Raw genomic sequence first — 70703 nt, 5'->3', positions numbered from 1 at the left:
AAGCATTCTGAGAACACAGATTTAGGTTAACCAATTTCTTGTGCCAACATGGAAGCAGTTTCGTGAGAACTTTATAGCTTAACCAAATGAAGCAAGTCACAAATCAAGGCAAGTTCAAAATGCAGGAGTGAGAACCTCAGAGAGGCAGGTGTATCCAGATGGGGGAAGCCTCTCTGCAAGCTGAAGATGCTGTGTGCTGGCATTCTTAGGGTTTGAAGGATGTCTATAATTAATAGATTGTATTGTCACAAGGTTAAATTCTGACACAGAAGGAGGCAAACATGGCTGTCCAGGGAGGCAGCACTTGAGGAGTCAGAGAAAAAGAATATAAGAATGTAGATTCCAGAAAGAAAAATGTAGAAATAAAGAAATATAAAGTTATTCTACTAGGAGAGTAAGAACAGATTGTCAGCAGCTTTCTTTTTTTTTTTTTTTTTTAAATTTATTTATTTATTAAGGATTTCTGCCTCGTCCCCACAACCGCTTCCCATTTCCCTCCCCCTCCCCCGATCAATTCCCCCTCCCTCATCTGCTCGAAGAGCAATCAGGGTTCCCTGACCTGTGGGAAGCCCAAGGACTGCCCACCTCTATCCAGGTCTCGTAAGGTGAGCATCCAAACTGCCTAGGCTCCCACAAAGCCAGTACGTGCAGTAGGATCAAAAACCCACTGCAATTGTTCTTGAATTCTCAGTATTCCTCATTGTCCGCTATGTTCAGCTAGTCCGGATTTATCCCATGTTTTTTCAGACCTAGGCCAGTTGGCCTTGGTGAGATCCCAATAGAACATCCCCATTGTCTCAGTGTGTGGGTGCACCCCTCGTGGTCCTGAGTTCCTTGCTCGTGCTCCGTCTCCTTCTGCTCCTGATTTGGACCTTGAGATTTCTGTCCGGTGCTCCCGTGTGGGTCTCTGTCTCTGTCTCCTTTCATCGCCTGATGAAGGTTAATATTCCTGAGGATGCCTATGTGTTTGTCTTTGGATTCACCTTCTTATTTAGCTTCTCTAGGAACATGAATTATAAGCTCAATGTCCTTTATTTATGGCTAGAAACCAAATATGAGTGGGTACATCCCATGTTCCTCTTTTTGGGTCTGGCTTACCTCACTCAGGATAGTGTTTTCTATTTCCATCCATTTGTATGCAAAATTCAAAAAGTCCTTGTTTTTTACTGCTGAGTAATACTCTAATATGTATATATTCCATACTTTCTTCATCCATTCTTCCGTTGAAGGGCATCTAGGTTGTTTCCAGGTTCTGGCTATTACAAACAATGCTGCCATGAACATAGTTGAGCATATACTTTTGTTGTATGATAGGGCCTCTCTTGGGTATATTCCCAAGAGTGGTATTGCTGGATCCAGGGGTAGGTTGATCCCAAATTTCCTGAGAAACCGAAACACTGCTTTCCAGAGTGGTTGCACAAGTTTGCATTCCCACCAGCAATGGGTGAGTGTACCCCTTTCTCCACAACCTCTCCAGCAAAGGCTATCATTGGTGTTTTTTATTTTCGCCATTCTGACAGGTGTAAGGTGGTATCTTAAAGTTGTCTTGATTTGCATTTCCCTGATCGCTAAGGAAGTTGAGCATGACCTTAAGTGTCTTTTGGCCATTTGAAGTTCTTCTGTTGAGAATTCTCTGTTCAGATCAGTGCCCCACTTTATAATTGGGTTGATTAGCCTTTTACGGTCTAGTTTCTTGAGTTCTTTATATATTTTGGAGATCAAACCTTTGTCAGTAGCAGGGTTGGTGAAGATCTTCTCCCAGTCAGTGGGTTGTCTTTTTGTCTTAGTGACAGTGTCCTTTGCTTTACAGAAGCTTCTCAGCCTCAGGGAGTCCCATTTATTCAATGATGCCCTTAGTGTCTGTGCTGCTGGGGTTATACATAGGAAGTGGTCTCCTGTGCCCATGTGCTGTAGAGTACTTCCCACTTTCTCTTCTATCAGGTTCAGTGTGTTCGGACTGATATTGAGGTCTTTAATCCATTTGGATTTGAGTTTTGTGCATGGTGATAGATATGGATCTATTTTCATTCTTCTACAGATTGACATCCAGTTTTGCCAGCACCATTTGTTGAAGATGCTCTCTTTTTTCCATTGTATACTTTTAGCTCCTTTATCGAAGATCAGGTGTTCATAGGTTTGTGGGTTAATGTCAGGGTCTTCTATTCGATTCCATTGGTCGACTTCTCTGTTTTTATGCCAATACCAAGCTGTTTTCAATACTGTAGCTCTGTAATAGAGTTTGAAGTCAGGGATGGTAATGCCTCCAGACAATCCTTTATTGTATAAGATTGTTTTGGCTATCCTGGGTTTTTTGTTTTTCCATATAAAGTTGATTATTGTCTTCTCCAGATCTGTGAAGAATTTTGATGGGATTTTGATGGGGATTGCATTGAATCTATAGATTGCTTTTGGTAGAATTGCCATTTTTACTATGTTGATCCTCCCAATCCAAGAGCAAGGGAGGTCTTTCCATTTTCTGGTGTCTTCTTCAATTTCTTTCTTCAAAGACTTATAGTTCTTGTCAAGTAGATCTTTCACTTCCTTGGTTAGGGTTACCCCAAGGTATTTTATGCTATTTGTGGCTATCGTGAAAGGTGATGCTTCTCTGATTTCCCTCTCTGCTTCCTTATCCTTAGTGTATAGGAAGGCAACTGATTTTTTGGAGTTGATCTTGTATCCTGCCACATTACTAAAGCTGTTTATCAGCTGTAGGAGTTCTTTGGTAGAATTTTTGGGATCGCTTATGTACACTATCATATCATCTGCAAATAACGAAAGCTTAACTTCTTCCTTTCCAATACGAATCCCCTTGATCTCCTTATGTTGTCTTATTGCTATTGCTAGAATTTCAAGCACTATATTGAAGAGGTATGGAGAGAGTGGACATCCTTGTCGTGTTCCTGATTTAAGTGGGATGGCTTTGAGTTTTTCTCCGTTTAATTTAATGTTAGCTGTTGGCTTGCTGTAAATAGCTTTTATTATATTTAGGTAGGACCCTTGTATCCCTATTCTCTCCAAGACCTTTATCATAAAGGGGTGTTGAATTTTGTCGAATGCTTTTTCAGCATCTAGTGAAATGATCATATGGTTTTTTTCTTTCAGTTTATTTATATGGTGGATTACATTGATAGATTTGCGTATGTTGAACCAGCCCTGCATCTCTGGGATGAAGCCTACTTGATCATAATGGATAATTTTTCTTATGTGTTCTTGGATTCGGTTTGCCAGTATTTTATTGAAAATTTTTGCGTCGATGTTCATGAGTGAGATCGGTCTGTAATTCTCTTTCTTGGTTGGGTCTTTTTGTGGTTTTGGTATCAGGGTAACTGTAGCTTCATAAAAGGAATTTGGCAATGACTCTTCTGATTCTATATTGTGAAATACATTAAGGAGTATAGGTATTAGTTCTTCTTGGAAGTTCTGGTAGAATTCTGCATTGAAACCATCTGGTCCTGGGCTTTTTTTCGAAGGGAGATTTTTGATAACCATTTCTAATTCTTCGCGAGAAACCGGTCTATTTAGATCATTCACCTGGTCTTGGTTTAGCTTTGGTATGTGGTACTTATTTAAAAAAATGTCCATTTCTTTTGTATTTTCCAGTTTTGTGGCATACAGGCTTTTGTAGTAAGATCTAATGATTCTCTGAATTTCCTCTGTGTCTGTGGTTATGTCCCCCTTTTCATTTCTGATCTTATTTATTTGCGTGTTCTCTCTCTGTCGTTTAATTAGTTTGGATAGGGGTTTGTCGATCTTGTTGATTTTCTCCAAGAACCAGCTTTTTGTTTCATTGATTCTTTGGACTGTTTTCTGTGTTTCTATTTTGTTGATTTCAGCCCTCAGTTTTATTATTTCCAGTCTTCTACTTCTCCTGGGCGCGTCTGCTTCTTTTTTTTCTAGAGCTTTCAGGTGTGTTGTTAAGTCCCCAATGTATGCATTCTCCGTTTTCTTTAAGTGGGCACTTAGTGCTATGAACTTTCCTCTTAGCACTGCTTTCATTGTGTCCCATAGGTTTGAGTATGTTGTCCCTTTATTTTCATTAAATTCAAGGAAGACTTTAATTTCTTTCTTGATTTCTTCCTTGACCCAGGTGTGGTTCAGTAGTTGACTGTTCAGTTTCCATGAGTTTGTCGGTTTTTTGGGGGCAGCGTGGTTGTTGCCTTCTAATTTTAATCCGTGATGATCTGATAAGACACAGGTGGACACTGATATTTTTTTGTATCTGTGGAGGTTTCCTTTGTTTCCGAGTATGTGGTCAATTTTTGAGAAGGTTCCATGAGCTGCAGAGAAGAAGGTATATTCTTTCCTATTTGGGTGGAATGTTCTATAGATGTCTGTTAAGTCCATTTGCTTCATTACCTCCAATAATTCTCTTAATTCTCTATTAGGTTTCTGTCTGATTGACCTGTCCCTTGGAGAGAGAGGTGTGTTGAAGTCTCCTACTACTAGTGTGTGTGGTTTGATGTCTGCCTTGAGTTCTAGTAATATTTCTTTTACATAAGTAGGTGCTTTTATATTGGGGGCGTATATATTCAGGATTGAGACCTCCTCCTGATGAAATGTTCCTGTTATGAGTATAAAGTGACCGTCTCTGTCTCTTCTGATTGATTTTAGTTTGAAGTCAGTTTTGTTAGAAATTAGTATGGCCACACCTGCTTTTTTCTTAGGACCATTTGCTTGAAACACCTTTTCCCAACCCTTTACTCTGAGTAGGTGCCTGTCTTTGTGGTTGAGATGTGTTTCTTGCAAACAGCAGAATGTTGGATCCTGTTTTCGTATCCAATCTTTTAGCCTGTGCCTTTTTATAGGTGAATTGAGCCCATTAATATTAAGTGATATTAATGACCAGTGGTTGTTTACTCCGGTTATTCTTATTGCTTTTGGTAGTAGAGATTGTCTCCCTTCTTTGAGATGTGCTCGTGAAGGGTCATTAGATGCCTGGGTTATTGTAGGCAGTGTTGGCAGTGTTGGATTCCTTGGGTTGCGATTTTCCTTCTATTACTTTCTGTAGGGCTGGATTTGTGGTTACGTATTGTTTAAATTTGTTCTTATCCTGGAATGTTTTGTTTTCTCCATTGATAATGAATGATAGCTTGGCTGGGTATAGTAGTTTGGGTTTGCATCCATGGTCTCTTAGCTTCTGCAGAACCTCTATCCAGGACCTTCTGGCTTTCATAGTTTCCATCGAGAAGTCAGGTGTAAGTCTGATCGGTTTACCTTTATAAGTTACTTGCCCTTTTTCTTTTGCAGCTCTTAATATTTTTTCTTTAACCTGTATATTTTGTGTTTTGATTATTATATGGCGAGGAGATGTTTTTCTTTGATCCAGTCTGTTTGGTGTTCTGTATGCTTCTTGAATATTTAAGTGAATATCTTTCTTTAAGTTGGGAAAGTTTTCTTCCATAATTTTGTTGAAAATATTTTCTGGGCCTTTGAGCTGTGACTCTTCTCCTTCTTCTATTCCTATTATTCTTAGGTTTGGTTTTTTTATTGTGTCCCATAGTTCCTGAATGTTTTGTGTTGAGAATTTGTTGGCTTTGCTGTTTTCTTTGATCTGTTCGTTTATTTTCTCTATGGTGTCCTCAGCATCTGAGAGTCTTTCTTCTAGCTCTTGTATTCTATTGATTATGCTTGTTTCTGTAGACTCTGCTCGTTGGCCTAGATTTTCCATATCCAGCTGGTCCTCAGTTTGTATTTTCTTCTTTGCCTTCATTTCAGTTTTCAATTCTTGAACTGTTTCCATTACCTGTTTGATGGTTTTTTCTTGGTTTCCCAGGGTATCATGTACGTATTTACTCATTTCTTCAAACTTTTTGTTATACTTCTCATCCATTTCTATAAGGGCATTTTTTACATGTTGTTTAAGGGACTCTATTATCTTCATAAAGTCGATTTTTTCCATTTCTTCTGTGTTAGGTTGTTCAAGTACTTCTGTTGTAAGATCATTGGGTTCTGATGTTTTCATGTTGTTTTTCGGATTATTGGGAGAATTCTTGCCTTGGCGCCTGCCCATCTCCTCCTATTGATCCTCTTTGATTCGATTGTAGTAGGGCGATCTGCTCTCCTTATTGCACGCCTGTTCCCGCCGCTTGGGTCTGCCTCTGCGCCGGTCCCCGAAAGCCTCTTCCTGTATGCGGTGTTGCTCCGCCGCGTCTGGCCGCCGCCGCTCCGCCGCGTCTGGCCGCCGCCGCTCCGCCGCGTCTGGCCGCCGCCGCTCCGCCGCGTCTGGCCGCCGCCGCTCCGCCTCTGTGCGTCTGGCCGCCGCCGCTCCGCCTCTGTGCGTCTGGCCGCCGCCGCTCCGCCTCTGTGCGTCTGGCCGCCGCCGCTCCGCCTCTGTGCGTCTGGCCGCCGCCGCTCCGCCTCTGTGCGTCTGGCCGCCGCCGCTCCGCCTCTGTGCGTCTGGCCGCCGCCGCTCCGCCTCTGTGCGTCTGGCCGCCGCCGCTCCGCCTCTGTGCGTCTGGCCGCCGCCGCTCCGCCTCTGTGCGTCTGGCCGCCGCCGCTCCGCCTCTGTGCGTCTGGCCGCCGCCGCTCCGCCTCTGTGCGTCTGGCCGCCGCCGCTCCGCCTCTGTGCGTCTGGCCGCCGCCGCTCCGCCTCTGTGCGTCTGGCCGCCGCCGCTCCGCCTCTGTGCGTCTGGCCGCCGCCGCTCCGCCTCTGTGCGTCTGGCCGCCGCCGCTCCGCCTCTGTGCGTCTGGCCGCCGCCGCTCCGCCTCTGTGCGTCTGGCCGCCGCCGCTCCGCCTCTGTGCGTCTGGCCGCCGCCGCTCCGCCTCTGTGCGTCTGGCCGCCGCCGCTCCGCCTCTGTGCGTCTGGCCGCCGCCGCTCCGCCTCTGTGCGTCTGGCCGCCGCCGCTCCGCCTCTGTGCGTCTGGCCGCCGCCGCTCCGCCTCTGTGCGTCTGGCCGCCGCCGCTCCGCCTCTGTGCGTCTGGCCGCCGCCGCTCCGCCTCTGTGCGTCTGGCCGCCGCCGCTCCGCCTCTGTGCGTCTGGCCGCCGCCGCTCCGCCTCTGTGCGTCTGGCCGCCGCCGCTCCGCCTCTGTGCGTCTGGCCGCCGCCGCTCCGCCTCTGTGCGTCTGGCCGCCGCCGCTCCGCCTCTGTGCGTCTGGCCGCCGCCGCTCCGCCTCTGTGCGTCTGGCCGCCGCCGCTCCGCCTCTGTGCGTCTGGCCGCCGCCGCTCCGCCTCTGTGCGTCTGGCCGCCGCCGCTCCGCCTCTGTGCGTCTGGCCGCCGCCGCTCCGCCTCTGTGCGTCTGGCCGCCGCCGCTCCGCCTCTGTGCGTCTGGCCGCCGCCGCTCCGCCTCTGTGCGTCTGGCCGCCGCCGCTCCGCCTCTGTGCGTCTGGCCGCCGCCGCTCCGCCTCTGTGCGTCTGGCCGCCGCCGCTCCGCCTCTGTGCGTCTGGCCGCCGCCGCTCCGCCTCTGTGCGTCTGGCCGCCGCCGCTCCGCCTCTGTGCGTCTGGCCGCCGCCGCTCCGCCTCTGTGCGTCTGGCCGCCGCCGCTCCGCCTCTGTGCGTCTGGCCGCCGCCGCTCCGCCTCTGTGCGTCTGGCCGCCGCCGCTCCACCTCTGTGCGTCTTGTCAGCAGCTTTCTCAGTAGGCCAAATATTAACTATTAACATGGGCTATTCTGATTTACAACCCATAGCTCTATTTACAAGTCCAAAGCATCTCTCTGCAAACTGAGAGGTAGCCTACGAATATGAGCTGAGTCAACTTTCGGGAAATAGATAAATTACCTCTGGGTTATGCATTATCCCTATTATCTGAAACTGGCAGCTCAAACAGAGAGCACAGGGCTTCAGTAAACACTGCCTGGAAATACCAAGAAAGTCAACAGATTAAGTACAAATTAGTTTACCTAAATAACCTTGTTAATGGAGATTGTAAAATAAGTCAATCTGTATCTGAGTTTTACCATGAGATTGTAAAAATTTCTTTGTTTCGACCTCTTGCTTAGTGCCCCTACTATAAAAAGGTGGGTTCAGAAAGCAGTCTTTGCAACAGCCTTACAAATTCCATCTCAGGCTGTGGTCTCTGCTAGCTGATAAGCTTCTTGTGTCCCATGGAGATTTTTTTTCATTTTAACTTTTTAACTTTTCCTTTAATTTGGTTTCTAGAATAAAGTTTGCTTCTGGTTTTTAGACTTTAGTTGTCTGTCCCATCTTTACACGACCCCCCTGGACCCAACACCCTTAGCCCATGAGAAGGGAATTAGCCTCTGTTCCTGCAATGTTCCCATCTCTCTCCAGTACTGAAATTCAGATCAGTCATCCAGGATCTCCAGACACAGAATTCTCTCAGGGATTCCCCTTCAAGCCAGACAAGGCAGCTTCCCCTCAGATGTCTGATGCCAAAGAGGGCACAGGGACTTTCTATTTAGATTATGCTCATTGCTACTAGACAGGACGGTTACACGGATGCAGTATAGGTTTGTCTGTATTGAGGCCAGTGTTTATTAATGTGTGAGTTTCCTTAAAGAAGTCAGGGAACACAGTCACAGAGTTTTTTTTCTTTTCAGAGTGACTTAGAAATACAGAACAAATGTTAGCTGCAGCCCACCCAGATAAGAATTGGGGTGGGGATCTGCACACTCTCATTGCTCCTGAATGCCCTGAATATTCAGTAAGCTTGTTTACAATACCTTTGGGCAATGTCCCATCAGGTGGCTCTGCTAGCAGAAACCTGGAATGCACATTACCTGAAATCCTTCTATCGGCCCATTTCCAGTCTGAGCATACAGCACAGCTTGTATGTGCCAGCATTTCCCAAGAAGAGGGAGGAGTCCATGGTGGGAATAAATAGGCATCAGTGTGCAGAGGACAGGGCTAAGCAGTAGGAAGGCAGCAACGACCAACATCAGAACTCAGTTGTCCCAGGAGCTGCCAACAGGCATCAGCTCTCAGGTAATGTCAAGAATTCCTTGCCTTTGGGAACAGAGGAAGGACCTTCCTAGGACTGTGTGGTTCTGGTGATGACCTGGAGTCTTGGTTTGGAGGAGGGGTGATGAGTGGTTCCTGGGTCACTGAAGTGGAATCAGGGGACGTTTCTGGAAGGTACATAAATCTCTCCAGTTTGGGTCTTCATGTTTATGGAAGATGCAGGCACAATGAATATTGCTCCTGTAGACAGAATGGAGCCTGCTCCTTTCAGCACTCCATAGGGTGTACTGAGACCTTGTCTATCTTGCTTGGGGCTAAAGAAGCTAAGGAGAGACAGGAAAGTCCCCCTGGAGGAGTTGACTTCCCCACCATGCTTACAGTTGACAGGAGATGCCTTAAGGTCAGGAACCCAGTTACCTAGTAGGTCCCATGACCAAGCAGATGGCCTTCAGCCTCATCTATGGAAGGGAGGAAGCAATGGCTCAGCCACTGAGCCAGGCCTCCTGCTGCACACATGGAGCAGCCCCTTTCCTCTGGAAACAATTCTGACACAAAATAGTGTTCAGTGCTTCTCCAAAGAAATGCTTGCATCTGTAGGAAGTAAGCATGGAGTTAAGGCAGCCAACTAACTGAGGTCCCTGGCTCCTCTGCAGGAGAGTAACAGCCCTGGGGACAAGCAGCTTAGCTCCAGCCTTCTTCCCTCTGCCCCCTCCAATTCCTTCTGTGCTTGTCTAGTCTTCTCTCCCCTCCACCTTCCATTTGGCTCCTCCTCCCTCCCTGGCTTTTCCTCCTACTATCTTGCTGCCCACCTTTCTTCCACTTTCGCACTCCTTGATTCGTCCGTTTCTCCTCTGTTTCCTCCCTCCCCTTCTTCCTCTCCCTTCCATGTATTTACCGTCCACTTTTTTTTGGACACCTGAGCAAAGGGACAGAAGCTTAAGGTGGGTGCCTTTGTTTATTGTAGTGAGCAGGACAGGATCACCATTACAAGATGGCGCCGACATCCTGTCTTGTTGGAAATAAACAACTCCATATTTGGCTATGGCTTTGAGAGCTGCACGTCCCTGCTTCCCGCATGCAGGGTGGATGAGGATCCTTTAGCCTATCCCGATGCGGTCTGGTGTCAGCTGTTGGTGGCAGCCAATCACAGGGCGACCCGTGTGCCAATTCCCTATTTAAGCAGCTGCCTTAGGGCCCTCCACCCCCTTCGCTTCCTGCTGCCTCTCCCTTCGCTCCGTGCCCCTCTGCTCCCTGTTCCTCGTTTTCCCGCCCTCTCGTTTCTTGCTCCCCATCAATCAAGGGCACTCAAGTAAAAGTGTGATCTGAGTGGAATCCTGATGTGGTGGTCGTTCTTCCTCGCCGGACGAGAAGTCCGCCAGTTTACCATGATCAGAGGTCATCAACTGTAATTTTTTAGGATGCCTGTTGCCCCCACTCTAGTGTCATATGAAAGCATAGTCCTCTAGACATTCCCTACAACAAACCCTTTTATACCCATAATAAGTCAGATAATTGTGAATAATGGAACCTGTGTCACTCACCATGCTGCCCAGAGAGGTCCACCCAGTGCCTTGCTACCACACAGCCATCCCAAGAGCAAAAACCAAATCTGGCCTAGGTGTCATCTTTCTTCCCACCAGCAGGCCTTTCAAGCCTGAGGTGCAAACCACCCTGTTTCCCCGGGCAGCACTAAAAGAACCTTCCCTATTTGTCCTTTTCCCTCCTGTTCCCAAGGGTGCCAAGGCTGTGTCACTACACCAGATTTATTCAGAACTACATTTCAATTTTTCTTCCGCAGGCTCAGCTTCATGTACCAGATTCAGTAAAGGGCCTTGGGTGTTCCCAGACTCACCAAGAGGATCTGTTAAGTCCTCTGCCAACTACTGCTGAAAGGGTCCTAAGTGTAGTGTGGAAGATGCAAAAAAACGAGGGTTCCCATCTAATGCATCTTTCTGCAGAGAGAGAATGAGAGAAGGCATTCTGATCAGACAGGGCTCAGCCCACCCTACACCCTGGTGCACTTCTGGCTTGCTCTGTGACTGGGGATGTCCATGGCCCACTCTGGATCTTGGTTCTCTGTAGGGTGATTCCCTGCTGCAGCTGCACTTCCTCCAGTGCTGATAACAGGGAGCACATGACAAGGCGCTGCCATCTGCAGGGCCAGAGCACCTCCATTGCACCTTCAAGGAGGCAGCAGGGGCTGCAGAGCAGGGCCAATTGCAGCCCTGTGGGAGAACACAGAGATGCTCACATCAGCATCTGACCCTCACAAAATCAAAAGTTCTTTCTTTTCAGCCTGGAGAACAGAGAAGATGATGGTCCCACTTGTAGCTCTGGGGCTCCTGATGGCAGGGATCTGCCCTGATCTTAGCTGCCAACAGGATGCTGAACTGCAGGAAGGCCAAATAAATGGCACACAAGTGGAGAGTCTAGCACTGGCCTCAACCAACACTGACTTCGCTTTCAGCCTCTACAAGGAGCTGGCTTTGAAGGATCCAGGTAAAAACATCGTCTTCTCCCCACTCAGCATCTCAGCTGCCTTGGCCGTCCTGTCCCTGGGAGCAAGCAACAACACTCTGCAAGAGATTCTAGAAGGTCTCGAGTTCAATCTCACAGAGACCCCTGAGGCAGACATCCACCGGGGCTTTGGGCAGCTCCTACTCATGCTCAGCCAGCCAGGGGACCAACTGCAGATCAGCATAGGCAATGCCATGTTTGTTGAAAAGCACCAGCAGATCCTGGCAGAGTTCAAGGAGAAGGCAAGGGCGCTGTACCAGGCTGAGGCCTCAAGTGTCGACTTCCAGCAGGCTCATGAGGCCAAAAAGCTCATCAATGACTACGTGAGGAATCAGACCCAGGAGAAGATTAAAGAACTGATCTCAGACCTGGATAAAGACACAGTAATGGTGCTGGTGAACTACTTCTACTTTAAAGGTGAGGATGGGCACTGGGTGACTTGTGAAGTGAAAAGATATTGACTGGGAACTTTGTATCCATACACTGACCCCTTAAAAGGAGAAACTCACAACCTGGAGACATGGGTGACTCATATCTCTCTACCCACAGCCCCTACTTCTCCCCTAGGGATTTTTGGATATAGTTGTGGTTCCTGGCACATGCTCTTCAGAAGACCTGAGGTCTTCAGTCTAAGAGTGTTGAATTTGACTGTGACTTAAACTTACTCACTAGCAGAATGAATAGATCCCGAGTCCAGTCCTTCCTGAGTGTGCAGAAGCTGTGATTTCTTCTGCAGAGACTGGGTCCCTCATTCTTCCCACTCCAGCATCTCTAATATGCTCCTGTAGAAGGAGTCCATCCCTGCTGGAGAGTCTGTTCCTGGGAGGGTTCCAGTGTGCTGGGGACTCCGTGACCTAAGGAGTGTGCCTGCCCACACCTAAGAGAGGAAAGTAGCATGGCCCATAAGCCCTGAAGAGCCCTGCAGGCCTTTCCCTGCAGGACCTCTCCCTTGAGACATTTGTGGAATGAGCTGGACCTGGGCTGGGAAAGCAGGGATGCAGGAGACTAATAAGAGGGCAATGTCAGCCAAGACATGTTTAGTGCATGGGTGCTTCGGGAATTCTGCTTCTGTAAACTAACTAGCCTAACAGCCTGAAGGTCAGAATCCCCAAGACACATGTCGGGGCCAACGAGTCTGAAGAGAATGGGTGCAAGGGAGTTGGGAGACACAGCTGGAGTTGTAATGGCTAAGGATAGTGAGGGGACCTCCAGAGCCTACACCCACAACACCCTGCCTGATAGAGACCAGGGCCCAAGGTGACATCACAGAACTGGTGCCTGACAGAAGTCCTGATGTAATCAGATAGGGGTGGATCTGGGTTAGATTACAGATAGTCCAGGGCTGGCTGTGAGACCATGGGCAGAAAATCAAGGTGGCCATGGACAGACTCAATGACTAGGAGGACAGAGGACATGAGGACAAGTTGGTGGCCAAGCTGCTGTGAGCTGGGAATGGTGGAAGCAGAGTGATGGCCTGAAGGATGGCTGGGTTGTCTTTCTAAGCCCAGGACCCTAGAACCAAGACTGCTTGTCTGTGAGTTGGGGATGCTTGTTTAGGCTACTAGATCCCAGCCCAAGTGGTTGTTTCAGTACCAAGTCCTTCAGGGTGAGTTGGTAAAGGGAACATAAACTAAGAATTCAAGGTAAGTCAGGACAGGATATTGTGGAGGTGGCCATAGCCCCTGTGTGAGCTGTAGACATATTACTCACATTTAGCCCACAATCTGTGAATTCAGGGATTGTTCATGGTGTGGGAGAATTCAGTCTGTTTTGTCTTGTTTTTCTAAAACCTGTTCCAAAAGCCATTGCCTTTAGACATGGTTTCTCGAGGAAGAGGGGGTCGCCAACTCTCCCAAAAAAGCAATGGCATCACTTTCATCTCATGTCTCCCCTACACTACCCATGCCCAGAACCCTAAGAGTTGCCCAGGAACTCAAGTAGGAAGGTTTTGGTTTTGAGTTTCCTTTTTCCAAACCAAGCATGGAGGCTCTTCTCACCTTTGGGAGCTTGTCCACCTACAAGTGTTGTTTTTTTTTTTTTTTCCAATCCAGCATCCCCCGCCCTGAATTGTTGAAAATGGATTGATGGCTGTCACAACTTAGAAGCTGAGCAGAAATAGGATAGAGTTGGAGTCTCTCAGTTACTGATGACCCCTTTCATCTTTAGGAAAATGGAAGACGCCCTTTGAACCTCGAGATACTTTAGAGTCCATGTTCCACTTGAACAACACAAGGTCTGTGGAGGTGCCCATGATGAATATTAAGGAGCTGATCACACCCTACTTCCGAGATGAGGATATGTTCTGCACCGTGGTAGAGCTGATGTACATAGGCAATGCCAGCGCCCTGTTCATCCTCCCTGATGAAGGCAGGATGCAGCAGGTGGAATCCAACCTGAAACCAGAGACCCTGAGGAAGTGGAGGGACTCTCTGAGTTCCAGGTGTGTGTCTGCAGGACCCAGATCTTGTATGCCTCCCCAGCCTAGTCTCTGCCCATTGTCCCTGTACCTCAGAATCTCACTAATACCTGTATAATGGTTGGAGAGTAGGCAGGGGCAGGAGGAGTGCAGGTGAGTTTCCCTCTGCAGACTAGGGAGTTGAGGGAATTTTACTGTTGTTTTGTTGTTCACAAGATGACATCACCAGGAGCAGGAGCTGAGGATTCTTCTGTGTCTACCAGGCTGTAGTTACAAACAAATTCGAATGGGTTTTAGAAGGCAGAGGGAGTGAAGGTGAGATGACGTCAGCTCTGAGAATCAGCTCTGCCCTGTGCAGCCATCTCATCCCATCTCATTACTAATTCATTAACCTGTAGTGCAATGATGACTTGAAGACCTACTGTGTGACGTGTTCTGATTGAGATCCATAGAATATATCAGAGATTAAAGCACAAAATTTCTTATCAATGTGGGCTCATCTTACAATTGAGGAAGAGAGGGGGAGAGCTAGGATCAGATGGGGTTTGCAGATGGAAATAGGTAAATCATTAGATGAGGTCTGTGGGTCCACACGACAAGGGAAGGACTGCATTTGTGGTTCTGGGTTGAAAGCACTTTTGGAAAGAAAACAGCTGGTACCATGCCTTGCTGTCTTGCTTTAGGAAATCCTAGAGCCAGTAGCCCTTAAGTTATCTGCCCACTGGGGCGTGGCCTCTTATACTATTTATGCCAATGTAAAGTGTGCATCTGGCTTCTATTTTGGCTGCTGGATTCAGCTGGTGTTCTCCGCTCCAGCAGAGGATATTGATTTGTGAGTCTTCCTCTAAATATTTAACCATCTATTATTCTCAGTTCTGAGCTATTGTGGGATTTCTTTTAAGCGTCCTTCACTACCTTTCCAGCATCGTTGGAAAATTAATGCAACAGGAAAAACAAAATTATGTCGTGTAGGCACGAATGGAAAGAGAGCTTTTCCTGCTGAGAGGACAGTGCATACATGTGGCCTCACTAGAGTGTGGTTTGAGGGGGAACATTTCTCTCTCCATTCTCAGGATGATCGAGCTCTCCCTGCCCAAATTCTCCATCTCTACTGACTACAACTTGGAGGGTATCCTTCCACAGCTGGGCATCAGGGAATTCTTCTCCACACAGGCTGACCTGTCTGGGATCACAGGGACTAAGGACCTGATCGTCTCTCGGGTAAGGCAAGACACACTGGGTGGTTCCCATTGGTGCCTGAATGCGAGTGATGCAGGCCAAGTGTATTGAAGACGGCAAATGTGTGAGAACGTCTACATTTCTGAAATTCCCTCATCATGGGAGGTCAGATTGCAGCCTAGATACATATATTATGCTGGATGCCAAGTAGTCAATCCCTGCTCAGCCCCCTGAACAAATTTTGCCGAGAATCATTGTTGGGAAGGAGCTTGTGCTTGGTCTTAGACCATCACTTGCACCAACCAGTGCTGTTGAGCAGATGCCACCCACAATCCACTGCAGGACAAACCACTTCCAGTCTCAGCTTCTTCACTGCATAGCTGGCCCAGAACTTCCTGATTAGCACACAGAACCATATCAGTAAAGGAAATACCAAGGACTGGAAGCAGTTGTATTAAAAAAAAAAAAAAACTTAAGAAAAGGTGTGAAGATGACTTAGGAATTCACACTGCATTCCAGATGCACATCCTAGCAATGCCTAGTTTTCTCTCCAGTGCCCACTCAGATTCCCGGGCTCTGATCTGGGGTATGGCAGTCTGGGAAAGAGAAGCCAGGCTATGATTACTACTGCTGTGTGTCCCAAAGTCTCTGGAGCAGGAGGGATGCTAACACTGCACTGGCTAACAGCACACTAGATATTCCCAGTGAATCTCATGAGAAGCTGTCTGTGGAGTAAGGACAGGCAGTGCCTATACCCATCCTGCAGTGCTTACTGGGATTCAGGGCTGCAGAGATTCTCAGAGATCCAGGACGTGTGTCATCTCACACCCTGAGCAGAGACTTGGAAACACAGGGTTAGAGCTCATGGCAGGAACAAACGCTCACCAGTGTCTGAGGCCAGCAGTCAATGCTTGCTCCAGGAATCTCCTCTCCTGCACTTCCTGGTCTCTAGTGCGTGATGTCTTTCTCCTACAGGTGGTCCGTAAGGCTGTGCTGGACGTGGTTGAGACAGGCACAGAAGCAGCGGCTGCCACGGGAGTGGTGGTTAAAACAAAAATGGTTCCAATAATGAATATGTTGAAAGTGAATTTCAACAGGCCATTCCTGATGATTATCTCAGATAGAAATACCCAAAGTTCACTTTTTTTGGCCAAAGTCACAAATCCCAAGGAAAACTAGAACTTCCCAAGTGATGAGGCTTCCTCCTGGGAGCCAGGGACTGAGTCTGAATATGGGTCTCTATATGCATTTTGGCCTCCATTCTCTGATTGGCTGTGTGTGCCTGAGTGGAGAGTGACAGTGACTAACTGTATGACTCCACCATGCACAGGGCCTGTGGACAGACAGTGTCAGACTCCCCATAATCTTGGCTGCACTATATCATATTTCTTAGACTGAACTCTGACTCTGTGGCTCCTCCCTGCTGCCTCTCTTGTATGAGCCTCTACACAAAGCCTGGGCCCTGGCAGGAAGGCTCAGCCCCTACCTGTGCTATGGTTATATCTGCTTTAAGCTTCCACAGGCTTCGTGGGATAATTCAAGGTATAGACTCATTCTGTGGTCCTCAGGCTCAGAACTGAGAAGGGAACCTGCTGTCTTCTCTGTGTTTCCAGCATCTGAAGCCAGTGTGTGCCCAGTTCCTGCCTCAAACATTTCCTCACCCAGCTCTGCCACCCAGTGTCCCTTCAGGGGCTCCTGGGCCTGCCCACATCTGGCACTGTTGTGGAGAACCTTCTTCTGCATGGAGTCAATTGGTCAGTTCAGCTCCTTTCATCTCCTCTACCTACTGGGGGCAGAGGAGCCTTTTCCTAGGTTTCCCGCTGGCCAACAACAAACAATGGATGCCACCCCTTCCTTACCCAAAATGCAGGACTTTCACAAAATGCAATAAATGTATAACTGCTCATAAGTGACCAGGCTGTGTTCACTCAGCTTCAACTGGCAGAGGTGTGGCTCTAGTGACAACAGATTAGTAGAAATTGTCATTACAGTCTGTGACTTTGGTGATGAAAGTCTAACCTACATGTTATTATCAGTTTCTTTTATAAAGGAGGAAATTGAGAAACAGAGAAGCTTAGTCATCTTCTTATGACGTCACAGCTAGACATAGTGCTTGGCGGGATGTTATTCCACGATTCCCACTTTCACAGGAACAGACTTCCAAAAGCTGGGGTAGGGTGCCAAGGTCTCACCATGGTGCTGGGCAGGTGGATAATAAAACAAGGCTCTGGATGCATCACAGACAGAACGCGAATCAATCTATGGATCAGGTGACCTCTGTCCTGAGGTCAGAAGAGGATAAGCAGGTGTTCAGTTGACCAGAAAAAAAGATTTTGCAGGGCATAGAGCAATAGGGGCATTTCTAAGAATCCTGGATGTTTAGCAAAAGAAAAAACAGTCAACAGATGTCAAAGAGACTGGCCCTGAGAGGATCTTTAAAGGGATCAAAACAAGAGGGGAGCTCTGGAGGGGTAAATCACTGTCCCTGTTTTGGGAGCATCTTAACTTTTTGTGGCTATAGGACAGAAACTGTTCTGGGAAGATGTAGCCATTGTCACTAAGGAGAGTTATAAGGAACACCATGCCACATCTGGAGAGGAGAGTGGGTGATTCAGAAGTGATGAGCTGGTTTTGTGCCTAGATAGAGGACAAAGGAGAGCAAGGTTCATTAAGTTGGGGCGCCTGGTGTCCATGGAGAACCTGTGATCCCTGAAACACTGCTGGAGGCTTGAACAGAGAGGGAAAGTTGGATGTACAATTTGAAACATACATGAGTCTCAACCTCCTAAGAACAGACATTGAGCAGGTAGACATGTAGTTACAGAAAATTACAGCCTGGGATCACACACAGAATTGGTTCCCAATTGAGAACCAAGGTATCAAACCATTGGAACCATGGAGTAATAAGAAGGGACCCAGGTATTGACATCAGTCATGTCGCAGCAATTCCACCATGTCCAACAGTCATTCTAGGCCCTGAGGTGGCTTCCTCATGTACTTGATGGGTACTGGAATGCCTAAGCTGCATCCCTCCATCCCTCTTGGCTTCAGCCCTGGTATCTAAGGAGCCTGGTGCTGAGTACATCTAATTTTGCCTGTTAGCTGGGACCTAATACTGGGGAGGAAGTCTGAGTCTAGGACACAGATACAAAGGTACCATAGGGGCATGTTTACAGTAGTGATCTCAGACACCTGTGATCCAAACTAAACTCAGAGCAAAGTGTCTCAGGGTGACCCACCTGATGTGAAGGTTTCCAGGGGGCAGCCACTGTGAACTGTCTGATTTGCAGATCACAGCCCAACCCCAGAGCCTTCAGAGAGGATGCTGAGCTGCCATCCAGCTGGCTGCCTCCATGTGTTTTCTGTTGTTACTGAGGAACACTGAGCAGACAGTATATAGAGTGGGTGTCAGTTAGCCTTTTATCACTGGGACAGCACATCTGAGGAAACCCACTGAGGGAAGCAAAGGTGTGGATTGAATCACAGCTTCAGAGACTTCAGGCCAGGGTCTGCTGGCTTCTTTACTTTGTGCCTGAAGCAAGTCAATCTGTGTGCATCAAAGACACTATCAAGAGGATGAGGGCTTGGGACATTATCCAACCAGTGAGATCACTTGGCTTGGCTCAGCATTAACTGGTCTCTGATCCTGTGATCCTGCAGTGTTGGCAGTCAACAATGGTGCCTACTTCAGCAGATGCTGGTAAGGATGTAACAAGGTCTGAGGCATGAAGGACAGAGCAACAGCGGTGGCCATCATTGTGTCTGTGGGGACAGAGAGCAAAGGGCAAGAAAGGGCTAATGCCTAGGGAAGAATCCACTGTAAGAGACTGCTGTGGTGTTAAAATGATCAACACAAGACACTTATTAACAACAATACTATTAAGCCAATTAATTTTTTAAGCACTTTTATTAGAGATCCCACAAAAAGAGGGCTTATGCCTGTGAAAATCTGTAAGAGCCCAAGCTCAGAAGCACAGCATGTTGGAAGGTAATAACCACAATGAACATAATTTACATTCATGCTAGATGCAGGTCAGAGTAATCTGAAATGTTCCTTCCTGGCAGAACACAGTATTTATCTCAGTCCTAGCATAACAGTTAATGTAGGTCTATAACATCTTTATGTGTTTTGGTTTCCCTTACTTATTCTGGTTGAATCCTTTGGACCATGACAAGTCCATGGAAATCTCAAATACATGTGAAGACAGTCATGGGTGCAGGTGGACACAGGAGGCTGAGAACTATGTGAGCAAACACAGGATGGAGTCAGAGAACGAAGGATTTACCTTAGTTATTTCAGGGTGAGCCTGCATGCTGTCTTCTGACCTGTCTGCCCTTGCTTTCTTCCTTGGTTCTGAGGACAAAGAGGGAGACTGGTCTTTCCCCAAATCTACTAATACAGAATAAATTGTCCCCAAATGCACACCTTGAAACATAAATATGAAATATCCCATGAGGGTCAAGGTGGTTCTTCCTCTAGGCACTCATGAGTCACACTGTTGGATGAAGATTTGGCACATGCTCAAGGTTCCATGTCCAGGTTCACTCTCATGACCAGTTTCTTTGTTCCTTTGTTGCTATAACCTTGGTGCAAAAAGTCCCAGCATCATGTGCTTGCTGGGAAAGCCGCCTACCACTGAGGTAACGCCCTGGTCTCTCATGACATTTGAAGGGAAATCTCTTTGGACCTACTCAAAGGGCAGCTTATACTCAACTTCAGTGATGAAGCGAAGAGAGATAGAGAGAGACAGAAAAGAGGAGAAGCAAAAGACGAAGAAGGAGAAGGGGTAAGCAGAAGAAAAGACAGAGGAAGAAAGAGGAGAAGGAAGGAGAGAGATCAGGTGGAAGAGGGTTTTGGGGGGACCTGGAAAAGACTGCCACAGCTGAGGCTATACACACATGTATTCCCAGCACTGGAGTGGCTGAATCAAAGAGTATGAGGACAGCCTGGTTATGTTAGCTGATGTCCTTGTTGGTGAGTCCCAGTACCCAACTGAAGCAACTTGAAGGTAGAATGATTTATTGGGATCTTGATTTCTTGACAGGACAGGCATTGTGGAAAGTTAGGTTTTGATCTGTGGTGACAGTTATATGTCAACATGTCCCAGCTGAAGGACCAGGAAACAGACATCTTGATCAGAAATCAGTCAGTGAAATACCTCTAACTGACTTATTTACTTATAGTTAGCCTAGTCTCCCAAAGCAGCTTCACCAACTGGAGCACAAGGATTCAAACTCCTGAGCCTCTTGAGTGGGGAGGAGGGAAAGGTGCACCTTTCTCTTCATAGCGCACCTCTGTGTCACCCTCCCTGTGTGCTGCACACACTCTGTCCAGAGTTGACAGTGATAACTGATGCTCTCACTGAAGCGTGAGGGCAGCATGAAGTGTATACTTGTCTCGTTGATCAAAACCTCATGATTATGAGAGTTGAAATGTTCCTTACCAGAGCTAAATTACCTGGAACTATTACATACCCATTTATCACTGAACATATTCAGTGAATGAATGATTAATTTTCATATGTCAGGATTCTGAGAGTAACCAAAGTTATATAAGGATTATATAGATATATAAAGAAAGGATATTTTTTTGCAATATCTTAAATGCTGTGGTCCAATTAGTCAAACAATGGTTGTCTACCAATAGAAGGTCCAAAACTCCAATAATTTTTCAGTATACAGGCCTAAATGTCCCACCTGGTCATCAGTCTGTGCTAGAATCTTGAAAAAGGACACTCTGATGCCACTTAAGGGGTGGACTTGGTAGTGGGTGTGAGAAGAAGAAGGAAAGGGAAGCAAGAATTCTTCTGCTATATCCTTTATATAGACTTTTAGCAGTCTATATAAATATAGATGAATATAATATAGATTAAAGATGGATATTCCCATCTCATAATTTTCAGAGTAGAAGTGCTCCTTTCCAGTTAAAATTATTTAATTAAAACGAAGTTCTTCACCAGGTGCTGCTGTCACATGCAGATCTCTGAGTGTTTGGTCTACAGAGTGAGTTTCAGGAAAACTAAGGCTACACAGAGAAACCCTGACTAAAAACAAACAAACAAAAAAGATAGAAAGAAATATTTCTCCCAGGTGCACCTGGATCCTTGGGCTTTAGCTGATTACAGAAGAAATAAAATTGACAATCAATTACAGCTACCTTAAGTCCACCAAATGTTAACGTGACACACAATCACATCTCCCTAAATCATAGTTGATTTCCAATTGAAAGCAGTAGCCAGGTCTTAGGTATGTGTTACATGGCTTAACTATCCCAGGTAAATTTGCAAATGTATTATATATTTAGCGAGATAATGATTGCACCAAACATGACATAACGATCATTCATGAGACCACAGATGCATTATTAATTTTATAATAGGTGGCAATGTTTCCTGGTATTTATACCTAATTTCCTCTACTATATTCAGTATTTCCTGCATGCTCAGCAAGCACCTCCCCAGTCTTTGCTCTTCCCTGGGGAAGTGACACAGGCCTTCACTCCTTTATCATCTTGTCTGGGTTGGATCTTTGAAGCTTTCATGACTTTGATCTCAGAATTTGATCTGGAAAAAACACAGAGTGTTGGGAGCTCTGTGGGATGTGCTGTGGGAAGTTGTTAGAAAAGAATGCTAAGAACAATATAGAGGATGGCAGACTGGCATGTGATGTTTGTAAGGTAACTTTAAAGACTCCCTGAGTACCCATAGAAATGCTATGACCTATATTTCAAAGCTGAAAGTAGAGGAAGTGAGGGCTCCAGGCTCTAATGAATTTTTGGAGGAGGTTTGGACTTTGCCAAGAGGCACAGAAGGAGAAGAAAAAACTGAGTCCAAAATAGAACAGGTCTGAACATAGAAGTTCTCAGAACTGATCATTGGCAGAATTTGTCTAGATCAGTGAGAATCTGGTATCGAATATGACATCTACTGGTCACTGAGAGCATTAGACTTAAATCACATTCAGGACATATTACAATAAAATGTAAGATGGTGGGGCTTAATCAGATCTGTAAGTGGGAGGTGGAAAACAGACTTAAGGATAGAAGCAAATTGAGGAGTCAAGTTTGGAATGGAAAAGGCTCTTGATTGATAAAGTGACAGAGACAGAGACAGCAGGAAGAAAAGTAGCCATGAAAAGGCAGCAGTAAAGAACCTCAAAGTGAGGAGGAAGTGGGAGAGACTTACAGAAGGGCCTAAAAGTATCCCAGCAGGAGGATTCCAATAGCACAGGAACAAAGGCACAGGGAGGGATGCAGTCAGTGATGGAGCAACAGATTCTCTATCTGAGGGTGTCTTCAAAGGGAAAGAGACTTGTCAGAATGATACTCAGCATGTCAGTGGACAGGCATCCCTTTACAGAGGATGGGATGGCCAGGGGTGCATAGGGAAGCTACCTGATACAACAGCAGGACTTTTGTTCAACAGGCTCCACAACAGGAAAAATACAGATAGACAGCAGGCTGGGTCATGCAATGAGAGAGACACAAAAGAGGAAATTCTAAAAGGTCTCTGCAGAAAGAAGAGATGGACAAAGGAGTAGGCAGTTAGTGGATGTCTTAGGTCGGTCTTCCACTGCTGCGATGAAAGAAACGCCAAGGCTGAAATGGAAGTTGGGGAGGAGAGAATTTCTCTGTCTTAAATTTGCACAGCAGTTTTTATCATTACAAGAAATTAGGAAAGGAACCCAAACAGGGCAGCATTCTGAAGTCAGGATCTGATGTTGAGGCCACGGAGGGTGCTTCCTATTGGCTAACAGGTTTGCTCAGCCTGCTTTCATACAGAACACGGGACCACCAACCAAAAGATCACACCAACCACCATGGGCATTCCCCTCCCCTTCCATAACTAATTAAGAAATTGCAGGCTGGTCCTCGGCCTCCACTATGGAGTCATTGTCTCAACTGAGGAGCCCTCCTCTCAGATGACCATAGATTGTGTAATGTTGCTGTAAACCCAGCAAAGACACTGACTGAGAGAAAAAGCTGGAGAGGCAGACTCCAAACTCAGACTTGACTACTTGGCAGGTATAGTACAATTAATCAAAATCCAGAGGCAAATATTGGGGTTCAAGCTGAAGGTCAGAAAGCAAAAAGGTCAGACATTGGCTCTTACCTCTACCCCAATCTGAAATGGTCATACAGCATCCAGGAATCTCAGCCTGAGACTGTGTAAAAGAGCTGTCTCCCCACATCTTATATTCTTCCCTAGGACTGGGATTAAAGGCATGCACCACAACTGCCTGACTTCTATTTCAAACTAGTGTGGCTGTTGGGATTACAGGTGTGTGTCACCACTGCCTGGTCTGTACAGCTGACCTATGGGGCTGCTTTACTCTCTGTTCTTCAGGAAGCTTAAGTTATTAAAATACAAATGAAATATCACTACAGCAGGGGAATAAAGTGGGCCAGGGCCAGCAGAATCAAATGATTGGCACACAAGAATATCAAAAATCTGCACTTTAGATCAGTTAGGGAGGATAAGGCCCCTTCAAAGACACAAAGGAGTCTCTCCTTGGCAACAGAAACAGTGTGGCGAGAACAAAGATTTATTGGAGATTAAACTATCAAGGCTGTCATTTCTTCTGGGGTGGCAGAGAAAAGAAGCAAAATGACATAAAAGAAAACAAATTTTAATATGATATCAGGGTTGTGATCTCTGAGCTGATTCAGACTGTCTGGGCTGGCAGAGGGATGGGTGCCCTTGGTAAGGTAGTTGGCATTTGTGGGAAGATTAGGGTGACTCCTGGCAAGCAGAAGTGCACGATCGGTGATCTGCTTCTGTGGGGCACAGAACTTTTAGCCTTTGGTTAGCCAGCTAAAATCCTTGTTAGGACCAGCACCTCCATTTTGGGGACAGAAGCTTTGAAATTAACCCATGCCTGATGAGTCTCTAATCCTACCGTTGAGGCAGACACCACTGCATAACGGGAATAATAGAGACTTTATTAGAGCCATTTGACTGACAGTGATCTGAAACACAGATTCCCGTTACCCCAAATTCCATGTTCCACCAGGAAATAGTTCATGAAAACTCTATAAAACAAAGAAAGTCACAGTATAGGCAAGTTTAAATGCAGGGGTGGAGATGCAGAGACACTGGTGCATCAAGAAGGAGAAGTTTCTTTATGGGACCAAGATGTGATGTGGGAGTGTCATATATTAATCTGTTGATTTCATTGGTTAAGCAATAAAGAAACTGCTTGGCCCTGATAGGTTAAAACATAGGTGGGAGGAGTAAACAGAACAGAATGCTGAGAGGAAGAGGAAGTGAGCTCAGAGAGACGCCATGCTCCGCGCTCCCAGGTGGACACACGCGATGAAGCTCCGACCCAGGATGGACGTAGGCTAGAATCTTCCCGGTAAGACCGGTGCTACACAGATGATTAGAAATGGGCTAAATTAATATGTAAGAATTAGCCTAGAAGAGGCTAGATAGAAATGGGCCAAGTAGTGTTTAAATGAATACAGTTTGTGTGTTGTTATTTCGGGGCATAAGCTAGCCAGGCAGCCGGGGTGCTGGGGAAGCAGCCCCGCCGCTCTTATTACAACAAAGATGCTGTCTGCTGGCATTCTTAGCTACGGACTAAAGCTAGATGTCTGTAAGGTAAAAGACTCTATAGTCACAAGGTTGAGTTCTCACATGGAAGAATGCAAACATGGCTGTTATAGAGAGGCAGCACTTAGCCCAGAAGAAGGTAATTAGCCTCAGGTCCTGCAATGCTTCCATCTCTCGCCAGTACTGAAATTCAGTTCAGCCTGCCAGGCTCTGTGTCAGGAAATGGTTGTCTCTAGGGAGAGCTTCTAAATGCACATTACTAGAAAGCATCCATCAGTCCATTACCAGACAGAGCACAGAGCACAGCTTGATTGTGTCAGCATTTCCTAAAGAGAGGGAGGAGTCCCGGGTGGGGATAAGTAGGCACCAGTGTGCAGTGGACAGAAAAACAAACCAGGCAGTAGCAACGGGGAACATCAGGCCTCAGCAATCAAAGACACTGGCAGCAGACATCAGCTCTGCAGGTGATTCCCAAGAATCTTGCTCTCAGAGGACATAGAAGGCTTTCCAGGTCTGTGTGGTACTGGTGATTCCCTGGAGTCTTGGGTTGGATAAGAGAGGAGTTGATCCTGTGGTACTGGACTAGGATCAGGGAAAATTTCTGGGGTGAATAAAAATATGTTTTTCAGTCTGGGTCTTCCTGTCCATAGAAGATGGAGGAGGAACCATGGGCTCTGCTCCTGGAGAGAGAATGGAGCCTGCTCCTTCCCACCCTCCACAGGGAGGAAGTTTTGAGACCTTGACTAGCCTGAGTGCTTCTATAAGAAGCAGAGGGAGACAGGAAATTCACAGAGTCCCTATAGGGGAGGTAGAATCACTGCCATGCTTGCGGCAGACTAGAAAATCTTGGGGTCAGAAACCTCACTTCCCCAGAAGATCCCATGGCCAAGAAAAGGGACCTCACTCTCTCCTAATACAGCTAAGCCACTGAGCCAAGTCGGCCACACAAACAGACTAGCATATTTTCTGTAGAGTTAATTTTGACATAAAATATTGTTGAATGTTTACTAAGAAATAATTGCATCAATCTGACAGGTAACACGAGGTAAGCACAGCTGAAGTGCCCGTCCCTCTGCAAGCATGTTACATCCCTGGGGACATGTGGCTCTGCTCCAACACCTCCATCAACTGCTTACTCTCCTCTCCTTCTGGATTGTCAGTCTTCTCTCCCCTACATCTGCCCCTTGGATTCTTCATCTGATCCCCTTCCTCCTCATCTCCTCCTGCCTCCTCTTCCTTCTCTTTCCCACTCCTTCATTTTGTCCCCACTCTGCCCTCTCTCCTCTGTTCTTCCCTCTGATTTTCCCATTCCTCTAGCATCTACTGTCTCCTCTGAAGTCATCTACCAAGTAGACAGAGGCTAAAGGTGGGTGGAGTGTTTACCATGATAATAAACCTTCAAACGTAGTCTTTATAATGCCTGTGTCCCCAGGCCAGAGACATAGGCAGGAGATGGCCTTCTGGACATTCACTACAAATACCCACATGCCCATTATAAGCTGCTCTTTTACTATAATGTACAGGGGTCAGTGACCAGACTGCCAGGAGCTCCACCCATTTCTTGACACCAAACATCCATCTTGATAGCCAAAATTAAATCTGGTCCAGGTAGCAAAGACTCAGGAACCATTCATTTTTCTTCCTATCAGGAGACCTTTTTATTGAGATACAAAGCACAATGTGGATTCTGGCAGGACTGTAAGACCCCCCCTCTCCCCATACTTCTGGTTCTGCACAAAACTCTCCAGTGCTGTGCTCAGTTAACCCCAAACACTCCCAAATACTTACACTAAAATTCAATACAGGGTCGTGAAACATCTAAGACATGTCTGTTTGAGGTTGTGGTCGGTTTCCTGCTATATAGCTGGACTAAGTATTGTTCCCTGAGTCCTTACTAGAAATTAGTGATGGGTAGGGAGAACAAGTGAAGAGGAAGAGGTCCCCTGCTTTCTAATGAGCCCTTAAGCCAAGCCAGAAGAGAAGAGGTGACATTCACATTACACAAGCCTTGAGCCCATCCCCAGCTCTTCTCTTGCTTACCCTGTTACCCTGGCCAATCCTTCATCTCTCTGGGCCTTGGTTATCCATGAGGAAAACTAGTTACATCAACAGCACCTCTTGCTGTAGGGAAAAGGAGCAGAGAATGTGGCACTGCCATCGGAGGGGCAAGGGCTCCTCCCATGCACAGTCACAAAGGCAGCAAAGGGACACAGCGCAGGCCAGGTGGGAGGACTAGGAGGTGGTCAGGGAATCACGTGGAAATCCCAGGTAAAAGTATCTTCTTTTTTCAACCAGGAGACTAGAGTGATGGCTGGAAACTCCGCTGCTATCCTATGCCAACCAGATGGCACCTTGGGAAGGAGCAGTGCAATCCAGGAAAACCAAAGTAACGGGACAAGAGAGCACAATCTAGCACTGACATCCACCAACACTGACTTTGCCTTCAGCCTCTACAAGGAGCTGACTTTGAAGAATCCAGATGAAAACATCGTCTTCTCCCCACTCAGCGTCTCAACTGCCTTGGCCGTCCTGTCCCTGGGAGCAAACAACAACACCCTGCAAGAGATTCTAGAAGGTCTCAAGTTCAATCTCACAGAGACCCCTGAGGCAGACATCCACCGGGGCTTTGGGCAGCTCCTCCTCATGCTCGGCCAGCCAAATGAGGAGCTGCAGATCAGCATAGGCAGCACCATTTTTGTTGAAAAGCAAATGCAGATCCTGGCAGAGTTCAAGGAGAAGATAAGGGCGCTGTACCAGGCTGAGGCCCCAAGTGTCAACTTCCAGCAGCCTCATGAGGCCAAAAAGCTCATCAATGAATATGTGAGGAATCAGACCCAGGGGAAGATCGAGGAACTGATCTCAGGCCTGGATGAGGACACGGTAATAGTGGTGGTGAATTACATCTACTTTAAAGGTAGGATTGGCACTGATTCATGGGTTGTTGGAAAGGGTATTACCTGGGCACCTTGTGTCCATACACTGACACCTGGAAAGGAGGGACTCATGGCCCTGGAGACAGGGGTGCCTAACTTATTATTATTAAAAGGCCTTACTTCTTCTTTGGGATCTTTTTTATATACATGTGGTTCCTTGTTCGGACTCCACAGAAACCCTGAGCTCCCAGTCTAAGAGAGCTGAATTTGACTGTGACCAAAACTTACTGACTATCAGAATGCACGGGTCACATGTGCAGTCCTAACTGAGTATGCCGAAGTCATGGTTCCAATGTAGTTCAGAGCCGTGGTCAGTGTTCTACTGCTGTAAGGAGACCCCATGACATGGCAACTCTTATAAATGAAAGCATTTCACTAGGGATACTCACTACAGTTCAGAGGTTCAGTCCATTATCACCATGGTGGGATAGGAGACCATAGATAGAAAACCAGTTGGCCGAGGACAGTGGAAGGTAGGACAGAGGACAGGATGGAATGAATGTACAGAGCTGTTGTGCTCTGCAGAGAGAGGAAACAGAGGAATGGTCTGAAGGGTGATACTGCGGGGTGTGGCTCCCTCTGCTGGCCAAAGACCCAAGTACAATGGCAGCTTGCCTGTGACTGGAGATGTGTGTTTATCTGCTGGATCCTGACCCAAAGAAACTGTCCAGGTACCAAGTCCCCAAGGATGTATTGCAGATGGGCACATGCACTTGGGAGGTGGGACAAGTCTGAGCAGGATCATTTTGATTCATCGAGGAGAACATAGATCATGGAAGAGTAGAGGCCTCATTAGCCATGTCGTCATCAATTAACAATGGGCAACTGATAATCCAGCTGTGGGAAATTGCAGATGTCACAGGCTTGCATCTAAACCCACCCAAGGACCTGGACATTGACTCCCACTAAGGTGTTTCACACTGACGAGCACCACCCTGAGACCATGGTGTAGGAGAACACAGTCTCCCTTGCCTGTTTCACCTAAAACCTGTCCACAAGGGACTTCCTTCTAGACAAAGTTCCCCCTGAGGAAGAAGGGTTCCCAAACACTCCCAGACCCCAGTCTCAGCACCTTCCTCTAAGTCTGTGGTACACACCCCAGCCTCAGATGCCTGACTGTTTCTCAGCTCCCTCAAGTAGGGAAGCTTTGGTTTTAGTTCCTTTCCAAGCCTCCAGATCACGTCTCACTCACAGTTCTGCATCTGCCAATGTTTTTTCTAACCTAGATTATGTAAACAGAAGGGAACTAAGTGTTGTGACAGATGGATTGTGGAAGACTGTCGAGACTGAGAAACTGGGCAGAAATGGGGTGGAGGTGGGGTCTCTCTGCTGATGTTACAATTGATGTCCTGCTCCACATTTAGGGAAATGGGGGAAACCCTTTGACCCTAATTTAACATTTGTGTCTGACTTCTACTTGGACAATGAGAAGACTGTGGAGGTACCCATGATGAAAGTTAAGTTTCTGACCACACCCTACTTCCGGGATAAGGAGCTGTCCTGTACTGTGGTGGAGCTGATGTACACAGGCAATACCAGCGCCCTGTTCATCCTCCCTGACCAAGGCAAGATGCAGCAGGTGGAAGCCAGCCTGCAGCCAGAGACCCTGAGAAAGTGGAGGGACTCTCTGAGTTCCAGGTATGTGTCCTCTGTAACCAGAGCTGGCCTGAATCACTATCCAACTGTCAGCCTGAGGCCAGTGTCCCTGTACCTCAGAACCTCACTAGCACCCAGTGTAATGGGTTGAGAGTCTGCAGAGACCGGCAGAATGGGAGTGGATTTACCTCTGCTGACTCTGTAGTGTGGGGACTGCGTTTTCTGTCATTTTTGTTGTTCACAAGATGACATCAGCTAGAGCAGGAACTGAGGATTCCTTTGTCTCCCAGGCTGTAATTACACGGAATCCTGCATGGGTGTGGGAGGGCAGAGGGAGTGAGGGTGAGAGGAGATCAGCTCTGAGAATCAGCTCTGCCCTGTGCAGCCATCACATCCCCTCATCACTCATTCATTCACCAGTGTGCAAGGATGACTTGTAGACCTACTATGTGCTGTGTTCTGATTTAAGGCCAGAGAGTATGTCAGAGACTAAAACACAAGATTTCTTACCCTGTGGACTCATCTTGTAATTGAAGAAGAGAGAGTGGGGAGATGGAAAGGAACTGAACATTGTTTGACTTGTTAAAAGATGAGACACATTGAGATTAAGTAGCGGAGGATCCAAGGAAAAGGAATGTTAGAGTCAGATGAGGTGTGCAATCTTAAATTGGAGGGTAATCAAATGAAGTCTGAGGACCACACGCCAGGGCAAGGACTGCATTTTGTGATCTGGAAGAGAAGCATTTCTGGTAAAGAAAAGTTGATACAAAGCCTCGTTGACTCTCCAGCAGGATGGAGAATTAATGCAATAGGAAAACAAAATCATGTGATGAACACACAGATGGAAAGAGGGCTTCTCTTCGGAAAGGGGGCCATGAGTGGAGAGCTGCACAAGGTACAAAGTGGTTTGAGAAGAACAAACACTTCAGTGACCATTGCATTTCTCCCTTTGCTTTGCAGAAAGATCGAGGAGCTCTCCCTGCCCAAGTTCTCCATCTCCACTGACTACGGCCTGCAGGACATCCTTCCACAGCTGGGCATCAGGGAAGTCTTCTCCACACAGGCTGACCTGTCTGGGATCACAGGGTCTAGGGAACTGAGCGTCTCTCAGGTAAGCGCAGACACACTGTGTGACTGTCATTGGTGCCTGGATGTGGATGGTGAGGCCAGGTGTATGAGAGAGGACAAACGTGAGAGAAAGCCTGAGTCTCTGAGATTCCCTCATCCTAGGTTACAACTCAGATACGCCTGGGATATACGATGCAGCCAGTCCCTCCTCTATGCCCTGAGGAAAGCCTCACTCAGGAGTCGAGGGCAGGGCAGAGCCGTTGCTTGGTTATAGACCACCGTAGGTACTAACCTGTGCTGTAGTGCGGATGCCACCCACAATCCACTGCAGGGTGAACTACTTCCAATCTCAACTTCTTCACCTCAGAGCTACCCAGAACTTACTAATTATCACACAGAATAATAGGAGTAAAGGAAATAACAAAAGATGTATAGCATTTGTGATGAATAGCATAAGGATTGGAGAGGAGGAGCCCTAGGAAGACACACTACCTCCACAGATGCACAACCTGGCAATGCCTAGTGTTCCGTCTGGTACCCACTCAGAGCCCGAGGCTCATATCTGTAGCAGCAGGCCATGACACTCTGGAAAAGAGAAGCCATGCCATGTGCATTGCAATTTTATGCCTCAAGAAGCCTGAAGCAGGAAGGATGCTGAAGTCTGCACCGCCTGAGATCACCATGGCTGCTCCCTCTGAGTCTCCTGAGTAAGTGGAGTAAAGACTGGTGTTAGCTCCCCCCATCCTCAGTGTGTACTTGGTTTGAGAGCAGCAGAGATTCTCAGAGACTGAGCAGACCCAGAGTTTGCCTCATCTCACACCCTGAGCAGAGATTGGTTGACACCAGGGGCAGAGCTCATGATAGGAACAAGTTCACGAGCAGCTGAGGCCAGCAGTGGATGCTCCAGGAATCTCCTCTGCTGCCCTCCCTGGTCTCCAGTGAGTGACGTCTTTCTCCTACAGGTGGTCCACAAGGCTGTGCTGGAGGTGACTGAGACAGGCACAGAAGCAGCAGCTGCCACAGGAATGTTGAAGAAAAGATCGGCTCTAATTAGGGATCCTTTGAAAGTGTATTTCAACAGGCCATTCCTGATGATTATCTCTGACACAGATACTCAGACTTCACTCTTTATGGCCAAAATCACGAATCCCAAGGGAAACTAGAACTTCCCAAGTGGTGAGGGGTCCTCCTGAGAGCCGGGATTAAGTTTGTATTTGGATCTCTACGTGTATGATGGCTATCCCATGCTCTGATTGGCTGTGCTGTATTTGGATTGTTCAGGACAGTGACTAACTGTATGACTGTATGCACAGGGTCCTGTGGACAGAAAGTGTCAGGTTCCTTGAATATTATACCCACTGATATTCTCTTAATTGCCGTTACACTATATGATGAATAAATTTAGGAAAGAAAACACAAATTTGTACAAACACATTCTTTATCAGAAAAGAACAGAAACCCCTGCGTCAATAATAACCCTCATTTCTACAGCCAACTTTGCTGGCATTGGTAACTGTGGTCCTCCTTTGCTCCCTCTGAATTCCCTGTGCACTCAGTGAACACCTCACCAGGTTTTCACTCTTTCCTGCAGACATGATCCAGGCCTTCATGCCCTTTGTCATCCTGTCTGGTTGTTCTTTTGAAATTTCCCACCATTAATCTAAGGATGTGGTCACACAAAGAGATGTCCTAAATGATCACATGACCTCCAGACATAATCTTTCTCCCCTCAGCTGTGGACAAGCAATCAAATTCAGTTTGGTAATCAGGAACAATTGCTCCACCAAACACAGTTATTCCATTATTAAACTGTTGGATAAAAGCCATCAGAATCCCAAACAGCAAGGGCAAATCTGAGCTTTCAATTCAGAGGAATGTTTTACTTACTGGCTGAGTAACCCAATCTCTAGAACTAGTTTCTAGGCCAATAGGAAATAAGATAAGGGATAATAATCAGATATCTTCATAGTATGTCACTAGAGATGTGAATGAGAGGAAACGTAACCTTTACACCTCTTAACTACTGGACTTGTGGATCCTGGCTAAAGAAGAAGCCATGCTATGTATTGGACAATGGTCCAAAGCATATACCACCTTCTGGAAAACCCTGCCCCAGCCCTCCAGAATGCTGCCAAATAATTGGCAAAGTAACTGTGTTTCCAGAAAGCCATTCCATCTCTATCAGGACAGCTGCTTCATAATGGTAGGGAGCATCTTAAAGCCAGTGAATTCTTGATGTGGGGCACCCTGTTGCAATTTTCTTAGTATAATGTGAGTTCTTAGGTCAGACACAATACTGTGTGAAATAACATAACCATGGATAATACCTTAGGTGAGTCTATGGATGATGGTTTTCGCAGAAGCATTGCATCAGGAAAAGCAAATCCATAACCAGAATAATTATCTACTCCAATAAGGAAAAGGCATTGTCCAGTTTATAGAAAAAGAGGCCCAATATATCCACCCTGCCTCCAGATTTTTGTCTAGATTCCAAGAAAATAACACCCTACCTGGAGCTCATTGTTGGTCTCTGCTTCTGGCAGATCTGGCACTCAGTAATAGACATTACAAGGTCATTCTTGCCAACTGGCAGTCCATGTAGTCAAACCCATGAGTAACTACATCTCTGACACTGTGATCACATTGTTCATGGCCCCTGAGCTGGCATGATACCTGGACAAACAATGAGTGTTATCTGCAAGAAGGAACCCTTTACAGAGAACATGCTTCCATAAGATCTGATTGGAAGGCTTTTTCTTAATTATCTAGTGATGGGAGAGGGCTCAGACCATTGCGGACGATTCCATCTTTGGCATGGAGTTCCTATAACAAAGCAAACCAAGGAAGGTAGAAGTAAGCCAGAAAGCACCAACACTAAAAGGCCTCTGCATTAGCTCCTGGACTCATGATCTTTTGCTATTTCAGTTCCTGTCTTAACTTCCTTCCACGATGGAATGCCTTGTGGAAGTAAAAGACAAATAAACCATTTTCTGCCGAAATGGCTTTTTGGTCATTGTGTTTCATTCCAGCAGCAGAAATCCTGAAGTAAGACAAGATGGCACCAGTGTAGTGGGTATTGCTGTGACAGACCTACTAGGTTTTAGAAAGGATTGCCGAAGGATCGTGGAACATTGTGCTAGAAAATCAATTGAGTGTTGGGAGTTCAGTGGGATGTTCTGTGGGAGCATGGAAGACAGGAATTTTGAAAGCAGTGCTGAGCATGTAGGCCTGGCTTGTGATGCTTCAGAGCGAAGTTTAAAGACACTATCAGGATCCACACAGGGACCACTCTAGGTACTGATTAGTCTTGGGAGAAGCCATGGCTTTTATAATATGTTGAGTATGGAATCAGGCACAGAGGGAGGAATAAGAATGGAGGGGAACAAAGGCATGAGCAAAAGGTTTCTCAAAGGACTTGCTTGTGAAATGACATAATTTGTAAAGGTCAATATGATTTGATAATAAATTTGTCATCGAATGGCCATTGAGAGCATCTGTCAATCTTGTAGTGCTACCAAGCTACATGGTAGTATAAAATAAGGTGGTGGAGCTTGACCAGATCTGTAAGTGTGCAGTGGGCAAGAGGTTTGAGGATGGAAGCAAGATGACTATAGTTTGTGTCAAGATGGCATGAAGCTAGCCAGCACAGTGGAGGAGAGAAACAGCTGGAAATGCAAACTCTAAAACTTCAAGTTGGGGAAAGAGTCAGCAGAAGGAGGTGATCCGCACTGAGGGGTATACAAATCAAACCAGTTCAGTTGAGGCAGATAGGTCCCCTTGAATGGGGCCCAGTTTATTCTCCCTGGTTTCTGAACCAAACGTAAGACAAGAAAGAGTAAGTTCATCAAAGCAGACAACTCCACGAGAAAAAAAGATTTAGTGAAGATGAACCTGCAAAAAGCTATGTCTCTCTCTCTAGGGATTAGGGGCAGAGAGAAGCAGAAAAGGAAACAGATTTTATGTTACAGCCAACAGGCAACGTTGAGCTAATTGAGCCTGACTGAAGGTGGGATAGGTGCTTTTCCTGAGGTGGCTGACATTTGGGGGAAGGTTAGGGTGGCTCCTCATAAACAGAAATATATCATGGGTGATCAGTTTCTCTGATACACAAAGCCCTGCCTTGAGGCTTCTGTTGACTCAACCAAAATCCTTCTGTTAGGACCAGCTCCTCCATTCTGGGGACAGCAGCTTTGGACCTAAGCCCTGTCTGTTGAGTCCTTCATCCCACTGTTGCTACAAAAAACACAGCTCTCATCTTAAGGGACTAAGAGAAACTTTCTTCTGGAGCCATTTACAATGAAAATGATCTGAGAACACTGATTTTGGTTACCCAAATTCCTTCCAGTGTTGAAGTAATTTCACAAAGACTTTATAGCTTAACCACACAAAGACAACTTTGAGTGCAGGGGTGGGAACCTCAGAGAGGCAGGTGCATCAAGGCAGGGCAGCTTCTCTATGGAGTGAAGTTGCTATCTGCTGGCAATCTTAGGTTTTGGATTGAAGCTCTTTGTCTGTAAGTAATCGAAGTCTATTGTCACAGGGTTGACTTCTGACACATAGGGAGGCAAACTTCTCTGTTGCAGAGAAACAGCACTTACCCAAAAGAAGGTAATTAGTCTCTGACCCTGCAATGTTCCCATCTCTCTCCAGTACTGGAATTCAGATCAGTCATCCAGGTTCTGCAGACACAGAATCCTGTCAGGGGTTTCCCTTCAGTGCCAGACAAGGCAGCTTCCCTTCAGAAGTCTGATGCCAAGGAGGGCAGAGTGAGCATCTATTTAGATTATTCCCATTGATACCAGACAGGCTGGTTACACAGATGGAGGTGGAGTCCTGTTAGCATAGAGACATCTGTTTATTAATGTATGAGTTTTTATTGAGAAATCACAGAGCATTGAAATAGATTTCTACTCTTTTTGAAGTTACTTAAGAAGTCTGCATTAAAAGTTAGTTGCAGCCCTACCTATTGAAAAGTGGGGCTTCTGCCCTGCCTTGCTAACTCTGACTTTTCCCCAGTTCCACACAGACTATGAAACAATTACAGAAATAGAAAGCTGTAATCAACACACTAGGCTAGTGGTCAGAAAGTGGTTCTGCTAGGGAAGCTTCTCAATGCGCAATACCAGAAATCATCCCATCAGTACATTCCAGACTGAGCACAGAGAGGAATTTGTCTGGGCCAGCACTTCCTAAGAAGAGGGAGGAGACTCTGGTGGGCATAAATAGACATCACTCTGCAGTGGGAAGAACAACACAGCAGGTAGGCAGTAAACAGATCATCAGGACCAAGCTCTCACAAACTCGGGTAGCTGCCTTCAGCTCTATAGGTAATTCCCATAATTCTTTCTCTCTGAGAACAGAGGAGGAGCTTTTGCCAGGCGGTGTGGTCCTGGTGATGACCTGGATCTTGGGTTGGTAGGGTAAGGAGTTGATCCTGTGTCACTGGAATAGGATCAGGGAACATTTCTGGGGTCCATAAAAATCTGTTTTTCAGTCTGGGTCTTCCTGTCTATGGAAGATGGAGGAGGAACCATGGGCTCTGCTCCTGTAGAGGGAATGGAGCCTGCTCCTTCCCACCCTCCACAGAAGGAAGTTTTGAGACTTTGATTACCCCGGGTGCTGCTGTAGGAAGCAGAGGGAGACAAGAAATTTACAGAGTCGCCATGGGGGAGGTGGAATCACTGACGTGCTTAATGCAGACAGGAAAAGTCTTGGAATCAGTAATCTCACTTTCTGAGCAGATCCCATGGCCAAGATAAAGTGACCATATCTCCTGATAAGGAAAAGACTACAGCTCATTCACTGAGCCAAGTCTATTACACAAACAGACTAGCCTGTTTGCTGTGGAAATAATTCTGATAAAAATATTACTGAATGCTTTTCCTGAGATATGGATGCATCCATCGGACAGTAAACACAGGACACAAGGTAGAGGGAGTTAAAGTCACTGGCCCCTCTGTAGTCATGTGACTAGCCTGGGGACAAGTGCCTCAGCTCAAACACCTTCCTCCCCTGCTCACTCTGTTCTCTTCCTATATTTTTCTACTCTTCTCTTCCCCCATCTTCCTCTGTCCCCTCCTCTGATCCCCATTCCTACCCCTCCTGTCCTCCTGCATCCTCTTCTTTCCACTCTCTTGCTCCTTCATCTTTTCCCCTGTGTCCTTTCTCCTCTATTCTTTTCCTCCCCTACTCATTCCTCTAACATCTACTGTCTCCTCTGATGTCCTCAGCAACCTAGACAGGAGCTAAGGTATGTGACAGTGATTACCATTATTAAAAACTTTCAAGTGTAGTTTTTTGTTTCTGTTTTTGTTTTTAGAGACAGGGTTTCTCTGTGGTTTTAGAGCCTGCCCTTGAACTTGCTTTTGTACCCCAGGCTAGCCCCGAATTCATAGAGATCTGCCTGCCTCTGCCTCCCTAGTTCAGGGATTAAGGGCGTGAATCACCATTGCCTGGCTTTAACTATAGATTTTATGATGCTTGTGTCCCCACTACAGTGGTGTATGAACGAGATGTTCCTCGGAACATTCCCTAGATATACCATAAAAAGACATAAACTTTACTAATATTCGAACTGGGTCACTCAACAAGTTACCCAGAAAGATCCACAGATTTCTTGCCACCAGACCACACCCTGAGATTCAAAATGAAATCTGGTCCAGGTAGCAGAGACTCATTCAAACATCATCCAAGTTTCGTCCCATCAGGAGGCCTTCCAAGGCGAGATAGAAACCACCATGTGGAATACTGGCAGAGCTGAAGATCTTCCTCATTCTCATCCTTCTGATGCCAGTTCTCAGGGGGCCAATGCTCTGGTGCTGCACCAGACAACTCCAGTGCTGCCCTCCATTAAGAGGTTTCCTTCTTTCTAATGAGCCCTTAAGCCAAGCCAGAAGAGAAGAGGTAACATTCAAATTACACAAGCCTTGATCCCAACCCTAAGTCTTCTCTTGCTTACACTGTGACTCTGATCAACCCCTTCATCTCTCTAGGTCTTGTTTTTCCATTAGGAAAACTGGTTACAGCAACAACACTTCTTCCTGTAGTGAACAGGAGCAGAGGGTGTGGCACTGCCATCTAAGGGGCCAGGGCACCTCCCATGCACAGTCACAAAGGCAGCAAAAAGACACAGTGCAGGCCAGGTGGGAGAACTAGGAGGTGGTCAGGGAATCATGTGGCCACCTAAGATAAAAGGATCTTCTCTTTTCAACCAGGAAACTGGAGTAATGGCAGGGATCTCAACTGATGTCCTCTCCAGACCAGATGGCATTTTGGGAAGGGATACTGCAGGCCAGGAAAACCAAATCAAGAGAACACCAGTGGACAATCTAGCACTGACATCCAGCAACACTGACTTCGCCTTCAGCCTCTACAAGGAGCTGGCCTTAAAGAATCCAGATAAAAACATCGTCTTCTCCCCACTCAGCATCTCAGCTGTCATGGCCGTCCTTTCCCTGGGAACAAGAAACAAAACCCTAGAAGAGATTCTAGAAGGTCTCAAGTTCAATCTCACAGAGACCCCTGAGGCAGACATCCACCGGGGATTTGGGCACCTCCTCCACAGGCTCAACCTGCCAGGGACCACATGCAGATCAGCACAGGCAGCTCCATGTTTGTTGAAAAGCGCCTGCAGATACTGGCAGAGTTCAAGGAGAAGACAATGGTACTATACAAGGCTGAGGCCTCAAGTGCTGACTTCCAGCAGCCTCATGAGGCCAAAAAGCTCATCAATGACTATGTGAGGAAACAGACCCAGGGGAAGATCAAGGACCTGATCTCAGGCCTGGATAAGGACACAATAATGGTGCTGGTGAATTACATCTACTTTAAAGGTGAGGATGGGCACTGTTTCATGGGTGGTTGGAGAGGGTGTTGTTTGTGCACCCTGTGTCCATACACTGAGACCTGGAAAGGAGGGGCTCATGGCCTAGAAGACATGGGCTCCTAACTTCTTTTTACTAACTGCCCTTATTTCCCCTCTGTGGCATTCTGGATAATGGTTGCAGTTCCTTGTACTTACTCCACAGAAGCCCTAAGCTCTCAGTGACTCATTTTGGCTCTGACTTAAACTGATTAACTAGGAGATTGCATAGCTGGAATATCCAATTCGACCTAAGTGGGTAGAAGCCACAGCAACTCCCTTAACAGGCAGGGTCCCTCATTCTGTCTGCTCCAGCATTTCTTATATACTTCTTAGCAGGTGTCCTTCCCTGCTGGAGAGCCTCTGTATCTAGGTGGGTACAGATGTGCTGAGGAGTTCTTTTCTAAGGAGCCTGGCTATCACAATCTTAAAGGGAAAATAGCATTGCCACAGGTGGTGAAAAACCCTTCATGCATCCCTATGCAGCACCTCTCCCCTGATCCTCTCTGCATTAGGCTTGACCTCAGCTTGGGAAGGCAGGGAGTGGGGCAAAGTCATTAGTGAGAAGAAAACCCAGCCATGCAGTGTTCTCTCTGTTGTGTACATTGTCTTCATGGCATTTTTTGTTTGTTTGTTTGTTTTGTTTTGTTTTTGTTTGTTTTTTTTTTACTACTAGCCTGTCAGCCTAGGAGGTCACAGTGTCCAAGACTTACTCCTGAGCCAAGAATCTGGAGTTAGGGAGCTAGTGTTTGAGAGACTGAGCTGGGATTGCCTTGGGTAAATGTTTGGGATGGACATCCCGAGTCCACACCTACAAACCCAGCCTGGTAGAGAGCAGAGACTGAGGTGACAGCCCAGAGAACAATGATGATGAAAATCGTGGCATGACTACATCTGGTGTGGATTTGAGGCTGGACCTGTAAATTTACTAGTTCAGGGCAGAGGAGGACAGGTTCTGAGAATACAGACAGAAAACCCATTGACCTTAAATAGAAGAGGGGGGAGGACAGGAGAACAGGAGTCCAGGATCGCCCCAGCCGTACTGGGCTCTGAGGAGAGGGGGAAAACAGAGGAATAGCCTGAAGGATGGGTGTGGCTCCTTTTTGCTGGCCCAGGGCACAACCTTCAAGGCTACTTGGCTATGAGGAGGTGGTGCCCTATGTTTATACTACAGAATCTTGAGCCCAAGAAGCTTCAAAGTACCAGTCCCCTACGTGTGTTGCACATGTGCTTGGGAGGTGGGCAAGTCTAGGCAAGATATCTGATTTCATGGAGGGGAACATGGCCCACGCATGAGATGAAAACTCAATATTCGTGTCTTAGCCACTGACTATGGGGTCCTGGGAATCAGACCCTGAGAAACTGCAGATCTCTAGAGGTTCAGTCTAAGCCCACACTTGACTCTGGACACTAAGTCCCCTTAGGTGGTTCACACTGAAGGTCGCCATGGACAGATCACAGTGTGGGAGGACACAGTCTCATTCTGCTTCTCTGAAAACATGTCCCACAAGCGACTGCCTTCAACACAGCATCCTCCTAAGGAAGAGGGATCCCCAGCTCTCCCCCAAGCACTAGTCTCTCTCTTTCTCTCTCATTTCTCTCTTACACACACACCCTCAGATCCCAGATTGTTTCTCAGGCACTTCAAGTAGCCAGGCTTTGGTTTTCAGTTCCCTTTTTCAAACCAAGCCTGTGGATCCTTTTCATTCATAGATGTGCATCTACCAAGGTCTTGTTTTTCAACATAGATAGTGAAACCACCATGGGACAGTACACACTGACTCAGAAGCTAGGCAGAAATGAGGTATAAGTGGGGTCTCCCCTGCTATTACATTCTAATGGCCTGTTCCACATTTAGGGAAAGGGAAGTTTCCCTTTGATCCTCGTGACACAATCAAATCTGAGTTTCACTTGGATAAGGACAGATCTGTGAAGGTGCCAATGATGAAAATTGAGCGCCTGACCACACCCTACTTCCGGGATGAGGAGCTGTCCTGCACTGTGGTGGAGCTGAAGTACACAGGCAATGCCAGCGCCCTGTTCATCCTCCCTGACCAAGGCAAGATGCAGCAGGTGGAAGCCAGCCTGCAGCCAGAGACCCTGAGAAAGTGGAAGGACTCTCTGACACCCAGGTGAGTGCCTGCAGGACTCAGAGCTGGCCTGAGTCCGCAACCAACAATTGGTTGGGGGCCCAGTGTCCCTATAACTCAAAACCTCACTAATACCTGTGTAATGGTTGAATGGCAGCAGGGACGGGTGGAGTGTCGAATGATGTAACGGCTGTGGTACTGGAATAGCAGGGGCAGGTGGAGAGCAGGTGAGTTTCCTCTGCAAACTGTGTTGTTTAGGCAAATTTTACTGTCATTTTAGTTGTTTTTAAGAGAGGATCAGCTATAGCGGGAGTAAGGATTTTTCTGTTTCAAATCTGCTCTTAATACATGAAATCAAGCATGGGTATTGGAAGGCAGAGGAGAGAGAGGGTGACATGAAATCAGCTCAGAGAATCAGCTCTGTCCTGTGTAGCCATCTCATCCTTCATCACTAATTCATTCACCAGTGTGCAATGATGACTTGAAGACCTACTCTGTGCTGTGCTGTGATTTTTAGACCCTGAGAGGATATCAGAGACTCAAGAAGAAAATTTCTTATCCTCTCAAGCTTATCTTGGAATTGAAGAACAGAGAGTAGGTGATTGAAAATACAATATAACATGACTTGACTACTTGAAAAGTGAGAAGCAGTGAACCCAAACGGGGAGTTTCCAAAGATAAGCACAGCTGGATTCGAGCGGAGGGTGCAGCTTTAACTAGAAGATCATTAGATGAAGTCTGAGTCCACATGACAGGGGAAGGGCTGCATTGGTGGATCTGGGAGAAAAGCATTCCTGGTAAGGGAACAGCTGGTACCTAGCCACACTGACTGCCCACTGTAAACACTCTCAGGCATTAACGGTTAATTAATGCCTCAGGAAAAACAAAATAAAGAGTCTATGCATGGATGGAATGAGGGCTGCTCTCTGGTGAAAGGACTGTCCTTGCAGAGATGCCCTAGCAACAAGGTAGGTTGGTGGGGCCAGGGATCACTGACTCTTACATTTCTCTATGTCATTCTCAGGATGATCGAGGAGCTCTATATGCCCAAGTTCTCCATCTCCACTGACTACAGCCTGGAGAAAATCCTTCCACAGCTGGGCATCAGGAAAGTCTTCTCCACACAGGCTGACCTGTCTGGGATCACAGGGGCCAAGAACCTGAGGGTCTCTCAGGTATACCAATAAATACTAGGTGGCTCTTGTTTGGTTTGGGAATATAAATGGTGAAGATGAATTGTAGGGGGAAGGAATGATGTGTGTAAAAAAAAAACCTGAGATTCCCTTATGCCTTGGAGAGGCAGATTAAAACCTATATCCACCCCTGGATACCATGCAGCCCGTTGCTCCTCTATCCCATGAACATAATCTGACTCAGGATTCTGGGGTGGAAAAGCGCTTGTGCTTTAGGTAAAACCACCATAATAACCACCTGATGCTGCACTGCGGGTGCCACCCACAATCCACTGCAGGTGCCACCAACAATCCACTGCAGATGCCTCTAACAGTCTCAGCTTCTTCATTCGGAGTCGGCACAGAACTTCCTGAATAGCACACAGAACAATAGCAGTACAGGAAGTAGAAAGGATGAGTAGCAGTTGAGATGTAAAGCTTAAGAATAGGAGAGAAGGTGCCTTAGGACCTCACACTACCTCCCCAGATGCACAGCCTGGCAATGCTTAGTGTTCTCTCCAGTGCCCACACAGCAGGGCATGGCAGTCTGGGAAAGAGAAGCCATGTCATGTGCATTGCAGCAGTTTGCCCCAAGGAGGCTGGAGCAGGAGGGATGCTGAATCTGCACTGGCTGCCAACATCCTGGCTGTTCCTTTTGTGTCTCCTGAGGTGGTGCCTGTAGAGTAAGGTGGGAGTTACCTATACCCATCCTCCAGTTAGTGGTAAGTTTGAGGACAGTAGAGATTCTCAGAGACTGAGAAGACCCTGGATGGCCTCGTCTCACACCCTGAGAGGTGACCTGGAAACCCCAGGGGTCGAGCTCATGGCAGGACCGAACAAACTCACCAGTGTCTGAGGCCAGCAGTCGATGCTTGCTCCAAGAATCTCCTCTCCTGCCCTTCCTGGTCTCCAGTTAGTGATGTTGTTCTCCTACAGGTGGTCCACAAGGCTGTGCTGGATGTTGCTGAGACAGGCACAGAAGCCGCAGCTGCCACAGGAGTCATAACTGTCCCATTTTGTGTAAAACATATTTCTATGTCAGTGCGTTTCAACAGGCCATTCCTGATGTTTGTCTCTGAAGCAAATACTCAGATGATCCTTTTTCTGGCCAAAATCTCCAACCCCAAGTGTGGTTAGAAGTTTCCAAGGTGAGAGCCTTCTGCACAGGTACCCAGGAGGGAGAAGGCATGTGGGTGTGTGCATCCTGGATGCCATTCTCTGATTGGCTTTGTACACCTGGCTTGTACAGTGACTGTGATTAACTCCATGGCTCCCACATGCACAGGAGTCTTAGACTTCAGTGTCTGCCTCAGGCCTCCTGGGAGCAGCTGTTCATATTCTGAACCTGGTATCTGTCTTATGCCCTCCCCCTGCTCACTGCCCTGTATGTGCCTTTACCCAAGTGTGGGCACTGGCAGGCAGGCTCAGTCCCATCGCAATCTCTAGGCATATCTGGTTCCAGCTTCCAAGGCCTTGCTGGGATCATGCAAGCTTACAGGCCAATCCATGAGGATCAGGCCCAGGAGTGAGAGGGAACCTGCTGCACTGAATCTCATTCCCACATCGGGTACCACCTAGTGACAAGTTCCTGTCTTATGCGTCCCTCCTCCAGTCCACAGGCTCTGCAACCCACCACCCCTTGCAGCAGATGCTGGCCGTGCCCTTATCTGACCAACGTTGCAGGCTTCACTCTTGTTTAAGGCACTTGGTCAGAAAAACTCTGTTTCTGATAGCACCCCTACTTATAGTAGAGTACCCACTTTCTTACTCTGCACCTATCATCCTCACATGCCAGATTGATACCCTTGCATTCCTTACCCTAAATGGAGGCCTTGCAACAAAGGATCAATAAACGTAGAACTGCACAGAAGGTGGCTGGTCAGTATTCACTCAGCTCCTATTGGCAGGGTGTGGCCTCTAGTGACAACACAAGGATGTAAGGGTTTCACTCACACTCTGACATGTAGGGCACCTGAAACACATGCTATTATTATTACCTTTTATGGATGACAAAATTGAGGACCAGAGAAGTTGATTCATTTCCTGAGACTGCACAGCTAGACAATATGACTGGCAGGATGTTCTTCAAGTTTCCTGAAGCCAGAGGAACAGCCTTCCCTAAGCCGGGGTTCTGTGCCTGAGGCTTCATCATGGTGGTGGGAGATGGATCATAAAAGAAGGCTCTGGATAATTCACAGAGAGAATCCAAAAGAACCTGTGAATCAGGTGACCTCTGTGCTGAGGTCAGAGGAGGATGAGCAGGTGGCCAGATGACCAGAAAGAATGCTTTGGGCAGAGCACACAGCAGTGCAGGCATTTCTGGAATCTCAGGAAGAGGAGGATTTTTGGGATAACAGAGCATAAGGTGGTGGAGAGGAAGAAGCAATTACAGCCACGGGATATCAGAGAGCCTGCCTCTAGGAGGATTCTGAGACTACTCAGAGCCACAGAGAGTACGTGAGGGGTTAATCAGTCTTTCCTGTCTTAGGAGAGTTAGTCGCTGTGGTTACAATGCAGAGGACTGAGTTGTGCAGACTGGGGATCGTCACTGAGGGCATTTTCAGGGAACAGTGGAGAGAGAGTTGATGACTCAGTTCAAGAGATGAGCTTGCTTGCTGTGTAGATGGAGGGGGAGAGGAGGTTGGGGCACCTGGAATTTACAGAGAATCCTCTGAGTCCAGGAAAATAGACGCAGCCTGCATGGAGAGGGAAAGATGAGCATTCATTTAGAGACTTCTTTGTGTCTTGAGGCTCCTGAGGACACTCTTGAGCATGTGGACATGACATCAGCAGGGAATTGCAGTCTGATGTTCACTTAAAGGATTCCCTAATCCCTTCAGTACTGAGATTCCCTGGAGGCCATGAGGTGAGGGTACAGGGGACCCGTCTATTGAAAGCAAACAAGTGTCCCAGCAATCTCTCCAGCATGTGTCAGCAAAGGTCCTTAGCCCGGGACACCTCCAACACTCGTGTGCACTGGCATGCCCCAGTTCCATCCCATCATTTTTTCTGGACTCAGGCCAGGTATATAAGGAGCCTTGGGATGAATGCATATCAAGCTGACCTAACCTGTGTCTGGAACTTGTAGAAAACATCTGAGTCCACCTCTCACGGGCTTCTAAGACCTCTACCAGGGTTCAATTTTCCTTGTTACTGGAGCTGAGGATTCCCCAGCTTATTGGTGATAAAGCGTCAACTTGGAGATGAACCCCTATGGGGCAGGCCCAATGTGCAATGGAGGTAAAGACTATGGAGGGGAAAGTTAGGTGCCTGGAAACTGCAGTTTACTGAGGTTGAACACCGTGAATCTCCATGCATGGCTCATGGTTTTTACATGCTATGCATTCAGTTTACTGGAATTTATCAATGTTGAGTGTCTGTGCACTCGAGTGTGATTGTGACATCAAAACCACTACACTGGCAGTTGTGATAAAAAAATTAAGAGAAGGTGAGAAGATGACTTAGGTCTTCATACTACATTCCCAGACGCACAGCCTGGCAATGTCTAGTTTTCTCTCCAGTGCCCACTCTTATCTGTACCAGCAGGGCAGGACAGTCTGGAAAAGAGAAGCCATGCCATGTGTATTGCTATTGTATGTCCTAAGGAGACTGGAGCAGAGGAGGGCTGAAGTCTGCACTGACTGCCAATGCATTATTTCTGTGTGTCCCAAGGAGTCGGGAGCAGGAGGGATGCTGAAACCTGCACTGGCTGCCCAGTGTGTCACCTGAGAAGTTGCCTGTGGAGCAAGAACAGGCAGTGCCTATACCCATCCTGCAGTGATTACTGGGTTTCAGGGCTGTAGAGATTCTCAGAGATTGAGCAGACCGGGACATGCGTCATCTCACAACCTGGGCAGAGACTTGGAAAGCACAGAGGTAGAGCTCATGGGATGAACAAATAGTTCACCAGTGTCTGAGGCCAGCAGTCGATGCTTGCTCTAGGAATCTCCTCTGTTGCTCTTCCTGGTCTCCAATGAGTGCTGTCTTTCTCCTACAGGAGGTCCACAAGGCTGTGCTGGATGTGGCTGAGAAAGGCACAGAAACAACTGCAGCCACCAGAATCCTGATTGGGCCAGAGTCTCTAATTATGAATCCTTTGAATGTGAATTTCAACAGGCCATTCCTGATGATTATCTCTGACACAAATACCCAGACTTCACTCTTTATGGCCAAAGTCACAAATCCCAAGGAAAACTAGAACTTCCCAAGTGGTGAGGCTTCCTCCTGGGAGCCAGGGATTAAGCCTGTATGTGGGTCTCTCTGTGCACTTTGGCTTCCATGCTCTGATTGGCTGTGGTGTGCCTGGACTGGACAGTGGCAGTGACTATCTGTATGACTCAACTATGCACAGGGCCATGGACAGACAGTGTCAGACTCCCCATACTCTTCTTTTTTTTAATTTTTTTATTGAGAAAAATAAAATAGTTTCTGCCTCCTCCCAGCCTCCCATTTCCCTCCCCCTCCTCCCACCCGTCTCCCCTTCCCCCCACTCTTCTCTCCCTCCCTCTCCAATCCAAAGAGCAGTCAGGGTTCCCAAACCGGACTCTCTGATCATAGTGAACAATGAGGGCTGATGAGAAGCCAAGGACAATGCCACGGGATTTTGATCCTACTTCATGTTCTGGCTATGTGGAGCCTAGCCAGTTTGGATGTTCACCTTCCTAGACATGGACGGAGGGGGGAGGACCTAGGACTCTCCCCATACTCTTGACAGCATTAGCTTATGTTTCTGAGACTGAACTCTGACTCTGTGACCCCTCCCTGCTGCCTCTCCTGTATGAGCCTCTGCCAAAAGCCTAGATTCTGGCAGGTAGGCTCAGCCCCTATCTGTGCTATGGTTATATTAGCCTTCAACTTTCACAGGCTTCATGGGACTATTCAAGCTTTTAGGTGCATTTTGTGGACCTCAGGACCAGGACTGAAAAGGGAACCTGTTGCCTTCATGGTGTTTCCAGCATCTGGGACCAGTGTGTACCCAGTTCCTGCCTCAAACTTTTCCTCACCCAGGCTCTGCCACCCAGTGTCCCTTCAGGGGCTCCTGGGCCTGCCCACATCTGGCACTGTTGTGGAGAACCTTCTTCTGCATGGAGTCGATTGGTCAGCTCAGCTCCTTTCATCTACTTTACCTACTTGGGGCAGAGGAACCTTTTCCTAGGTTTCCCACTGGCCAACATCAAACAATGGATGCCACCCCTTCCTTACCCAAAATGCAGGACTTTCACAAATGCAATAAATGTATAACTGCACAGAAGGTAACCAGGCTGTGTTCTCTCCGCTCTGATTGGCAGAGGTATGGCTCCAGTGACAACAGAGTACTAGAAATTGTCACTACAGTCTGTGACTTCTCTGATGGACCACTAACCTACATGTCTTTATCAGTTTCTTTTATAAAGGAGGAAACTGAGAAACAAAGAAGCTTAGTCATCTTCCTATGACGTCACAGCTAGACATAGTGCTTGGCGGGATGTTATTCCATGATTCCTAATTTCACAGGAACATTCTTCCAAAAGCCGAGGTAATGTGCCCAAGGCCTCACCATGGTGCTGGGCAGGTAGATCATAACACAAGGCTCTGGATGCCTCACAGAGCACGCAAATGAATCTATGGGTCAGGTGACCTCTGTCCTGAGGTCAGAAGAGGATAAGCAGGTGGTCAGATGACCAGAAAAAAAGATTTTGCAGGGCATAAAGCAATAGGGGCATTCTAAGAATCCTGGGTGTTTAGCAAAAGAAAAAACAGTCAACAGATGACAAAGAGCCTGGCCCTGAGAGGATCCTGAAAGGGCTTAGAAATACAGGGAACTCTGGAAGGGTTAATCACGTCCCTGTTTTGGGAATATCTTAACTTTTCGTGGATATAGGACAGAAAACTGTTCTGGGAAGATGTAGCCATTGTCACTAAGGAGAGTTGTAAGGAACACCAGGCCACATCTGGAGAGGAGAGTGGGTGATTCAGAAGTGATGAGCTAGTTTTGTGCCTAGATAGAGGACAAGGGGAGACCAAGGTTCAATGGGTTGGGGTGCTTGGTGTCCATGAAGAATCTGTGATCCCTGAAACACTGCTGGAGGCCTGAACAGAGAGGGAAAGTTTGATGTTCAATTTGAAACATACATGAGTCTCAACCTCCTAAGAACAGACATTGAGCAGGTAGACATGTAGTTACAGAAAATTACAGCCTGGATCACACACAGAATTACGTTCCCATTTGAGAACCAAGGTATCAAACCACTGGAACCATGGAGTAATAACAAGGGGCCCAGGTATTGTTATGTCACAGCAATTCCACCATGTCCAATGGTCATTCTAGGCCCTGAGGTGGCTTCCTCATGTATTTATGGGCACTGGAATGCCTAAGCTGCATCCCTCCATCCCTCTTGGCTTCAGCCCTGGCATCTAAGGAGCCTGTGCCCAACACAGCAGATGCTGGTAAGGGTGGAACAGGGTCTGAGGCATGAAGGACAGAGCAACAGCGGTGGTCATCATTGTGTCTGTGGGGACAGAGAGCAAAGGGCAAGAAAGGGCTAATGCCTAAGGAAGAATCCACTGTAAGAGACTGCTGTGGTGCTAAAATGATCAACACAAGACACTTATTGACAACAATACTATTAAGCCAATTAAAGTTTTAAGCACTTTTATTAGAGATCCCAGCAAAAAGAGGGCTTATGCCTGTGAAAATCTGTAAGAGCCCAAGCTCAGAAGCACAGCATGTTGGAAGGTAATAACCACAATGAACATAATTTACATTCACGCTAGATGCAGGTCAGAGTAATCTGAAATGTTCCTTCTTGGCAGAGCACAGTATTTATCTCAGTCATAGCATCACAGTTAATGTAGGTCTATAACATCTTTATGTGTTTTGGTTTCCCTTACTTATTCTGGTTGAATCATTTGGACCATGACAAGTCTATGGAAATCTCAAATACATGTGAAGACAGTAATGGCTTCAGGTGGACACAGTAGGCTGAGAACTGTGTGAGCAAACACAGGATGGAGTCAGAGAACGAAGGATTTACCTTAGTCATTTCAGGGTGAGCCTGCATGCTGTCTTCTGACCTGTCTGCCCTTGCTTTCTTCCTTGGTTCTGAGGACAAAGAGGGAGACTGGTCTTTCCCCAAATCTACTAATACAGAATAAATTGTCCCCGAATGCACACCTTGAAACATAAACTTGAAATATGCCATGAAGAGTCAGGGTGGGTGGTTATTCCTCTAGGCACTCATGAGTCACACTTTTGGATGAAGATTTGGCACATGCTCAAGGTTCCATGTCCAGGTTCACTCTCATGACCAGTTTCTTTGTTCCCTTGATGCTATAAACTTGGTGTAATAAATCCCAGCATCATGTGCTTGTTGGGAAAGCCCCCTACCACTGAGGTAATGCCCAGGTCTCTCATGACTTTTGATGGAAAATCTCTTCGGACCTACTCAAAGGGCGGCTTATACTTAACTTCTGTGATGAAGTGAAGAGAGATAGAGAGAGACAGAAAAGAGGAGAAACAAAAGAGAAATTAGGAGAAGGGGTAAGCAGGAGAAAAGACAGAGGAAGAAAAGGGAGAGGGAAGGAGAGAGATCAGGTGGAAAGGGTTGGGGGGACCTGGGAAAGGACTGCCACAGCTGAGGTTATACACACATGTAATCCCAGCACTGGAGTGGCTGAGTCAAGGAGTATGAAGACAGCCTGGGTATGTTAGCTGATGTCCTTGTTGGTGAGTCCCAGTACCCAACTGAAGCAACTTGAAGGTAGAATGATTTATTGGGCTCTTGATTTCTTGTCAGGACAGGCATTGTGGAAAGTTAGGTTTTGATCTGTGGTGACAGTTATATGTCAGCATGTCTCATCTGAAGGACCAGGAAACAGATATCTTGATCAGAAATCAGTCAGTGAAATACCTCTAACTGACTTATGTAATCAAAGTTAGCCTAGTCTCCCAAAGCAGCTTCACCAACTGGAGCACAAGGATTCAAACTCCTGAGCCTCTTGGGTGGGGAGGAGGGAAAGGTGCACTGGTCTTTTCATTGCTGACATCTGTGTCACCCTCCCTGTGTGCTGCACACACTCTGTTCAGAGATGACAGTGATAACTGATGCTCTCACTGAAAAGTGAGGGCAGCATGAAGTGTATACTTATCTCGTTGATCAAAACCTCATGATTATGAAGAGTTGAAATGTTCCTTACCAGAGCTAAGTTACCTGGAACTATTACATATCCATTTATAACTGAACATATTCAGTGAATGGGTGATTAAGTTTCATATGTCAGGATTCTGAGCGTAACCAAAGTTATATAAGGAATCTATATGTAAAGGAAGGGTTTTGTTTTGCAATATCTTAAATGCTGAGGTCCAATTAGTCAAACAATGCTTGTCTACAATAGAAGGTCCAAAGCTCCAGTAATCTTTCAGTCTACAGGCCTAGATGTCTCACCTGGTCATCAGTATGTGCTGGAATCTTGAAGAAGTACACTCTGATGCCACTTAAGGGATGGACTTAGTAGTGGGTGTGAGAAGAATGGAAAGGAAGCAAGAATTCTTCTGCTATATCCTTTATATAGACTGTCAGCAGTCTACATAAATAGAGATGAATATAATTAAGGGTGTTCCTCTACTATACATTCAGTATTTCCTGCACACTCAGCAAGAACCTCCCTGGTCTTTGCTCTTCCCTGGGGAAGTGACCCAGGCCTTCACTCCTTTATCATCTTGTCTGGGTTGGATCCTTGAAGTTTCTTATGACTTTGATATCAGAATTTGATCTGGAAAAGGCACTGAGTGTTGGGAGCTCTGTGGAATGTTCTGTGGGAAGTTGGTAGAAAAGAATGCTAAGAACAATATAGAGGATGGCGGACTGGCATGTGATGTTTGTAAGGTAACTTTAAAGACTCTGTGAGTACCCATAGAAATGCTATGACCTGTAGTTCAAAGCTGAAAGTAGAGGAAGTGAGGGCTCCAGGCTCTAATGAATTTTTGGAGGAGGTTTGGACTTTGCCAAGAAGCACAGAGGGAGAAGAAAGAACTGAGTCCAACATAGAGCAGGTCCGAACATAGAAGTTCTCAGAACTGATCATTGGTAGAATTTGTCTAGATCAGTGAGAATCTGGTATCGAATATGTCATCTACTGGTCACTGAGAGCATTAGGCTTAAATCACATTCAGGACATATTACAATAAAATGTAAGGTGGTGGGGCTTAATCAGATCTGTAAGTGGGAGGTGGAAAACAGACTTAAGGATAGAAGCAAGTTGAGGAGTCAAGTTTGGAATAGAAAAGGCCCTTGATTGATCAAGTGACAGAGATGGAGAAAGCAGGAAGAAAAGCAGCCATAAAAGGGAGCAATAAAGAACCTCAGAGTGAGGAGGAAGTGGGAGAGACTTAGAGAAGAGCCTGAAAGTATCCCAGCAGGAGGATTCCAATAGCACAGGAACAAAGGCACAGGGAGGGATGCAGGCAGTGATGGAGCAACAGATTCTCGATCTTCTCAAAGAGAAAGAAACTTGTCAGAACTATACTCAGCATGTCAGTGGACAGGCATCCCTTTACAGAGGATGGGATGCCCAGGGGTGCATAGGGAAGGTGCCTGATTCACCAGCAGGACTTTTGTTCAACAGGCTCCAGGAGTAGAAAAATACAGATAGACAGCAGGCTGGGTCATGCAATGAAAGACACACACAAAAGAGGAAATTCTAAAAGGTCTCTGCAGAAAGAAGAGATGGACAGAGGAGTGGGCAGTTAGTGGATGTCTTAGGTCGGTCTTCCACTGCTGTGATGAAAGAAACGCCAAGGCTGAAATGGAAGTTGGGGAGGAGAGAATTTCTCTGTCTTACATTTGCACAGCAGTTTTTATCATTACAAGAAGTTAGGACAGGAACCCAAACAGGGCAGCATTCTGAAGTCAGGATCTGATGTTGAGGCCACGGAGGGTGCTTCCTATTGGCTAACAGGTTTGCTCAGCCTGCTTTCATACAGAACACGGGACCATCAACCAAAAGATCACACCAACCACCATGGGCATTCCCCTCCCATTTCATAACTAATTAAGAAATTGCAGGCTGGTCCTCGGCCTCCACTATGGAGTCATTGTCTCAACTGAGGAGTCCTCCTCTCAGATGACCATAGATTGTGTAATGTTGCTGTAAACCCAGCAAACACACTGACTGAGAGAAAAAGCTGGAGAGGCAGACTCCAAACTCAGACTTGACTACTCGGTGGGTATAGCACAACTAATCAAAATCCAGAGGCAAATATTGGGGTTCAAGCTGAAGGTCAGAAAGCAAAAGGGTCAGACATTGACTCTTACCTCTACCCCAATCTGAAATGGCCATCCAGCATTCAGGAATCTCAGAATGAGACTGTGTGTGAGAGCTGTCTCCTCCCGTTTTATATTCCTCTCTAGGGTTGGGACTAAAGGGCTGTACCACTGCCACCTGGTTTCTATTGCAAACAAGTGTCCTTGCTAGGATTAAAGGTGTGTGTCACCATTACCTGGTCTGTAAGGTTGACCAATAGGGCTGCTTTACTCATTGATCTTCAGGTAAGCTTTATTTATTAAAATACAAATGAAATATTACTACAGTTAACAAAGCATTATGCAGTCTACTTATGGGGTAGTTATCATCTCTTTTTGTTTATTTAACATATAATAATAAGTTATATTTGATCTTTCTTTAACTATCTGATCTGTAGGATTATTTGTCATACCTATAATATACTTTATTTATAATAAGCAAAAAACTCATTTTCTTAGAGATATATGCTGGAGCATTGTCTGTTTTTAATTTGTGTATGTGTAACCATGATGGCCATAACTTCTAGTAAATATGTGATTACTAAATCAGCCTTTTCCAAACTGAAAGAAGTTGTCCATTGGCAACCTGAATAGCTAAAATGGTGTGGGGTAAATATTTTAATTTTCCAAATTTTACAAAATGGAAAACATCCATCTTCCAGATTTTATTCCTTTGACTACCCTGGGTTACTTCCTACTGGTAGTGGTGTTTGGTTGTATAAAGAACAAGTAGGAACTCTTGTTATCTATTTTTGGCTTGTTGCCATGTGATGGGAAAGCCCCCTTTTAAATCTTTGTTATTGACATGATAACTTTATGAAATTCTGAGGTCTTCAGCACATTTCCATTTAATAACTGATCAATTTTTGCATGACCTTGTGCTAGAAGACCAGGCAGACCCATATGGGATCAGATGTGTGTTATGTATATGGGATGATTCATATTCCTGATCATATCCTTACCTGAATAAATAATAAAGTCAATTCTGATTCATCTTGTATAAATTCACTTTTTCAAAATTCAATACAATTCTCTACACAATTGCATATTGTAAAATGGTAAATATGTTGAAAGATTTTTTTAAAATCTTAGGACCACGAGAATAGCGTATATATCTGACTTTGGACAGATTGGTAAGGGCATTGTTCTACTTTACTTAAATATTCTGATTTGTAACCTGCCTTTCCTGATTATTTGCATCAGGACAGAATGTAGGGACTCCAGTTATTGGTTTGTCTTCTACAATGTGAGGAATAATCCAATTAGTTCTACATATTTATTTATTTATTTGATTTTTCGAGACAGGATTTCTTTGTAGCTTTGGAACCTGCCCTGGAACTAGTTCTGGAAGTCCAGGTGGGCCTCAGATTCACAGGGATCCATCTGCTCTAAATCCTGAGTGCTGGGATTAAAGGCATGCACCACTACCACCTGGCTTAGTTCTCCTTATAAGTCGAATTCTCTCTCATTTGGGATAATTGTTATTAATCTCTCCCAAAAATTACTACAAGCTTTTTCGGGGTTTATTTTTTATCATAATTTGTTTATTTCATCATTCGTGAATGGAACTACAATTTCTACTGGGTATTCCTGCTAATTGACAAAGTCAATATTCCTTTTATAATTTGCTCAGAAGCCTTTTCAACATAAGTTTTTAATTTTGTGTTAAGAAGATCCATTCTAAGATAATATCTTCCCTCTGCATTAAAATTCCTAAAGGGGAATTATCCGTGGGTTAAATGACCAGAAAGCAGTTCAGGTTCAGATCCTCCTGATCCATATGTGCCTTCTGTAATTTCTCTTCAATCAAAGTCAGTTCTTTCTCAGCTTCAGCTGATAATTCTCTGGGACGATTTAAATCCTTGTCACCTTCTAAGTCTGTGTTTGAATTAATCAGGTTCTATCCCAATAATGGGCCATAGAAGGGAGATGTCTCCTAGCAAACTTTGGAAGTCATTAAAAGTCTGCAATCAATCTCTGCCAATTTACACATTTGAGGTCTAATTTTTTATACCGTTTATATAGCAGAAATAATTAATAGACTCTCCTCTTTGCATTTTTCAGGAGCAATTTATAATCCTCAACAAGGTAAAATTATCTTCTTCCAACATGATGGTCAGGGCTTCTATGTAGCAGGTGCACATGTCAACGGGAGTAACGGGTAGCCATGTAGGAGACATGTGAAGGGTTGCCTGCAAGTCATGGATTCCAAAGGAGCCACAGAAAGATGCAGGGTGGGCACAGGAAGCTATATGGGTGCTATGCGTGGTGGCAGCGCACTGTGGTAAACCATGGGTAGACAGCAGACCAGGAGAGGAAGCTAAGTAAGGGTGGTGCTAATCTTTTCATCAAAATTCAGGTGGTTTGATTGGGGTCAGGCTCTGGCATGGGCTAGTGGCTAAGAAGCATCAGGCAAATGTTTTTTTTATGAATTTGTGTCACAAATATTGGGTGATAATGATACACAATTAATAAAAACCCAGAGATAGATATTGTGGTTCAAGCTGAAGGTCAGAAAAGCAAAACAACCAGTCACTGGCTCTTATCCCTACCTCAGTTTGAAATGGCCATCCAGTCTCCAGGAGTCTCAGAAGGAGACTGTGTGAAAGAGCTGTCTCCCCATATCTTATATTCCTCCCTAGGACTGGGATTAAAGGCATGCACCACTACTGGGGTTACAGGTGTGTGTCACCACTGCCTGGTCTATACGGCTGACCAATGGGGCTGCTTCACTCTCTGTCCTTCAGGCAAGCTTAATTTATCAAAATACAAATAAAATATCGCTACAGCAGGGGAATAAAGAGGGCAGTGCCAGCAGATGCAAATGATTGGCACACAAGAGTGTCAAAAAGCAGCACTTTCGATCAGTTGTGGAGGATAAGGCCCCTTCAAAAGTGCCCAGAAGTCTCTACCTGGCAACAGAAACTGTGTGGTGAGAAACAAAGATTTGTTGGGGATTAAACTATTAAGGCTGTCACCTCTCTCTGGGGTGGCAGAGAAAGGAAGCAAATGCATAAAATGAAACAGATTTTTATATGATAGAAGGGTTGCGATCTTTGAGTTGATTCAGAATGTCTGAGCTGAAAGGCAGCTGGGTGCCCTTGGAGAGGTAGTTGACCTCGGTAATGAGGTCAGAGGAGTATGAGAAGGTGGTCATATGACCAGAAAAATGCTTTTGGCAGGGCACACAGCAATGGAGGTATTCTAAGAATAACTGGGTGTTTAGGAAAGAAAAAATAATCACCAAATGGCAAAGATGGACCCTAGGAGAATCCTGAAAGGACACAGAAAGACAGGGAGCTCTGGGGCGGGGGGGGGGGGTGAATAACTGTTCCTGCCCTGGGATCCTCAAGCCAGTCCAGGCAAACGTGGGGAATGGCACTGAGGGCAGCTGCAGGGAATAGGAGGCCACATCTGGAGTGAAAGTGGGTGATTTCAACTCAAAAAGGAGCTGGTCTTGTACCTAGATAGAAGACAAAAGGAAGTTAAGTTTCTTTGAGCTTTGGAGCTGAGTGTCTACAGAGACTCCATCAGCCCTGAAACACTGCTGGAGGCCTGCACAGAGAGGGACATTTGTATGTTCAATTTGAGACATCCTTGAGTCTCAAGGCTTCTGAGACACACACTGGGCAGGAGGACATGTGATTGCAGACAATTGAACCTGGGGGTCTCACACAAGACTCCCTTCCCCTTTGAGCACTGAGAAACCACCCATGGGGGCCATCGAGCGAGAAAGTGGAGACCCATGTATTGGAAGCAGCTGTGTCCCAACAATTTCACTATGTCCAATCAAGTCCCTGAGGTCACCACCTCATGAGTTCCATGAGCACTGGCATGCCGCAGCTGTGTCCCTCCATCTGTCATAGTTCAGACCCGGAATCTAAGGTGCCTGGTGCTGAAGACATCTCATGCTGCTGGGAGCGGGGTCTGAACACTAAGTGTCATTATTAGGATTCACTATAGGAACAAATATTACAGGAAAAATCTCTACCTAAAGGGAATTTATTGGAAAGATTTAAAAGCCCAGGTCCAATTAGTCCAAACATAGCTGTCTCCCAATGGAAGAGTCAGGAATCAAGTGGTTGTTTATTCCACAAGCGGAGAAGTCTCACCTGGTCTCAGTATGTGCTGGAATCCTGAAGAAGTGGCTCCGTTGCCAGTGAAGGAGTGGACTTGCCAGTGAGAGCGAGAGGAAGCAGGTAAAGGAAGCAGGCATCCCTGCGTGTCCTTTATATAGGCCGCCTGCAGAAAGTGTGGCCCAGATTAAAGGTGAATTTCCCACCCCAAAAGATCCAGATAAAAAGTATTTCTTCCCGCTCTAAATAATTTAATTAAGAAAAATTTCCTCATGGTTGCACCCAGCTGCTAGGGTTTCAGTTAATTCCAAATGGAGTAAAGTTAACTTTAATCCATAAACCCATCACAAATTCATCCCTTTTCAACTTAAAATGCTATCATTTCTCCATAAATTAAGGTAAATTTCTGCCATGGTCTTAGCTATGTCTCAGAAAGTTTAACTTTTACACAGATGTTTGCACTTGCATTATATTTTTAACCAGGTCATAAATATATCAATCATAACTCTCCTTCGTTCCCCGACAGATCCATTTCTAATATAATAGGCGACCATGTTTCTTAAGAAGCCTTGTTTTACTATCTAAAACTTGAATATTATATCCACAGATGTCTCTTAATTGATGTTACACAATATGATGAACAAATTCAGAAAGAAAACACAAATATCTGCACAAATACATTCTTTACCAGAAAAGAACCGAAACCCTGTGTCAATAATAACCCTCATTTCTGCATCCTCCATTGCTGGCATTGGTAACTGTGGTCCTCCTTTCCTCCCTCTGTATTCCCTGCACATTCAGCAAACACCTCACCAGGTCTTCACTCTTTCCTGCAGACATGATCCAGGCCTTCATGCCCTTTGTCATCCTGCCTGATTGGATTCTTGAAGTTTCCCACATTTAATTTAAGGATGTGGTCACACAAAGAGATGTCCTAAAGGATCACATGACCTCCAGACATAATCTTTCTCCCCTCAGCTGTATACAAGCAATGAAATTCTGCTTGGTAATCGGGAACAATTGTTCCACCCAACACAGTTATTCCATTATTAAACTGTTGGATAAAAGCCATCAGAAACCCAAACAGCCAGGGCAACTCTGAGCTTTAATTCACTGGAATGTTTTGCTTCCTGGCAGGAGTAACACAATCTCTAGAACTAGATTCTAGGCCAACAGAAAGTAAGATAAGGGATAATAATCAGATATCTTCATAGTATGTCACTGAGGATGAGAATGAGTGGAAAGGTAACCATTTTCACCTCTTAACTACTGGACTTGTGGATCCTGGCTACAGGAGAAGCCACAGTATGAGTTGGACAATGGTTCAAAGCATACACCACCTTCTGGTAAACCCTGCCCCAGCCCTCCAGAATACAGCCAAATAATTGGAAAGGAACTGGGTCTTCAGAAAGCCATTCCATCTTTCTATCAGGACATCTGCTTCAGAATGGTAGGGAGCATGTTGAAGCCAAGGAATTTCTTGATCCCGGGCACCCTGTTTCAATTTTCTGAGTGTAAAGTGAGTTCTTAGGTCAGATACAATACTATGTGAAATAACATAACCATGGATGATACATTAGTTGAGTCTATGGATGATGGTTTTCGCAGAAGCAATGCATCAGGAAAAGCAAATCCATAACCAGAATAATTATCTACTCCAATAAGGAAAAGGCATTGCGCTTTTCACAGAGAAAGAGACACAATATATCCAATCTGTCTCCAGATTGTTGTCTAGATTCTAAGAGAATAAGGGCCTACCTGGAGCTCAGTGTTGGTCTCTGCTGTTGGCTGATCTGTTACTTAGCAGCAAAGATTACAAGGTTATTCTTGCTGACTGGCAGTCCATGTTGTCAAACCCATGTGTAACCACATCTCTGACACTGTGATCACTTTGTTCATGGCCCCTGAGCTGGCATGATACCTGGACAAACAATGAGTGTTATCTGCAAGAAGGAACCCTTTACAGAGAACATGCTTCCATAAGATCTGATTGGAAGGCTTTTTCTTAATTATCTAGTGATGGGAGAGGGCTCAGACCATTGCGGACGATTCCATCTTTGGCATGGAGTTCCTATAACAAAGCAAACCAAGGAAGGTAGAAGTAAGCCAGAAAGCACCAACACTAAAAGGCCTCTGCATTAGCTCCTGGACTCATGATCTTTTGCTATTTCAGTTCCTGTCTTAACTTCCTCCCACGATGGAATGCCTTGTGGAAGTAAAAGACAAATAAGCCATTTTCTGCCGAAATGGCTTTTTGGTCATTGTGTTTCCTTCCAGTCGCAGAAATCCTGAAGTAAGATAAGATGGCACCAGTGTAGTGGGTATTGCTGTGACAGACCTACTAGGTTTTAGAAAGGATTGCCGAAGGATCGTGGAACTGTGTGCTAGAAAATCAATTGAGTGTTGGGAGTTCAGTGGGATGTTCTGTGGGAGCTTGGAAGATAGGAATTTTGAAAGCAGTGCTGAGAATGTAGGCCTGGCTTGTGATGCTTCAGAGCGAAGTTTAAAGACACTATCAGGATCCACACAGGGACCACTCTAGGTATTGATTAGTCTTGGGAGAAGCCATGGCTTTTATAATATGTTGAGTATGGAATCAGGCACAGAGGGAGGGATAAGAATGGAGGGGAACAAAGGCATGAGCAAAAGGTTTCTCAAAGGACTTGCTTGTGAAATGACATAATTTGTAAAGGTCAATATGATTTGATAATAAATTTGTCATCGAATGGCCATTGAGAGCATCTGTCAATCTTATAGTGCTACCAAGCTACATGGTAGTATAAAATAAGGGGGTGGAGCTTGACCAGATCTGTAAGTGTGCAGTGGGCAAGAGGTTTGAGGATGGAAGCAAGATGACTATAGTTTGTGTCAAGATGGCATGAAGCTAGCCAGCACAGTGGAGGAGAGAAACAGCTGGAAATGCAAACTCTAAAATTTCAAGTTGGGGAAAGAGTCAGCAGAAGGAGGTGATCCGCACTGTGGGGTATACAAGTCAACACCAGTTCAGTTGAGGCAGATAGGTCCCCTTGAATGGGGCCCAGTTTATTCTCCCTGGTTTCTGAACCAAACGTAAGACAAGAAAGAGTAAATTCATCAAAGCAGACAACTCCATGAGAAAAAAAGATTTAGTGAAGATGAACCTGCAAAAAGCTATGTCTCTCTCTAGGGATTAAGGGCAGAGAGAAGCAGAAAAGCAGAAAAGGAAACAGATTTTATGTTACATACGAAAGGGAAAGTTGAGCTGATTGAGCCTGACTGAAGGGGGGCTGGGTGCTTTTCCTGAGGTGGCTGACATTTGGGGAAAGGTTAGGGTGGCTGCTGGTAAACAGAAATGTATCATGGGTGATCAGGTTCTCTGATACACAAAGCCCTGCCTTGAGGCTTCTGTTGACTCAACCAAAATCCTTCTGTTAGGACCAGCTCTTCCATTCTGTGGACAGCAGCTTTGGACCCCGCCCTGTCTGCTGAGTCCTTCACCCAACTGTTGCTACAAAAAACACAGCTCTCATCCTAAAAGGACTAAGAGAAACTTTCTTCTGGAGCCATTTAGAGTGAAAAATGATCTGAGAACACTGATTTTGGTTACCCAAATTCCATTCTCCAGTGTTGAAGTAATTTCACAAAGACTTTATAGCTTAACCACACAAAGACAACTTTGAGATGCAGAGGTGGGAACCTCAGAGAGGCAGGTGCATCAAGGTGGAGGAGCTTCTCTATGGAGTGAAGTGGCTATCTGCTGGCATCTTAGCTTTTGGATTGAAGCTCTTTGTCTGTAAGTAATCGAAGTCTATTGTCACAGGGTTGACTTCTGGCACATAGGGAGGCAAACTTGTCTGTTCCGGAGAAGCAGCACTTACCCAAGAGAAGGTAATTAGTCTCTGACCCTGCAATGTTCCAATCTCTCTCCAGTACTGGAATTCAGAGCAGTCATCCAGGCTCTGCAGACACAGAATCCTGTCAGGGCTTTCCCTTCAGTGCCAGACAAGGCAGCTTCCCTTCAGAAGTCTGATGCCAAAGAGGGCAGAGTGAGCGTCTATTTAGATTATTCCCATTGATACCAGACAAGATGGTTACACAGATGGAGGTGGAGTCCTGTTAGCATTGAGACATCTGTTTATTAATGTATGACTTTTTATTGAGAAATCACAGAGCATTGAAATAGATTTCTATTCTTTTTGAAGTTACATAAGAAGTCTGCAATAATATTTAGTTGCAGCCCTATCTGGTGAAAAGTAGGGCTTCTGCCCTGCCTTGTTAACTCTGACTTTCCCCAGTTCCACACAGATTACGAAACAATTAGAGAAATAGAAAGCTGTAATCAACACACTCGGCTAGTGGTCAGGAAGTGGTTCTGCTAGGGAAGCTTCTCAATGCGCAATACCAGAAATCATCCCATCAGTCCATTCCAGACTGAGCACAGAGAGGAACTTGTCTGGGCCAGCACTTCCTAAGAAGAGGGAGGAGATTCTGGTGGGCATAAATAGACATCACTCTGCAGTGGGAAGAATAACACAGCAGGTAGGCAGTAAACAGATCATCAGGACCAAGCTCTCGCAAACTCGGGTAGCTGCCTTCAGATCTACAGGTAATTCCCATAATTCTTTCTCTCTGAGAACAAAGGAGGAGCTTTTGCCAGGCGGTGTGGTACTGGTGATGACCTGGATCTTGGGTTGATAGGGTAAGGAGTTGATCCTGTGTCACTGGAATAGGATCAGGGAACATTTCTGGGGTGCATAAAAATCTTTTCTTTAGTCTGGGTCTTCCTGTCTATGGAAGATGGAAGAGGAACCATTCTGCTCCTGGAAGGTGAATGGAGCCTGCTCCTTCCCACCCTCCACAGGGAGGAAGTTTTGAGACCTTGACTACCCCGGGTGCTACTGTGGGAAGCAGAAGGAGACAGAAAATTCACATAGTTCCCATAAGGAAGGTGGAATCACTGACATGCTTGTCGCAGACACTAAAAGTCTTGGGATCAGAAATCTCACTTTCTGTGCAGATCCTATGGCCAAGAAAAAGGGCTGCACCGCTTCCAGATAAGGAAAAGACTCCAGCTCATCCACTGAGCCAAGTCTATTACACAAACAGACTAGCCTGTTTGCTGTGGAAATAATTCTGATAAAAATATTACTGAATGCTTTTCCTGAGATATGGATACATCCATCTGACAGTAAACACAGGATACAGGGTAGAGGGAGTTATAGTCCCTGGCCACTCCATAGTCATGTGACAGGCCTGGGGACATGTGTCTCATCTCCAACACCTTCCTCTCCTGCTCACTCTGTTCTCTTTCTATATTTTTCTACTCTTCTCTTCCCCTATCTTAACCTGTCCCCTCATCAGATCCCCATTCCTACCCCTCCTATTCTTCTGCATCCCCTTCTTTCCCCTCTCTCGCTCCTTCATCTTTTCCCCCTGTGTCCTCTCTCCTCTATTCTTCTCCTCCCCTTCTCATCCTCTACCATCTACTGTCTCCTCTGATGTCCTCAGCAACCTAGACAGGAGCTAAGGTGTGTGACAGTGATTACCATTATCATTAACCTTCAACTGTAGGTTTTGGTTTTGGTTTTGGTTTTCAAGACAGGGATTCTCTGTTGTTTTAGAGCTTGTCCTGGAACTAGCTCTTGTAGACCAGGCTGGCCCTGAACTCATACAGATCTGCCTGGCTCTACCTCCCTAGTTCTGGGATTAAGGGCATGTGCCACCATTGCCTGGCTTCAACTGTAAGTTTTACGATGATTGTATCCACACTACAGTGGTGTATGGAGGAGAAGGTCCTCTGGACATTCCCTAGAAATATCCACAATGACCATGAAAAGCCATAAACTCTTACTAATATTCTAACCTGGGTCACTCAACAAGTTGTCCAGAAAGATCCACCGATTTCTTGCCACCATACCTCACACTGAGATTCAAAATGAAATCTGGTCCAGGTAGCAGAGATTCATTCAAACATCATCCAAGTTTCGTCCCATCAGGAGGCCTTCCAAGGTGAGATAGAAACCACCATGTGGAATACTGGCAGGGCTGAAGATCCTCCTCATTCTCACCCTTCTGAAGCCAGTTCTCAGGGGGCCAAGGCTCTGGTGCTGCACCAGACAACTCCAGTGCTGCCCTCCATTAACCCCCACACACCCAGAGGCTTGCACTAAGTTAAACCCGGGGCTGTGAGATTTCTTTTTTTTTTTAACTTTTCTTTTATTGAGAAAAGGAGAAAAAAAAACAAGTTTCCTCCTCCTCCCAGCCTCCCATTTCCCTCCCCCCTCCTCCCACCCTTCTCCCCCTCCCCCCACTCCTCTCCACCTCCCTCTCCAGTCAAATGAACAGTCAGGGTTCCCTGCCCTGCGGTAAGTCCTAGGTCCTCCCCGCTCCGTCCATTTCTAGGAAGGTGAACATCCAAACTGGCTAGGCTCCCACAAAGCCAGCACAGTACTTAGGTTCAAAACCCCATGCCATTGTCCTTGGGTTCTCATCAGCCCTCATTGTTCGCCATGCTCAGAGAGTCCAGTTTTATCCCATGCTTTTTCAGTGACAGTCCAGCTGGCCTTGGTGAGCTCCCAATAGATCAGCCCCCTTGTCTCAGTGGGTGGGTGCACCCCTCGTGGTCCTGACTTCTTTGCTCATGTTCTCCCTCCTTCTGCTCCTCATTGGGACCTTGGGAACTCAGTCCAGTGCTCCAGTGTGGGTCTCTGTCTCTGTCTCCATCCATCACCAGATGAAGGTTCTTTATAAGAGATTTCTTATATATATCCATTAGAGGTTGGGTGCACTCTGTCTAAGATTTCTTTTTGAGTCCTGACTAGAAGTTGGTGATGAGGTAGGGGGCACAAGTGCAAAGGAGGAGGTCCCCTGCCTTCTAATGAGCGCTTAAGTCAAGCCAGAAGAGAAGAGGTAACATTCAAATTACACAAGCCTTGATCCCAGCCCCAAGTCTTCTCTTGCTTACCCTGTGACTCTAACCAATCTCCTCATCTCTCTTGGTCTTGGTTATCTATTAGGAACACTGGCTACAGCAACAGCACTTCTTCCTGTAGTGAAAAGGAGCAGAGGGTGTGGCACTGCTATCTAAGGGGCCAGGGCACCTCCCATGCACAGTCAGAAAGGCAGCAAAGGGACACAGTGCAGGCCAGGTGGAAGGAATAGGAGGTGGTCAGGGAATCATGTGGCCTCCTAAGATAAAAGGATCTTCTCTTTTCAACCAGGAAACTAGAGTAATGGCAGGGATCTCAACTGATGTCCTCTCCAGACCAGATGACATTTTGGGAAGGGCTGCTGCAGGCCAGGAAATCCAAAACAAGAGAACACCAGTGGACAATCTATCATTGACATCCAGCAACAATGACTTCTCCTTCAGCCTCTACAAGGAGCTGGCCTTAAAGAATCCAGGTGAAAACATCGTCTTCTCCCCACTCAGCATCTCAGCTGCCTTGGCCGTCCTGTCACTGGGAGCAAGTAACAGCACTCTGCAAGAGATTCTAGAAGGTCTCAAGTTCAATCTCACAGAGACCCCTGAGGCAGACATTCACCGGGGCTTTGGGCAGCTCCTACTCATGCTCAGTCAGCCAGGGGACCAGGTGCAGATCAACACAGGCAGCGCCATGTTTGTTGAAAAGCGCCTGCAGATCCTGGCAGAGTTCAAGGAGAAGACAAGGGCGTTGTACCAGGCTGAGGCCTCAAGTGCTGACTTCCAGCAGCCTCATAAGGCCAAAAAGCTCATCAATGACTACGTGAGTAAACAGACCCAGGGGAAGATCAAGGAACTGATCTCAGGCCTGAATGAGAATACAGTAATGGTGCTGGTGAACTACATCTACTTTAAAGGTGAGGATGGGCACTGTTTCATGAGTGGTTGAGGAGGGTGTTGGTTGGGCACCTTCTGTCCATACATACACTGAGCACTGGAAAGAAGGGGCTCATGGCCTAGAAGACATGGGTTCCTAACTTCTTTTTACTAACTGGCCTTACTTTAGCTCTGTGGTATTCTGGAAAATGGTTGCAGTTCCTTGTACTGACTCCACAGAAGCCCTGAGGTCTCAGTGACTCATTTTGGCTCTGACTTAAACTGATTGACTAGGAGACACAAGAGCTGGGATATCCAGTTCGACCTAAGTGTTGAGAAGCCAGTTCATCTCCCTGAAAAGGCACGTCCGTCATTCTGTCTGCTCCAGCATTTCTAATATACTTCTTAGCAGGTGTCCTTCCCTGCTGGAGAGCCCCTGTATCTAGGTGGGTACAGATGTGCTGAGGAGTTCTTGACCTAAGGAACCTTGCTATCCCAGTCTTAAAGGGAAAATAGCATTGCCACAGGTGGTGAAAAACCCTTCATGCATCCCTATGCAGCACCTCTCCCCTGATCCTCTCTGCATTAGGCTTGACCTCAGCATGGGAAGGCAGGAACCGGACAAAGTCATTAGTGAAAAGAAAACCCAGCCATGTTGTGTTCTTATGTGGTGTATGGCTGCTCTGTGGAGTTTGTTTCTGTAAGACAACTAGCCTGGCAGCCTGGGAGGCCACAGTGCCCAAGACTCTCTCCTGAGCCATGGCATCTGGAGTTTTGGGAGACTGAGCTAAAATTGCCTTGGGTAAGAGTTTGGGATGGACATCCAGAGTCCACACCCACAAACACAGCCTGGTAGAGAGCAGAGACTGAGGTGACAGCCCACAGAACAATTACTGATGAAAATCGTGATCGACTAGATCTGAAGTGGATTTGAGGCTGGATGTGTAAATGTACTAGTCCAGTGCAGAGAAGGACAGGTTCTGAGACTACAGACAGAGAACCCATTGGCTGTAAATAGAACAGGGAAAAGGAGAGGAGGAAGGAGGGCAGGAGTCCAGGATGGCCCCAGTGCTGCTGTGCTCTGAGGAGAGGGAAGCAGAGGAATGGCCTGAAGGATGGGCATGGCTTTCTCTGCTGGCCCAGGACCCAAACTCCAAGGCTGCTTGGCTATGAGGAGGTGGTGTTGTATGTTTATACTGCTGGATCCTGAGCCCAAGAAGCTGTCCATGCACCAGTCCCCTAGGGTGTGTTGCAGATGATCACATGTGCTTGGATTGTTAGGCAAGTCTGGACAGGATATCTGATTTCATGGAGGGGAACATGGCCACGCATGAGATGAAGAGTCAATATCCGTGTCTTAGCCACCGACTGTGGGGTCCTGGGAATCGGACCTGACAAACTGCAGGTCTCTAGAGCTTCAGTCTAAGCCCACACTTGACTCTGGACACTAAGTCCCCTTAGGTGGTTCACACTAAAGGGCGCCATGGACAGATCACAGTGTGGGAAGAAACAGTCTCGTTGTGCTTCTCTGAAAACATGTCCCACAAGTGACTGCCTTCAACACAGTGTCCTCCTAAGGAAGAGGGATCCCCAGCTCTCCCCCAAGCACTAGTCTCTCTCTTTCTCTCTCATTTCTTTCTTACACGCACACCCTCAGATCCCAGATTGTTTCTCAGGCACATCTAAGAGCCAGTCTTTGGTTTTGAGTTCCCTTTTCCAAACCAAGTCTGTGGATTCTTTTCATTCGTAGATCTGCATCATCCCAGGTCTTGTTTTTCAACATAGAGAGTGAAACCAACATGGGACAGTACACACTGTGTGTTGAAGATGGGATGATTGTTCTCATGACTCAGAAGCTAGGCAGAAATGGGGAGTAGGTGGGGTCTCCCCTGCTGTTACATTCTAATGGCCTGTTCCACATTTAGGGAAATGGAAGTTTCCCTTTGATCCTCGTGACACATTCGAATCTGAGTTTCACTTGGATAAGGACAGATCTGTGAAGGTGCCAATGATGAAAATTGAGCACCTGACCACACCCTACTTCCGGGATAAGGAGCTGTCCTGCACTGTGGTGGAGCTGAAGTACACAGGCAATGCCAGCGCCCTGTTCATCCTCCCTGACAAGGGCAGGATGCAGCAGGTGGAAGCCAGCCTTCAGCCAGAGACCCTGAGGAAGTGGAAGGACTCTCTGATGCCCAGGTGAGTGCCTGCAGGACACAGAGCTGGCCTGAGTCGACAACCGACAATAGTTCTGGAGCCCACTGTCTCTGTACCTCAAAACCTCACTAATACCTGTGTAATGGCTGAATGGTCAGCAGGGACGGGTGGAGTGCCGAATGATGTAATGGCTGTGGTGGTGGAATAGCAGGGGCGGGTGGAGGGCAGGTGAGTTTCCTCTGCAAACTGTGGAGTTGAGAAAAATTTTACTGTCATTTTAGTTGTTTTTAAGAGAGGATCAGCTATAGCGGGACCTAAAGATTCTTCTATGTCTAACGGGCTGTACTTAGACAGATTCCTGCATGGGTGTGGGAAGGCAGAGGGAGTGAGGGTGAAGGAGATCAGCTCTGAGAATCAGCTCTGCCCTGTGCAGCCATCGCATCCCTCATCACTCATTCATTCACCAGTGTGCAATGATGACTGGAAGACCTACTCTGTGCTGTGCTATAATTTTAGACCCTGAGATGATATCAGAGACTCAAGAAGAAAATCTCTTATCCTCTCAAGCTTATCTTGGAATTGAAGAGCACAGAGTAGGTGATTGAAAATACAATATATCATGACTTGACTACTAAAAAGTGAGAGGCAGTGAGACCCAAAAGGGGAGTTTCCAAAGATAAGTACAGCTGGATTCGAGCGGAGGGTGCAGCTTTAACTAGAAGTTCATTAGATGAAGTCTGAGTCCACATGACAGGGGAACGGCTGCATTTGTGGATCTAGGAGAAAAGCATTCCTGTTAAAGGAACAGCTGGAACCTAGCCACACTGACTGCCCACTGTAAACACTCTCAGGCATTAACAGTTAAGTAATTCTTCAGGAAAACAAAATAAAGAGTCTACGCATGGATGGAAAGACAGCTTCCCTCTCGTGAAAGGACTGTCTGTGGAGAGATGCATTAGCAACAAGGTAGGCTGGTGGGGTCAGGGACCAGTGACCCTTATGTTTCTCTATGTCATTCTCAGGAAGATCGACAAGCTCTATATTCCCAAGTTCTCCATCTCTACTGACTACAGCCTGGAGAAAATCCTTCCACAGCTGGGTATCAGGAAAGTCTTCTCCACACAGGCTGACCTGTCTGGGATCACAGGGTGCAAGAACCTCGGGGTCTCTCAGGTATACCAATAAATACTAGGTGGCTCTCCTAGGGTTTGAGAATATATATAGGGAGAATGAGGTGTAGGGGGAAGGACTGATGTGTGCATGAGAAAGCCTGAGACTCACTTATGCCTTGGAGAGGCAGATTAAAACCTATAGACTCCCCCTGGATACCATGCAGCTCGTCCCTTCTCTACCCTGTGAACATAATCTGATTCAGGATCCCGGGGTGGAAAAGAGCTTGTGCTTTAGGTAAGACCACCATAGTAACCACCTGGTGCTGCACTGTGGGTGCTACCCACAATCCTCTGCAGGTGCCAACCACAATCCACTGCAGGTGACACCACAATCCACTGCGGGTGCCACCCACAATCCACTGCAGGTTCCACCAACAATCCACAAAGCACTTCCAGTCTCCGCTTCTTCAATTGAAGCTGGCTCAGAACTTCCTGAATAGCACACAGAACAATAGCAGTGCAGGAAATAGAAAGGATGAGTAGCAGTTGAGATGTAAAGCTTAAGAATAGGAGAGAAGACGCCTTAGGACCTCACACTACATCCCCAGATGCACAGCCTGGCAATGCTTAGTGTTCTCTCCAGTGCCCACACAGCAGGGCATGGCAGTCTGGGAAAGAGAAGCCATGCCATGTGCATTGCAGCAGTTTGCCCCAAGGAGGCTGGAGCAGGAGGGATGCTGAATCTGCACTGGCTGCAAACATCCTTAGTATTCCCTGTGAGTCTCCTGAGAAGGTGCCTGTGGAGTAATGTGGGAGTTACCTATACCCATCCTCCAGTTTGTGGTGGGTTTGAGGACAGTAGAGATTCTCAGAGACTGAGAAGACCCTTGGTGGCCTCATCTCACACCCTGAGAGGTGACCTGGAAACCCCAGGGGTAGAGTTCATGGCAGGAACAAACAAGCTCACCAGTGTCTGAGGTCAGCAGTCGATGCTTGCTCCAGGAATCTCCTCTGCTGCCTACCCTGGTCTCCAGTGAGTGATGTCTTTCTCCTACAGGTAGTCCACAAGGCTGTGCTGGATGTTGATGAGAAAGGCACAAAAGCAGCAGCTGCCACAGGAGTAAACGTTGAATTTCGGCGTGGAATAATCAACCCTTTGATTTTGAGTTTAGACAGGCCATTCCTGATGATTATCCTTGACACAATCACTCAAGTTGCCCTCTTTTTGGCCAAGGTCATGAATCCCAAGTGAGACTAGAACTTTCCAAATGGTGATGCTTCCTCCTGGGAGCCAAGGATTAAGCCTGTATGTGGGTCTCTATATTCATTTTATCCTCCATGTTCTGATTGGCTGAGGCGTGTCTGGATTGGACAGGACATTGACTAACTGTATGACTGTATGCACAGGGTCCAATGGACAGTCAGTATCAAGTTCCTGTCCTCATGCAGCACTAGCTCATGTTCCTGAGACTGAACTCTGTCTTTGCGGCCCCTCCCCGCTGCTGCTCCTGAATCGACCTCTACCCAAAGCCTGGAGCCTGGCAGGTAGTCACAGTCCCTATCTAGGCTGTGGTTATGTCTGCCTTCATCTTGACAGGCTTGATGGAAATATGCAAGCATGTAGGCATCCATGGGGACCTCAGCTCCAGAACTGAGCAGGGAAACTGCTGGGTGAGTCTGTTTCCAGAATCTGGGACCACTTGGTGCCCAGTTCCTGCCTCACACTATCTCTCTTCCAGGCTCTGCCACCACTGTCCCATCAGGGGCTCCTATCCCTGCCCACATCTGGCACTGGATTATATCACCTATTCCTGCAGCTTCAGGGAGTCAGTTGGTCAGCTCAGCTCCTTTCCCCCTAGTGTACTTACTTAGGTCAGAGGAGCCATTTTCTAGGTTCCCCACTGACAACCTCACACCACAGATGAACACCACCTCCTTCTTTACCCAAAATGCAGCACTTGGAGCAAATGATCAATAAACATATATCTGCATGGAAAATAGTCAGGCAATGTTTACTCAGCTCCTGTAGGCTGGGGTGTGGCCTCCAATGACAACAGGGTAGGAGAGATTGTCAATCACATTGTGTGAATCATGTGATGAACCTCTGACATATATGGTAATATCTGTCTCTTTTATGGATGAGGAACCTGAGACACAGAGAAGCTATATCACTATCCTATTTCATCACAGCTCAACATTATTACTGACAGGATGATCTCCCAAGAGTCCTGATGCCAGAGGAACAGGCTTGCCCAAGCTGATATTCTTAGCTCAAGAGATCACTATGGTGGTGAACAGATGGAACATTTAACAAGGCAATGGATGCTTCCCAGAGAACACCCAAATAAGTCTAAGGATCATGTGACCTCGGTGCTGAGGTCAGAGGAGGATGAGAAGGTGGTCAGATGATCAGAAAAATGCTTTTGGCAGGGCACACAGCAATGGAGGTATTCTAAGAATAACTGGGTGTTTAGGAAAGAAAAAATAATCACCAAATGGCAAAGATGGAGCCTAGGAGAATCCTGAAATTACACAGAATGACAGGGAGCTCTGGAGGGGTGACTAACTGTTCCTGTCCTGGGATCCTCAAGCCGCTCCGTGCAAACGTGGGGAATGGCACTGAGGGCAGCTGCAGGGAATAGGAGACCACATCTGGAGTGAAAGTGGGTGATTTCAACTCAAAAAGGAGCTGGTTTTGTACCTAGATAGAAGACAAAAGGAAGTTAAGTTTCTTTGAGTTATGGTGCTGAGTGTCTAAGAGACTCCATCAGCCCTGAAACACTGCTGGAGGCCTGCACAGAGAGGGACATTTGTATGTTCAATTGAGACATCTTGAGTCTCAAGGCTTCTGAGACACACTGGGCAGGAGGACATGTGATTGCAGACAATTACAGCCTGAGGGTCTCACACAAGACTCCCTTCCACTTTGAGCACTGAGACACCACCCATGGGAGCCATCGAGGGAGAAAGTGGAGACCCATGTATTGGAAGCACCTGTGTCCCAACAATTTCACTCTGTCCAATCAAGTCCCTGAGGTCACCACCTCATGAGTTCCATGAGCACTGGCATGCCGCAGCTGTGTCCCTCCATCCGTCGTTGTTCAAACCCAGAATCTAAGGTGCCTGGTGCTGAAGACATCTCATGCTGCTGGGAGCTGGGTCTGAACACTAAGTGTCATTATTAGGATTCACTATAGGAACGAATGCTACAGGACAAATCTCTACCTAAAGGGAATTTACTGGAAAGATTTAAAAGCCGTGGCCCAATTAGTACAAAAATAGCTGTCTCCCAATGGAAGAGTCAGGAATCAAGTGGTTGTTTATTCTACAAGCGGAGAAGTCTCACCTGGTCAGTATGTGCTGGAATCCTGAAGAAGTGGCTCAGATGCCAGTGAAGGAGTGGACTTGCCAGTGAGAGCGAGAGGAAGCAGGTAAAGGAAGCAGGCATCCCTGCGTGTCCTTTATATAGGCCGCCTGCAGAAAGTGTGGCCCAGATTAAAGGTGAATTTCCCACCCCAAAAGATCCAGATTAAAAGTATCTCTTCCCACAATAAATAATTTAATTAAGAAAAATTTTCTCATAGTTGTACCCAGCTTCTTGGTGACTGTTAATTCCAAATGGAGTAAAGTTAACTTTAATCCATACACTCATCACAAATTCATCCCTTTTCAACTTAAAATGCTTCCGTATCTCCATAAATTATGCTCAATTTCTGCTATGGTAATACTATAACCAGGTCTGAGCTATGTCTCAGAAAGTTTAACTGTTACACGGATAATAACAGGTCATAGTTACATCAATCATAACTCTCCTTTGTTCCCCCACAGATCCATTACTAACATTATAATAGACCATGTTTATTAAGAAGCATTGTTTTAGTATCTAAAACTTGAATATTATATCCACTGATATTCTCTTAATTGATGTTACACTATATGATGAATAAATTGAGAAAAGAAAACACATATATCTGTACAAACACATTCTCTATCAGAAAAGAGCAGAAACCTTGTGTCACTAATAACACACATTTCTGCATCCACCGTTGCTGGC

General features: G+C 46.3%; 3 protein-coding genes and 1 pseudogene across 3 annotated transcripts; all 4 read left to right on the top strand.

Moving 5' to 3' along the window:
- The first annotated feature begins 11176 nt into the window (after nt 1-11176).
- On the top strand, nt 11177-16152 carry LOC121434342 (serine protease inhibitor A3C-like). Its single transcript, XM_041633198.1, has 4 exons — nt 11177-11795; nt 13545-13818; nt 14868-15015; nt 15949-16152. Exons 1-4 carry the CDS (start codon nt 11177-11179, stop codon nt 16150-16152), a joined length of 1245 nt encoding a protein of 414 aa, XP_041489132.1.
- A 10682-nt stretch (nt 16153-26834) lies between these two features.
- On the top strand, nt 26835-31287 carry LOC121434343 (serine protease inhibitor A3G-like). The gene is made up of 4 exons (XM_041633199.1): nt 26835-27441; nt 28825-29098; nt 30017-30167; nt 31087-31287. The coding sequence occupies exons 1-4, from the start codon at nt 26835-26837 to the stop codon at nt 31285-31287; spliced, it is 1233 nt and encodes a 410-aa protein (XP_041489133.1).
- Nucleotides 31288-37350: 6063 nt separating this feature from the next.
- LOC121434390 lies at nt 37351-45445 on the top strand (annotated as a pseudogene).
- A 17369-nt stretch (nt 45446-62814) lies between these two features.
- LOC121434400 (serine protease inhibitor A3F-like) lies at nt 62815-67901 on the top strand. The gene is made up of 4 exons (XM_041633308.1): nt 62815-63421; nt 65306-65579; nt 66560-66710; nt 67707-67901. The coding sequence occupies exons 1-4, from the start codon at nt 62815-62817 to the stop codon at nt 67899-67901; spliced, it is 1227 nt and encodes a 408-aa protein (XP_041489242.1).
- The last annotated feature ends 2802 nt before the right edge of the window (nt 67902-70703 follow it).

This window comes from Microtus oregoni, unplaced genomic scaffold, assembly GCF_018167655.1.
Source record: "Microtus oregoni isolate MIOR12 unplaced genomic scaffold, Mior012 000043F_ref0000047, whole genome shotgun sequence".
In the NCBI taxonomy this organism is placed as follows: Eukaryota; Metazoa; Chordata; class Mammalia; order Rodentia; family Cricetidae; genus Microtus; species Microtus oregoni.
The sequence above is the reverse complement of the archived record's forward strand: the minus strand, read 5'-3'. Positions and strand labels throughout refer to the sequence as shown.

Coding starts and splice junctions, on each gene's coding strand:
- LOC121434400 (XM_041633308.1), top strand. CDS start 62,815: ATGGCAGGGATCTCAACTGATGTCCTCTCCAGACCAGATGACATTTTG. Junction 63,422..65,305: donor GAACTACATCTACTTTAAAG/GTGAGGATGGGC, acceptor TTCCACATTTAG/GGAAATGGAAGTTTCCCTTT. Junction 65,580..66,559: donor AAGGACTCTCTGATGCCCAG/GTGAGTGCCTGC, acceptor TGTCATTCTCAG/GAAGATCGACAAGCTCTATA.
- LOC121434342 (XM_041633198.1), top strand. CDS start 11,177: ATGGTCCCACTTGTAGCTCTGGGGCTCCTGATGGCAGGGATCTGCCCT. Junction 11,796..13,544: donor GAACTACTTCTACTTTAAAG/GTGAGGATGGGC, acceptor TTTCATCTTTAG/GAAAATGGAAGACGCCCTTT. Junction 13,819..14,867: donor AGGGACTCTCTGAGTTCCAG/GTGTGTGTCTGC, acceptor CTCCATTCTCAG/GATGATCGAGCTCTCCCTGC.
- LOC121434343 (XM_041633199.1), top strand. CDS start 26,835: ATGGCTGGAAACTCCGCTGCTATCCTATGCCAACCAGATGGCACCTTG. Junction 27,442..28,824: donor GAATTACATCTACTTTAAAG/GTAGGATTGGCA, acceptor CTCCACATTTAG/GGAAATGGGGGAAACCCTTT. Junction 29,099..30,016: donor AGGGACTCTCTGAGTTCCAG/GTATGTGTCCTC, acceptor TTTGCTTTGCAG/AAAGATCGAGGAGCTCTCCC.